This window comes from Schistocerca cancellata, chromosome 1 (assembly GCF_023864275.1).
Source record: "Schistocerca cancellata isolate TAMUIC-IGC-003103 chromosome 1, iqSchCanc2.1, whole genome shotgun sequence".
NCBI lineage: Eukaryota > Metazoa > Arthropoda > Insecta > Orthoptera > Acrididae > Schistocerca > Schistocerca cancellata.
Window position 1 is genome coordinate 125682145 of NC_064626.1, and position 72089 is coordinate 125754233.

Here is a 72089-nt window from a genome sequence, read left to right on the forward strand (position 1 = left end):
CACGTGACTCACAGAGGAAATGATGTGAAGAATGATAAGTTTCGCAGAATGGTTGTTAATCTCTGCAATCCAGAACTAGTCAACAACTCTGTGGCAGCTCTGGGTAAAGGACTTAATTTTTCACCAGTCACACAATATCTGTCAGTTTTGGATATTGTTAGTGGAACTGAACAGTGCATCTGGCATCTATTGCATGACACAGCGGAGGATGTCTCACTAGCTGCCGGGCTGGATTTAAGCAAGCCCACCAAAAACCAGTGTTAACCTAGAAGATTCTTGTGACTTGTCCTTATTGCGTGAGAATGATGACTTGGTTGTCTTGGTAGCAAACAGAGGAAATGCCACTGTGTTTCGGAACACTGAACCTGAAGGTGCTATACTTATTAGAAGATGGTGCGTACTGGGAACTTAGTCACAATCTGACACAGGCCATAGTCATGAAGACAGGGAAGTTATTAAAGGACTAAGTGGTGCAGAAATTAATGCCTTGCGCTGTCAGACCTCCCTGGCCCTATGGACTGCCAGGGAAAGGTTCCTCTTAGCCCCATTGTTAATGCAATTAGCTTGCCTACCTGCAGACATTCAAAACATCTTACAGGAATATAAGTGCCAAAACTAGGACATTGTGAACACCATGTTGTAAACTACCAGACATTTGTTGAAACACTCAAGAAAATAAAAACAGAACAAAATGACATAATGGTTAGTCTGGACATTGTGTCACTTTTTACGAGGGTGCCAGTAGAAGACATGCTGGATGTTTTGGCCCAACTCTTTCCATTTGGAATCCTCAAGTTGTTATGTTATGTTCTTACAACAACACTTCTTATACCATGATGAATATTATGAAATAATGGATGGCACAGTGATGGACTCACCACTGTCCCTCGCAGTCACGAATTTCCTCATGGAGCATTTTGAGGAGCAGGCTCCAAACTCCGCGGTGTTGTGTCCACCTTGCTTCCCAAGATATGTTGATGATGCCTTACTGATATAGCCCCATGGTGAAAATACATGGCTGCAGTTAATGGATCATACAAACGGTGTTCATTCCAACATTAAATTTGCCATCGAGATGGAGCAGGATGGCAAGCTACCGTTCTTGGATGTTTTCATTGGGGGGATGGCAGGAGGCTGGCTTGGTCATTCAGTGTACAGGGAACCAATGTACACTGATCAATATTTAAACATTGATAATTTTCACTCTTGTACACTAGAAAATGCTCCTGAAAACGTTAATACTCACAGCAAAATTTATTTACAATGACAACCACCTACAGTCGGAATTGCAGCACTCGAGGAAAATGTTCAGAGAGGATGATTATAGCAAGAGAGACACTACAAATGCTTTCAGATGTCACCAAAGATGGATGTCTTGTGAATTGGCACAAGAAGCCAAGCCAACAGCTTTCCTGACATACTGTGGGTCAACAAGCAGCAAGTTAGGATGTGTACTGCAGAGACATGGATTGAGACCAGTGCTTTGTCCCACCCCCAAAATACTACATATGCTGTGCCTTGTTAAAGAGAACATAGCTCTTCATGTATCAGGTGTGCGTGTCGTCCCTTGCGAGTGCAGCAGGATTTATGTAGGTCAATCAATTTGCACAGTTGCAGGGTGTTGCACTGAGCACAAGAGACATATTAAACAGAGGGAGCTGAACAAGTCAGCCGTATCTGAGCACTGCCTGGAAAACAGACACAAAATACGGCTTGAGAACATGAAAGTTTTGGCTCATGTGTCAACATACTTGGATTCCATTATAAAAGAGGTGACTGAGATTAGATTGAACAACAGCAATTTCAATAGAGACCAGGGGCACACTGACTAGGGCATGGGGACAGGCTTCGATGTCAGAAGGAAGCTACAGTGGATGACTAACACTTAAAGGGAGGTTGGGAACAGCAGTTTAAAATGTGGCACTGGCCCCTCATGCCACCTTACATCACTCAGTCCCATGTCTGGCCGGAGCTGCTATGAGCTACCCAACTCACCTTCAATGTGTGTATCATTTCTGTCCTCTCTGATAGGTGCCAGTGACTGTAATCATGGCTATGTAAGTGGAAAAATGTGCCATGCCCAGCTGTCAGTAGTTTTACTCCTGGCAATGATGACAATGATAATCATTGAACACTTGTGAATTTTTTTTTTTAATTGACTCAGCTTCAAAACTAAGAATATTTTATTCAGACATTTGTTTAACATATTTTTCTTCGAGCAACAAGAAACAGACTCTAGCTGTCACAGTGTCCTCAAGGGAAAGTCTCTCTGTACTAAAGCACAAATGACACATTTGTATAGCATCATGTTGTGGAGTGGCTCTGAGCCTGAGTGGGCTAAGCAGCTGCCACCAGCCATCATATACTACGATTGCAGAGTGCGCTCATGATACCAAGCCACTGGATGTGTGACAAAGCTGGCATACATCACTGGGACTACCAGATCCTGTACGACCACAATCAGCATTCACCAGAAACTTGCAATTTCATGCCACCTATGATATGCTGTAGAGTGGTATCGATACTTGATACAACAAATGCTACAACAGAACCAAGACTGTCTTTAGACAATCTGATCCTCAACACACAGAGCTCATAGTTGACATTACCGTATTTACTCGAATCTAAGCCGCACTCAAATCTAAGCCGCACCTGAAAAATGGGACTCGAAATAAAGGAAAAAAAATTCCCGAATTTAAGCCGCACTGGAAATTTGAGACTCGAAATTCAAGGGGAGAGTAAAGTTTTAGGCCGCACCTCCAAATCGAAACAAAGTTGGTCCATTGTAATATGAGACACAATTTAGGTCGAATGAATGACGATACAGCTACAGTAGTTTGGTTCGAGTTGTAAGCTTAGCAGTTAAGCTTTACCAAGTAGCCATTGCTATGCGTCAGGTGCTCTGTCCGTATTTATACGGGTACCCTTCCTTTTTCACGTGCTTCGTCTGGTTTGAATCGATTGTTTATTTTGCTTTGATCTGATAAGTGCTGTTTTCTTTGTTATAGGTGTTTGCGTCACTCGAAGCTGAAAATGCATTACTGTACTGTGTAACGCATTGTTTGTCGCCTTCTGATAGTGCGTGTTTACGGCATGTCGCCGCTCGCGGCATGGCTTGCATTTGTGCGTGCTACCGCCGCTTTCAATTAAAAAAAAAGAGAGTAATCATCTCATTAGCGAAACAATGGCAAGAGACTGCTATTTGTTGTTACTTACACTGCTGCTTTCTTTGATGATGATCAACAAGAATCAAATAATAGACTGCGTATGATAGAACATGTTCTGAACGAGAGTTAGGCGAAAATGTTTCTCCGTTTGAAAATCTTTGCGGCCGCTTCTTTAGCACATAAAATTCTGCACAGAAATTAGTCATCTTAGAATTAAAAATCTAGTCAGTTGCCTTGCTTCATTTCTGACTGTATCACTATTAGGCATAAGAATAATACGAATATAAACATGACACGATACGTATATTCTAGTTTCGTAGTTTATTGGGCAGGCAGGATTTAAATGAGATAGCAGCAAACACGAAAGAATACATGATAAAATGTTGATATTCGTATTATTCTTATGGTGAAGAGAATTCTGCATGTGATTCACATTTCATCAGGTTCCTATTAGCAACCATCTCTTCTCACAGGTAGGAAAAAATTCAGAAAGTAGAGTTGGCCATATTGACAAACATCCCAAACAGTCTTGCATGTCGGATTTTCGTCGTACATTGATATTCTGCTACATTCGAAGATGAACAATACGGAATTTGTATTTACTTCGTTGGATAATGTATGAAAATGCAGTGGTCTAAACTCGGGGCGGAGAAAAAAAAGCTCGTCTTCCAACTTTTTTTTAAAATTTATTTACTGACGCGGATGTTTTGGCATCAGTATTTATCTTTGTGCCTACAAAGCATGCCTGTGTAGCATTACATATATTCGACGACAGAAGTTAGTTGTGGCGGCACCTACCAACATTTTTCAGAACTTCCACTTGCTTTGCACTCGATTCTAAGCCGCAGGCGGCTTTTTGGATTACAAAAACCGGAAAAAAAGTGTGGCTTAGATTCGAGTAAATACGGTATGTCTCCTGGAAGCACACAGTTCACACTGATCTCATTAAACATCAGTTATGACAAAAAGTCCAAATTTTACAGCAGTGGCACAAATTAGTAGTCTTAGGTAACTCTCCCATAAATGTCATAGTGCTTCACTTTACACACTGGTGTGTTTGTTGTTACTATCTCCCGTCCCTGTTTCTCAGTTATAAACATCATCATGCTGCCACCATGAAAATATCTTTTTCCTGTGGTGACTAATAGTATATTTATGATTGTATTTGTTATGGTATTGACATTTTTTGGTGTGAACATTATAGTGTTGTTGTCTAGTATGATTGTGTTTTTATGTTCCATGCTCCTACCTCCTCCCTACCCTTTGCCCACACTTGCTATGGTTATTCAAGGAGATAACAGGAAAAAGGAATGACGGGCAAGCACGGCCAAAAAATGTATGGCAGAATAGAATAGAAGAAACATCACCTTAGGCGAGAGAGGTTGGAACCACGTCTACAGACAGAGAGATGGAAGTCCTTTGTGTCCTCTACATGGTGAATATATCTGGACTAGATTCAGGAAATCCTTTGTGTCCTCTACATGGTGAATATATCTGGACTAGATTCAGAAAGTGCTTTTCAGTGATAACCTTCTGTTATTGTTATGATGATGTGCTGTTTTATGCATCATATGTGAGTGATATTGTTGTGTCAAGGGATGTCTTGGGGTGTTTATATGCTGAGTTTATTCTTAGGTTTTTATGTGTAGCAATGTCAAGTAAATAATTCATCTCTGTTGTTATGATAAGGATCGTGTGCAGTAATCTCTCATTTTCAATCATTATTCAGCGAGCCATTTTTGTGTTGCAGATGTATTGTGAAGTAAATCTAAATTTGATGTTCACAGTAAACTTTTATTTTGGTGAATTACTGGTACAGTGATATGTGTGGCAAATTGGTGAGTTGGTGCTTGCACTTTCAATCTGTTATGATGTGTCGGTACGCCCTGGGTTTCTAATTCACCAGTGTATCTTCCAGTGATTTGTTCTATTACTTCCCATGTTTATCATAGATCCATTTTCTTTCTGTGATTAATAGTTTATTGGAGTTTGAAGCAATAATTAGCACTTCAGTCTATCCTTCACATTTGCAAATGTGGAATAAACTCATTTTCTGGTTAGACTCTCTACTGTTAATGTCTTAGCTATCAGGTAATATCAATGGTTTTGTAGGTTGCAGTAAGTGTCACATATCTTCCATTAAAGTTTCCTCATGACTGTTCACCTGTGTGTATTTCTTTGTAGGACGATTTTTGTTTGCAAGTAAAGAAACGAGTCCAGATATCAACTCTGTGTACAGATGAGGTTGTTGAGTGTGCTATATCGTACAACTACATATACCTGCACTACAGACATGATCAGTGGGTTGCTGTATCATTGGTCCCCATGCCAGCTCCACAATACAGGCCGGATTGTGTCAACACGGCAGTTGAGCAAAACCCGCCAGTCAGTTTACGAGTTAAGATTCCACTGGACTCTTATGTGAAGTAGCAGCAAGCACCAGCCTCTTCTCCAAACCACTTGCCTTGCCACAAGTGATGCTACATGCAGGGCACTACTTGCTTTGCCAGTCAAGTGTCTTCCAGTTTGCCGAAACTGTGCCCAAGTGACCTCCTGGCCACAGAGCTGCCAGATCCAAGTGCAGCACCAACCATGGAAGATCACCAAGCACCACAGTGGGCAGCCAGCAGTCATAACCAGAGCCATCACCTCCACCAACCTCGGCCTCAGCTAACACTGTGCTCCTTGGAGGTTATACAGTGTTTGAATTAATTTACTGTCACTGCTAGACATCCGACCTGACTTAGAATCAGCCAAGTGTTGTCTATCTCCACCAGTGAACTACGGTCGAGCTACTGTAAAAAGATCCGTGACAGTTGCTGTGAGCTGGGTGCAGCAGTTCTGCATGCCTATCACAATCAGTCACATTTTGCAGTTGTGTAAACATCTCTGTGGCAAAGCCTCAGTGTTGCTGGAACTGTATAGAAAGCCATTGTTTTGCAGCTGAGCACTGGTAACAGTATTGTCAGCTGTCATCCATCAGATTATGCTGATGTAACTATAAAGTAAACTAAACTATTTTATGACTCCCATCCAGAAAGATTATATATATCAAATGCAAAAAAACTATGCACCATGAAGGAATTACCTGAATGGGATGGAAACTGGTAGACGTGATGCACATTTGAAGAGGAACAAGTGATTACAGTTTCAGAAAAATCGAATGATTCATTCAAGAGAAAGAGCCTCACAAATTGAGCAAATCATTAACACTTTGGTCTACCTCTGGTCCATATACAAGCTGTAATTTGGTGTGGCATTGATTGACAAAATTGTTGGATGCCCTCCTGAGGGATATCATGCCATATTATTTGTAATTAGCACATTAGATTGTCAATATGCTGAACTGGTGAGAGGGACCTGCCCACGATGCTCCAAAAGTCCTCAGTTGGGTAGAGATCCAGCGACCTTGCTGGCTAAGGTGGGTATGACAAGCATGAAGACAAGCAATAAAAACTCTCAAAATGTATAGAAGGGCATTATCTTGCCAAAATAAAAGCCCAGAATGGCTTGGCATGATGGGCAGTCCAATGGGGCATAGAATGTTGTCAACGTACTGTACCTCAGATCACAACCAAATTGACCATGCTATGAAATGAAATGGCACTGCAGACCATCACTTCTGGTTGTCACACCATATAGTGGTTGACAGTCAGGCTGCTATCCCACCACTGTCCCATGCATCTCCAGACACTTCTTCGCTGGTCATTGGGACCTGGGACATTTTGACTGGAATGGAATTGTCTTCAGTGATGAGACCTGCTTTGAATTGAGCCCTGATGACTAGCAAAGAGGTACCTGGACACGCACTGAATAGCAGTGGAATACCAACTGGACTGTTGCCTGACGTATGGCCTAACACACGAGAGTGGTGGTTCATAGAAAGAACCAGTTGGTTGTCATTTGTGGCACCCTTACAGAACAGTGTTACATAGATGGTACTCTACACCCCCATTGTCTTGCCCTTCATGCCAAGCCATTGTCGACTTACTTATCACCAGGATAATACCCATCTGCACACGGTGTGTGTTTCTACTGCTTGTTGTCGTGTTTACCAAACCCTACCTTGGGCAAGCAGGTATCCAGATCTCTCCTCAGCTGAGAGTGTTTGGAGCATTGTGGTCAGGGCCCTGCAATGAGTTTGGAATTTTGATGATCTAAGGTGACAGGTCGATGAAATTCGATACAATATCCCTCAGGAAGACACACAGAAACTCACTCAATCAATGCCAATCCAAATTACAGCTTGCATAAGACCAGTAGTGGACCAACATGTTACTGATCTGCTCAGTTTGTAGAGCACTTTCTCTTGAATATATTGTCACGTAGAAGAAGGTGGAATTAGTTGAATGACAAAAACTAACTTCACTTAACAAATGTTTATTCAGCACTTGCACATACAAGAGTGTGGAGCGAAATGCCTCCAGCCAGAACACATACAGTATATATACAGCTACAGAACATTGCAGTACAATGATTCTTGACATTTGTGGATACTTCTAGAATGTACTCAAACCAAGTATAGAAATTAAAAGTGTACAGTCCAGGTGACTTTTGAACTCATGACCCTCCATGCAACACTTTAGTATCATAACCACTACACCACGGTGCTACTCAGCTTCTTCTGCGGCACTGATCTTTCCTTAAGAGAACAGCATCTCAGTTTTACGTCCTCCTAGTCCAGGAACGAGTCATTGGTCCTGCTTACTCCAACTTCTGATGTCTGATGTTCACCCTGGCAGTAATCTTCTTAGAACTTTTTTTGCCACTGTGCTCTTCGTCACTTTTCTGCTTGTTGCCTGTTGCTGGAGCTTCAAATTTACCCTGGGTTGCAGGATCCTTGTAGGGCTTCATTCGAAGGACATGGACCGTATCTCTGATCTTTTGTCTTCTTGTGTCAGGGTCGAAATCATCAACTTCATAAGTAACATCAGACAACTGTCTTACTACCTTATAAGGTCCAAAGTAGCGTCTGAGGAGCTTCTCAGAGAGACCAATCTTCTGAACAGGAGTGAAGATCCAGACGAGGTCACCAGGCTGGTAGACAACAGGGCGGTGGCTCGTGTCATACCTTTGGCGATCATTTTCTTGAGCCTGCTGAATGCGGAGGTGAGTTAACACCTGAGCTTCCTCAGCTCTGGTTAACACCTGGCGGATGTCATCATCGTCCACACCATCAGGATGTAACGGGAAAACAGTGTCCATCGTTGTAGTTGCCTCACACCCATGCACCAGGAAAAATGGTGTAAATCCTGTGGTATCTTGTTTGGTAGTGTTGTAAGCAAACGTCACGAAAGGTAGCACCTCATCCCAGTTGCTCAGCTCAACATTGATGAACATTGATAGCATGTCGACCAAGGTCTTATTAAGGAATTCAGTAAGCCCGTTAGTTTTTGATGGTAAGCAGTCGTCATATGACGAGTAATGTTGCACCGACAGTTTATCTCTGTCACAAGATTCGATTGAGAAACTTTCCCTCGAACTGTAATTAATGATCTTGGGGCAATGTCTTCCACAATGAATTTGGCTACCTCAAATGCTTCAGCTGTTTTCACAGCTTTTGTAATGCTGTAGCATGTCAGATAATCAGTGCAAACAATAATCCATCTATTGCCACTAGCAGATGTCGGAAATCATGTGAGGAGGTCAATTCCAACAATCTGGAAAGGTGTTTCAGCTGGTGGAATTGGTATGAGATGGCTAGGTGGTTTCTGAGGAACTGCCTTTCTCCTCCAGTACTCTCAACATCTCTTATAGATTCTGTCATATGTCTTAATAAATCCTAAATGTCCAGCTTCAGGTGTGTCATGGAATTTCTGTAGAACATCTAAGCACATGTGTTTAGAAATCACTGGTAGCCACATCTTTCCAAAGGGATCAAAGTTTTTCTTGCAAAGTAATCCATTAACTACCTTAAATTGTCCATTCACATCCTGTGACCAATTTAAGTCAAGCGTAATTTGAGATATCTTGGCGTCCTTCTGCTATCTTCATCAAAGTCTTGATGGTCTTGCACAGGGGTTTCTTGAGAGACAGTTGGCATCCTGGTGTTTTCTCCCACCTGTGTACACTGTGGTAGTGTCATACTCTTGAAGACGTAGTGCCCACCTGGCGAGTCATCGTGTTGGCTCCATAAGACCTGTCAGCCAACAAAGTGAATGATGGTCTGTAACAACTGTGAATAGACTTCCATAGAGATACTGTCGAAATATGCACATGGCCCAGATCACAGCAAGACATTCTCTTTCTGTAGTTGAGTAGTTTCTCTTGACTTTTGTAAGTGTCCTAAAAGCATAGGCTATAACCTTCTCTTTTCCATCCGAAATTTGGACAGACCAGCACCTATCCCATACCCACTGGCATCTATGTGTAGTTCTGTAGGTGCTCTCTCATCATACAGACCAAGTACAAGGTCAGTTGTCAGAGCTTTTCGCAGCACATCAAAAGAATCTTTGTTTAACAACTCCCCAGATAAATTTAGCATCAGCTTTTAACAACTCTTGGAGTGGCCTGGCTTTGATACAAAAATCTTTGATAAAACAACGGTAATAAGAACATAATCTGAGGAAGCTTCTCACATCTCTAATACTTTTAGGATTAGGAAATTCCATTATAGATCTCACCTTTTCTGGGTCTGGCCACACACCTTCGTTTGGCACAAGGTGTCCAAGTATTTTGATTTCTTTTGCTCGAAAGAGACACTTTCTTGGATTAAGTTTCAGTCCATCTTGTTTAAGATACTTAAGAACGGCCCTCAGTCTTTTTAAATGTTCATCAAATGTCTCTGAGAACACTATAATATCATCTAAATAACAAAGACACATTGTCCACTTCAAGTGATGTAGAAGATTATCCATCATCTGTTCAAAAGTTGATGGTGCATTAGACAAACAAAATGGCATTATCTTAAGCTCATACAGGCCCTCATGGGTGATGAATGCAGCTTTCTCATGATCAGCCTCATCTACTTTAATTTGGCGGTATTCCAAGTACATGTACATGGTTGAGAAAAACTTAGCCCCCTTCAGACAATCTAGTGTATCGTCAATTTGTGCAGGAGGGTAAATGTCCTTTTTAGTTATCTTATTAAGCTTCCTGTAATCAACGCGAAAGCGCCAACTGCCATCCTTCTTCCTGACAAGGACAACTCGTGATGACCATGGGCTCTGCGGAGGCTGAATGATGTCATTCTTCATCATTTTCTCTATCTCGTCACGAATTATTCGACATTCCCATTGCTGACACATGGTATGCTCTCTGGCTTATTGGTTGATGGTCTCCAGTGCTAATCCGGTGCTTCACCATTGATTTGTCTAATTTGCTCTTCACCTGTGGATTGAAGCATTCAGAGAACTCTTGAAGAATGGCAGGTAGCTTCTTCTGTTTTTCTTTAGTGAGATCTGGTGAAAGTTCAGCTACAAGATCTTGTCTTGTAGTGGTAGCGCTAAATTCGCACACAGGCTCAGCATGGAAGGTTTCTATGACACTCAGCTGTTCTTCAATTAACGGCTCGGTGTTTGCTATGCACATGCATTTTGGAAGGATCTGCAGTTCTCAGTGACAGTTAACTATCCAAAATTCACCGAATCCATTCTTAAACAAGACAACAGAGGCTGGGATGACCAAGTTAGTCTTCAGTGGTATGCTTCTCTTACATTCCACTATAAGATCTATGGATTGATGCATGGCATGACACATGACAGCTACCTTTCTAGCACTGACTGCAGGAATGATCCCTTCATCCAGCACACAAAGTCTCCACCCACTCGGATGCGCATCTTCCTTTCCATAGTATCTCATCTCGTCTAGCATAATCTTCGAGCGACCACAATCCATAATTGCCTGTGAAGCTTTGAAAAAGTCCCATCGGAGAATGGCATCATGACTACACTCTTGTAAGATGATGAATTCTAAGGGCTGTGTATGGCCACTCTTACCCATATGAATAGTACATATTCCTGTAGGTTTTACATATTTCCCATTAGCCACCTTCAGCAGAGATGTTATGTTGTTGAAAAATACGGTTTTCTGCAACTGGCGACAGTACTTCTCCGAAATGACTGAATATGATGCCTCAGAGTCCACAAGAGCTAGGGCTGGCCCTCCATCCATGATGATATTGATGTAGTTTCCTATCATCTTTGTAGTGGTCGACAGCAGAGGATTTTTCTCTTCAGCGGCCTCACCTCCAAGAAAGGTCACACCCTTTAGTTTTCCACGTTGTAGCGGCTAGGTGATTGGCCGTAGCTTCTAAACGGTGATGGAGACCTTGGTTGGTGTGGGGGAGCTTCCTCTCCAGTGGCTAGGTTGCAGCTTTGGTGACCTTCGTTGCCCTGCACCCACATATTCTTGTTTATCTTTGTTGTCTCGGAGTTGGTGTTGGCTAAGATTGGTATTCTGGCGTGGGCGTCACCAAATACCTGTCGCCTTTCTCAACAATAGCTCACCACATGTCCCGGTCATCTGCAGTGGAAACATACTGGTTGGTTATCCTGTGTCCTCCAGACATCAGTCTTCCTTGGTGCCCAAACAGGTTCCTCATTTGGCATTGTGGGAACTTTTTCACCATTTTAAAGGGAAATGAAGGATGAGAGATTGGGTTCAATGTCTGTTCCACTTCCTCCCTTATGACCTCTTGAAGTGTCTTGGTTTTTTGCTTGATGTGCAATCCAAGTGCCTCCTGAACTACCTCTTTTACTATCTGACAAAGAACGCTTGTGAAATCAGTTGCTTCCTCTATCACAGACATTGATATGATGACAGTTGGAAGCTGTTCCAACTTCTTGTGTGTAATTCTTTTTTGATGCATTTTCTTGGTATATTGGCACCATTTCATGAAGTCATCTGCTGTTGAAACTTCCTTCAGGAGTAGGATTTGATACATATCCTCAGCAACACCCTTCATGAGATGTGCAACCTTGTCTTCCTCCTTCATTCTAGAATCCAGAATTTTACACAGCTCCAAGATGTCTTGAATGTAGGATGCTGTAGTTTCTCCTAGATGCTGTGCCCTGCACTTTAATTTGTCTTCAGCCTTGCACTTCTGTTGTTGTATGTCACCGAAATACTTCCACAGTTCCACCTGGAATACTTCCCAGCTTGTGAACTTCTCCTCGTTATTCTCATACCACTGCTTGGCAGTGCCCTCCAAGTAGAAAAATATGTTAGCCAAACACATGGTGTCATCACATTTGTTAAATTTGGCTATATGGTCATATACCTTCAGCCACTTATTTGGATCTTGGCCATAGTCATCAGAGAACCTGGAAGGATGTCTCATATGGTGGCACACAGTTGCTGTCATCATAACGTCCTATTCTTCTTCTGTCTCTGGTAAATTGTGATCTGTTGAATGTGGTCCGAACTGGGGTTTCTCGCCATGTAAACGGCAGCTCTGTCATGGCCTGATGGGAGATACTGTGTTGTCGATAATTTGCGCTATCACAAGTTCTGATACCCAGTGTCTCCGCCAGAGTAACGTCACATAGAAAAAGGTGCAATTAGTTGAATAACGAACACTAATTTCACTTAATGAACATTTATTGAGCACTTAGACATACAAGAGCATAGAGCGAAATGCCTCTGGCCAGAACATATATAGTATCTATACAGCTACAGAACATTCCGGTATAATGATTCTTGACATTTGTGGATACTTCTAGAATGTACTTGAACTAAATATAGAAATTAAAATCATCCAGTGCTGGTGAGTTTTGAATTCATGACCCTTAATGCAATAGTTTAGTATCATAACCACTACACCATGATGCTACTCAGCTTCTTCTGTGACAATATCATCCAGTTTTTCTAAAATTGTAATCATTTGTTTGTCTGTACATGAACATCACATCTATTGATTTCTATCCCATTTAGGTAATTCCTTCAGGGTGTGCAGTATTTTTCCTTTTTTTCATTTTTTGTTAATGTATTTATGCTTCCTTCAGACTTCATTGGTATTGCGTCCCTGCGGACATTTATTTGTGATTTGTATTACCTGAGAATCATTATTTGCTTGTGTGGACTCATTCTGGTCATCAGAGACTGAGTAACAGGAACATGAACTGAAACAAATGCTATTAAACTATTATATTAGTTAGCTGTGATGAAGCAAAATTTTCCAAAAGTTTTGCAACTGTTTCTCTTTTTGTTTATATGCATATTGCATGCTCAATATCTTACATATATTGTAAGTTCTTACCTTTACTCCTTCCATTGTTTGTATTCCAATCAGGACACTGCAGTATCACAGTCATTGTTTGTGAAGGGACATCTTCCTTTTTTGAGTAGAGGCATCCTTTTTCCTCATTTTATTTAATGGGATGACCCAAGGCTGTTTAAAGTGGATGATAAGTAAAAAGATTTTCTTTGAGATTGTATGAGATCTTTGTACTGTTTCAATTTTTTAACTGGTATAAGATTCTACTCTGGTGATATGCAAAATATGGTAAATACTAATTTCAGCCTTAGTGCTTGTTCCTTAGGTTGTGTTCATGCTACAGTCTCACTGCTCTCAGTTCACCAGCATCGCATTGATGAAACAAACCCACTGAGTTATAGTGACGCTTGTAATACGCAGCATCACTGGTGCTACACTGCTCACAATTATTGTCATCAGGCAAGGACATCGAGATGGTTCCCATTTGGGGATGTGGCCATTGCCAACCATTCTGAAACTTGAGCTGTGATTGGCTGCTTCAAGTTCACTCTAAAAGTGCTGTTGCTAGGAGAACTGCTCATTGTTTGTGCTGTTTGTCTTACACTATGCATTTATGTCTGCATTTCCATCTAAATCCAAACTCTGTAAACCACTGACAATTGTCTGCAAATCACTATCAAGTGCATGGCACCACATATACTGTAATCATTGTTGGAGGCTCCAACAGTTAATTGGGAAAATTACAGTTTTGTTAGTGGTGATCATGATAAGACATCCTGTGAAACTTTATCCAATGCCTTCTCCAAAAATTGCCTAGAACGGATACTTAGGAACCCCACACATGATGGAAATATATTGGATCTAATGGCAGTAAATAAACCTGACCTCATTGAGGGTGTCTACATCAAAATTGGTATCAATGACCATGACACAGTTGTGGCAAGAGTGATTACCAAAGTACAAAGGATAACTAAAACAAGCAGAAAGATACATATGTTCAGTAAACTAGACAAAATAATTAGTATCATTTCTCCATGAGAAACTTCAAACTTTCAGAACAGGTCAGGAGCATATACAGGAACTCTGCCTAAAGTTTAAAAGATTTGTTGGCCACATACTGGATAGACATGTACCCCATAGAACAGTTCATAAAGTGATGGAATCTCCTTAGAATACAGTCACTGTAAAGAAACTTCTGAAGAAACAGAGACTACTGCATAACAGGTGAAAGGCAAAGCATAAGGCAGTATAAATGATGATTAATTGAATCCCTCAGCTGCTGACAGGGTACCAGAGCAAAAATATAGGATCCCAACAATAGGAACAACATGTTTGGTGTCTAGGTTATATCAAAAGTATTTTCATTGCCCTGTGTGCCCAACTTGAGTGAATCCAGCAGTATTAAGGAGCAGAGGTTTCAGATGTGTCCCTGCTGCTGCAACTTCATTGAACGGACCTGCATATAATACATACTCACACAGACACAAGGCAGAACGTGCTCATGCTTTATGTGTGCAGTGATGGTTTAGTGATTTCAGTGCTCATTAGTATGGTGGGATATGTTGTGATTTCAGTGGCTATCCAAGTGAAGGATTGTGTAGTGCAAAAAATGGTTACTTGTGCGAAGCAATATGTTGTGACCTCAGTTGTCACATGAGTGACAGATTTTGTAGTGCACTAATGCTTGCTTGTATGACAGGATGTGTCAATGAATGCAGTGATCACCTGAGAGATGGATAGTTTGCATTGCTTTTCAGTGGTTGCTCTTGCATCAGGTATTCTGTGGTGACTAAGCGGTTGCCTCTGGAATGGGTATTTTGTGTCATTGTGATCATTTCTGTGAATAGTTTCTTGAACCAACATTGCTGTCAGTAACTTGTACCTTGGTGAGCAATTATGTTTTTCATGAGTCAGAACATGTCCTACATTAATTATCCCAATACCATGTACTTTCATCCATCCGAAATTTAAGAGATCTGTATCTGCTGCTCCCTGTTAGCAAGCTAAGATCTCAACTACTTATTTATGACCCACCCCCCTTTATTTCCAGTACTTCAGATGTACCTAGAAGTATTTCATGATCATCTGTGTCAGATGCTTTGCTGAGATATAGGAAAATACCTGTTACATTTCATTCTTTATCTGGGAATTCTAAAACTACTTTGACAAACTTTCTTATAGTAGCTTCTTTTCCCTATCAGATCTGAAACCAAACTGTTCTTTCTACAGAAGTTGATATTTCTGTAAATAATCAATATGTCTGTTTTTCATAATAGTTTCTATCATTTTTGAAAATGAAGATAAAAGTGTTGAATCTAGGTTGTCGTTATCTGTATTTTCTTTATCACCTTTTTTGTGGATAGGAAGAACCTTTGCTTGATTTAAGTAATAGAGAAGCAACTGGATGTGTGTGACCCATTAATAATATCTGTTAGAGGTGCTTCTTTGCTGCTAATACAGTCTCTTGATAGACACACTGGAATCTCATTTAGACCTGTAGACATTTTACTCTTAAATTTATGCACAGTCCCAACAATTTCCTCTCCCATTTCAGTAGCAGCAGTATTACATGAGAGACATAGTTATTTGGAGCTGTGTATTGAATTTTAGTTGTTTTTCTTACAGTTTGGTTGCTACATTGTTATTTGGAGCTGTGTATTGTATTTTAGTTGTTTTTCTTACAGTTTGGTTGCTACATTGCTAAAGTAACTGTCATAAAGGCTTATTTATTAAGTCTCCATTATTTATGATTTTTTATTTGTCTGTTTTGTCTTTATGCTACCAGTTCCTGTTTTACTATATTCATTATTGCTTTGCTTTTATTGTTGAACGTCTGTATGGCCTTATCATTTTTAATTGTTTTTGCATCCTGCAGAAGTTTCCTATATATCATTTTGTATTTGACAAAAAACTGTACGAATGCCGGGTCACTCTCGTTATCTTTGCTAGAGCTGAGATATTTAGGATTCTGGTACCTTTTTTACGTAGTTTTTCTGGTAGATTCTCCAAGAGAATGTTCTATTTTAGGAAATATCTAGTCAAATTTTCTTTTGGATGTAGTCATAAACTTGCTGAAATTTTCATTTAAATATGTTCCTGAAAATACTTCTGACGTAGTGTATATTTTTATTTTTTGTCACATATGCACACTTTCCTCCAGATATAACAATCCATGTTTGCTGCCTTGGAGCAGACAATGCCACCACCATTTGATGCCATGGCTCTGAGGTGAAAAAAATATTTGCTCTCAACTGTTAATCACCTTGCAAGGTAGACAAAAAGTCTACCTCCTTTCTAATATTATACAAAGTGAGTTGTAATCATTCTAAACTGTCTGTACACTGGTAATATTACTCACAATAGCACTAGTGAGTGTATAAGATACATTTTGTATTTTCTAAAAAATAAAACTCCAAGTGAGATAATTATTTTAGCAACTTTTAATTATCATTGTCTTCACCCATGTTCATAAGTATATGCAGTTTGCAGGTCAGAGGGATAATTGGAAAGTGGATCAGCAACAAGAGTGTTTGGTGAAATTTTGATTTAACTTGTTAAAACACAGTATGATGGTTGTAGCCATTAGTCAATCATACTGCCACAAGTTGCACAATGTGTAGCCTGCCCACCCAATCCATAATTCTGTAGAACTCTGGTTTATGTAAGTTTGAAGTTTTTACATTTTGTTTAAGTAATGTGCAGCTGGAGTGCAGCCAACATTTTACCTAGCATATAATGTAAGATCATAAATATTCCAATATTAGTAAAGAAACAGATGAATTTTATAATCAAAATCATCATCATTGTAAAAAATAATCATGTTAAAATCTACATCTTTTAAAATGCATAAACTAAATTCTAATGGAACCCTTTTAAAAATATGTATAAGATAGGTCCCTGCGGACTCAGGACCTTGAATTACATTACTGCACTGTATTGTTAATTTTTTATTTTATATTTTGTTGCATGTTACGAAAATTTTCTGGTTGGAGATCAGGTGCAGTTGATGCCAAGTCCAGGTCCAGTACAGAGGTACCTCACAATTCAGCAGCAAATAAGGTCAGAGCATATGACTCTTGCTTTCTTGATTAGACTGAACCTGTACCAAGCTTTAGAGTTTTAGGCAATCTTCTAGAGTAAATAGCTGGTAAAAATTTTGATCAATCTTTCTACTAGTACTAGGATTTTTATTTGCTTTCAAAATAGTATTCTTCACAATTTATATCAAAGGAAACAATATTTCTGATCTATTTTTAACAACGATTATTGTTCTAGTGTCCTTTTTGTCTATGAGATGTTATTTTGTGTGTATATGGGTTAGGCAGGTATTACATTACCATATTTCCTTGTCAAAGTTGATATGTCAAAGTTGATATGTCAAAGAAATTTGATGGTGTAATAGGGAACTTTGTCAAATCTTGAATGTCATCAAATAAATATGATCAAATCTAGTGCCTAGCCATAGAGCATGTAAATGATATTTGTGAAAAGCTATCTACTACCATATATGCCCTAAGAAAACTGACAACTTTTTGTAACATTACCACTCTGAGGCAAATACATTTTGCACTATTTGAATCCCATCTAAGCTATGGCATAGAGGTATGGGGATCCAGCAGTAACGGTAATATAAAAAGTGTACTTATCCTACATAAGAAGGCACTTAGAATTATGGGAAAGAAATGTGCCAGGGAGTCCTGCAGAAATTTGTTTAAAGAATTTAAAATACTAACTGTCCACAGCCTGTATATACTTAAGATAATCATTATGGCAGTAAACAGTAACAAAACACTTAATAAAGAAATACACGATCACAGCACCTGAGGTAGAGAGAGACCCCACAACATCTCTCATAGAACAACACTTTATGAGAAAAGCCCTGACTATGTAGGCATAAGACTATTGAATTGTTTCCATCCCATTATCTCCAAATTGCCCATTACAGAACTAAAAAAGAAATTAATATTATGGCTCCTAAACAATCATGTATATTCAATATATGAGTTTTTAGATTTAGTGCACTCTTGTGATGGAAGACCATCTATAAAAAGTATATGAATCTCAGATCTTAGACTGTGTCACAAACCGTAAATATTTGATCTCAGATCTGAATATTGTGTCACAACCTGTAAATTCCTTAATCTATGTATTACAATAGCAAATTGTTTTTATGTATAGCCCATATGTGAAACATTGTTCTCTCAACTAAATTTAGAAGAAGTTGTGTAGATAATAATGCCAGGCAACAATATGTAATGCTAGTAAGTAAGGCTCTGACTTATTCAGAAGACTGGGAAAAAAAAAAGTTTTTTGTAATCAGTTGATGTTTGATCAAAATAAATAAATAAATAAAAATAAGGCAATAAATAAATAGATTTGATGATAAAAGTCATTAATTTTCTGTTCACGACAATGTGAAATGTAATGGCTTGTAGTGCTGGAATTGTTACAGCCATTTGCTGTTGGGGGTGGGGGGTGGAGTGAGGTCCACAGTGAATGCTATATGCTATTAACTGTACGTTGATGGGCAGGTGGAATATGCTATATGCTGCAGGTGACAAATGACCACAATCCATCTACCTTTACATATGGAAACATCCAGGCAAATTTTCAGCAAGTCGGAATAGTGGATGTGATCACATTCTAAAATAAAAAAATTCTTTCTTAGCTTTCTACTATTTTTGAACTCTGGATGTCGCAAGTAAAAAAGCGCTTCATCTGTATTCTACTTTTTATTGATTTTGTAGTTGTTGGAACACTAATTCAATTAATAAAATAATTCAAAAATAGAAATAGTTCTTATTGTCCATATAATGTATTAAACATTTATTTACCTTTACATTTTCCTCCTTCATAGTTTTATAAGCCTCTTCACACATTTCTGGAATTATTTTGGTTAATGCGCAATGTGATATTCAGGTGCTGTATTGTAAACTAGAGTAGCTCTCTTCTGTTTCAAGAAAACCAGTGTCACATTTTACCTGTCTTCGGCAGTTATAGCATTCACAGGACTGTATTCTGTTTTGTAATACTGAGCAAATACTGAAATAAGTTCTCATCCATTCATAAGTAATTTATATATAAGACTTGAAGTTCTCCACTTACAGCTCTCATAACAAATTTTGGTGAGTGCTTTCACTATCTTGATGTAATAGCTATGGCTTCATCCAAGTATGTTTCCTTTACTGAATTAACAGAGAAACAGGAAGCCACATTGAAGGAATTAGAAAAAGAGATAATTGAATTGCAAAAACCTCGAGAGCTGATTTCCTGGATCTATGGAGTAGCTACCAACAGCAATGAATGAGATCCATGATAGACTGTAATCCCTAGGTGACATGGTAGACAAACTTTTAGACTGAGTGATGGATTTGCCTTTAGATCAAAGAAAATGATATAAAAATAGTTAACCATGCACAAGTGGCAGGAGCAGGCATAGATGCTTGGGCAAAGTAGAAGGAAGATAAAATCTCACAATCTGTGAATGAGCAAATCCAGACTGCTGTCAGTAACCTGATGACAAAGTTCCCTCCAACAGTTGGCTAAGGAAGGAATTACTCATGATCTAGGAACAAACACAATGAAATTTTTTTCAGTGGAGAAATAAAATAGGAGAATCAGTCAAAAACATGAAAAAACAGTTAATAGATATCGGAGGGACAGTGCAGGATCAGACTATAACAGTCTGAATGTGTGTCAGCCCGTTCAAAATATTTCACCTTCTGCACATGGCGCACTGTCGGCGACAACACTACACACAACAGTAATAATAGAAGGAAAGATGCTTAAGCATAGAAATTTTCAAATTTATTCATCAGGTAAGAGACGGTATATCCTGTGCCATTCTCTTTATGGGTGTGTTGCCCCTGTCATCAACCAGGCCACAAAATAAAATTTGTGTAAACAAATGTATACATGTGACAGGCCTATATGAGTAGCTGAAATCAATAATTCATGTGAAACATACCCTGAGGTGACAAAAGTCATGGGATAGTGATATGCACATATGCAGATGGTGGTGGCATCATGTACATGTGGTATAAAAGTGCAGTGCATTGGCAGAGCCATTATTTGTACTCAGCTCCCTGATGTGAAAAGGTGTCCAACATGATTATGGCCCCATGATGAAAATTAATAGACATTGAACATGGAGTGATAATTCAAACCTGATGGCATAGGACATTCCATTTTTGAAATCATTAGGGCATTTAATATTCTGAGATCCTCAGTGCCAAGAGTGTGCTGAAAATACCAGATTTCAGGCATTACCTCTCACTGTGGACAATACAGTGGCTGACGGCCTTCATTTAATGGTGAAGAGCAGCAGCATTCGTGAAGAGGTTTATTTGCTAACAGACAATCAACACTGCATGAAATACAAAATCACAGAAATTAGTCTGGGACATATGATAAGTGTATCCGTTAGGACAGTGCTGTGAAATTTGGCATTAATCGGCTATGGTGGCAGTCGACCAATACAAGTGCCTTTGCAAAAAGCATGACATCACCTGTTCGGCTTGTGACCTTATCAGTCTAGTGGGAAATGGTTTGCTGGTCATATGAGCTCCAATTTTAGTTGGGGAGAGCTGATGGTAGATTTCATGTGTGGCACATACGTCACAAGGTCATGGACCCAAGTTGTCAACAAGGCACTGTGCAAGCTGGTGGTGGTTCCATATTGGTGGTGTCTGTGTTTATTTGGAATGGGCTAGGTTTTAGTCCAGCTGAACTGATCATTGACTTGAAATCATTATGTTCAGCTACTTGGAGACCATTTGCAGATAGTCATTGACTCTAGGTCCCCAAACAACAATACAAATTTTATTTTGAAAAGGGTTTTCTTGTTAAATTGTGGTCCAATGGTGTGCAGGTAATACTACAGAGGAAGGTTTTTACTCAGAGCTTTTCTCTTTTCAAAATGGGAGGTTGTGCTGATATTGCAAATAATAACTTAATAAGGCATGCTATTGGGATGAACCATTTTGGGTAGAAATATTTGAATGATCTTGAAGCAAACACTGCCTGTTGAAATTAGAGAGAAACTTATCCAGATGTTGGAATCCAATCTGGAAGAATTTGAGTGTGTATTGCGTTCCATGGGCATAATTGAAGGAGGCATTTAAGTTGCAACCGGGACCCAGAGGTTATTATTCACAGAGTCCTAGTACAATCAATGGTTTTATTGGAGCACTACTACATGAACTGAATGTGGGCATCCCCAACCAAATAACAAACTGAACAGTTATCAAAACCACAACCAATGAAATGGTAGTGGGAATTATTACATATTAACTGAAACAAACAAAGGTGCTATGAAATGAGATATGTCCTGGTCATGCACCTAGTAATAATATTGGAGTAACAGACATCTGCAAACACCAGTGAATTATGACTGGAGATCTCAGTCACCAGTGATTACCAAAGTCATTGATGATGTCAGTCACCCTACTGAACAATATCCTGTAAACTGTCTCTGACCATATCAAGCCCTGGAGAGCTGATCATGATATAAGATAGGGCCTATGATAGAGCTGCAAAATTCTTTCATTATACTAATGGAACCGACATGAGGGAGGAGCTCTGCTTTGTTTGATTCAATGTAACTAGGAATAGCTGTTGTTACTACAATCTGCAATTTGGACCAGTATTGAGGATGTTCCAGCAACGATTGTTCTAAACTCAGGAGCCTTTGTCAGTGTGACTTCAAGCAGTTCTTTCAATAAAGTATCCACAAAAACAAAGTTGTGTAGCATTCCTGTACAGAACAGCAAGATTATTGCGCATGATCCAGAAATGTTAGAATGATGGAGAAGTTACTAAAACTATAAAATGTAGCAGTACCAAGTACCATTCTTGTAGCTGAAGACTTGATTGTTGATTGTATTCTGAGACTTGTGTTTATCCATGAGGATATGAAATTGACTTCTCTATAGGCAAGGTCTCCTTTCTGACGTATAGTGAAAGAGCTAAAGTTGAGCTGCTGTGGAGGGATGGTAGCCACAGATGGTAGTGCCAAGTTTTCCAGATTAAATTCATTGTAAAGGAACATTGCAGCACAAGAGTATTTCTGAGCCTATAGAACAAATAACTTGGAAGTCACATCGCAAGTATAAAAAAAATTAGAAGAGCCAGTAAACCCAACTAGCAAGCAAATACAGCAGAAGTTAGACCTTTTGAATCAATATGGGGAGATAAGTGAACAAAAACCTGGTGTAATCCAAGGAAATACATCATCTTAATGAACTTCCACACACAGCCTTGTACAGTAGTTTCTGTCTTATCGCTCAGTCTCAGTGGTAAGCAATAGATGAAGAAAAAAGATGTTTCAAGAACTTAACAGGTTCATAAGGAAGTATTGTAACCATCAACAAACACTAAGGATTGGCTATATAAAATCATTTGAAGAAATAGTGAATCTGCTGTCTTGTCAACACACTACATTACAGCAGAGCTAATGTTTTGCAGGAGGGTAAAGAATGCATGGGTGGACCAGATTCCACAGGTTCCCAATGACAGAGACTAGTGGGAAGAAAAGGTTCAGAAAGCTTTGATCAGTTCGACAGAAAAAAGTGTTCACAAGAAAGCACAATTGTGACAAGAAAGTGGTAAAAATGGTAAGGTATCGAATGGCCCAGAAAGTATTATTAAGAAGCCATCCTACTATTGAACAAAAATAATGAAAAGTGGTAGTTGTTTTTTATGGTACCTTTTGTCATTATAAGGGTTCCAAATCTTGGTGCATACCTATTAGGGCACCCAAGTAATCATCAAATTAAAGGACTTCATCCTCATCAAGATTCACTGAAATATTGTTCTTTGTGGAATTAGTGTGCATCATTTTAGGAACACAGAGTCAATTGGAATGTTTGAACTGAATATTTATGTTGGTGTAATGCCAAAATTACAATCTTTTTGCTTTGCAACATGTTTTGAATTTAGACATAAGATGTGTATTTAGTTTTGATACTGTGTGACATGTATTTGTTGGTTGTTGTGTGTAGTAGATAACTATTATCCTGCGAAAGATGCAGGAGCTCATGAATTATTCTTGAATTTTAATTAGTCATATTATGAGAATACTCAAGATCATTTTTGTTAGTAATAAGATCTGCTTACAAATGAAGCATATTATTACAAAATAATGTAAGACAAAGATTGATGGGCCGGCCGCGGTGGCCGTGCGGTTCTAGGCGCTGCAGTCCGGAACCGCGGGGCTGCTACGGTCGCAGGTTCGAATCCTGCCTCAGGCATGGATGTGCGTGATGTCCTTAGGTTAGTTAGGTTTAAGTAGTTCTAAGTTCTAGGGGACTGATGACCTAAGATGTTAGGTCCCATAGTGCTCAGAGCCATTTGGACCATTTGAAAGATTTATGTTTATGTAGATTGAATGATTCTCACCTTCCAGTCTTAAGATCAGTATTTCCTACATTTGCATCTACATGATCACTCTTTAATTCGCAATTAAGTGCCTAGCAGAGGGTTCATCAAACCACGTTCAAGCTATTTCTCTACTGTTCCACTTTCAGACAGCGCACAGGAACAATGGACATTTAACTCTTTGTTTACATGCTCTGATTTTTCTTATATTATTATGATGATAATTTCTCCCTTCCTAGGTGGGTGCCAACAAAATACGTTTACACGCTGAGGAAAAAGCTGGTGATTGAAATGTCTCGAGAAGGTCCTACCACAACAAAAAAATACCTTTGTTGTAATGATTGCCACTCTAATTCATGTACCATATGACATGGTACTCTTTCCCTTATTTTGTGATAGTGCAAAATAAGCTGCCTTCCTTTGAACTTTATTGATGTCCTCTGTCAGTTCTATCTGTCAAAGATCCCACACTGCACACCAGTACTCCGGAAGAGGGTGGACAAGCATAGTGTAAGCAGTCTGATTACTAGACTTGTTGGAGCTTGTGATGTTTGTATACTTTATTTCTTCATTGATAGTTCTCTGTATTGATGTACTGCATTGTCATAGTCGCTGAAAAATGGGGGGGGGGGGGGGGGGGGGTGGAAGTTCAATACTGGCACTGTAAATGATGTAGTTGACAATTGCAGAATTGTGTTTCACAGTTCTTTACTTTCACTGTTCACATCCCCTCTCCCAGTAGTACATAATTATATGTTCGATTCACTATTGGTAAATGTTGAAAAGCCTCATTAACAGGTTGCAGGCAACATCAGCATACTGCTACAATAGTTCACTGTTGAACTTGTATGAGAAGTAAAAACCTAAACATGCAGTTCACAGTTCTTGCAGAATAATACGGTACCTGTGACACTATTTTTCAAATAAATTAAACAGACATTGTCATTAATTGTTCTAACACAGGGCCTATTAGCGTTCCCCTTATTCCACTGTTAAGTTGATGCTTGTTAATCTAACCAATACGTGTTGCACATCTGAAAATTGGCCAGGGGCTGACTGACTGGGGACCAAAAATTGGTCCTTTACATATTCTCACAATAATAGGCACTGAAACTATAGACTGTTTGATGTTTAAATTACAGAAATTACAATTAAAACATAACTCACTCAATTAACTGAATACATCAAAAAGTTCCTTCTGTGTACCAGTTCCTTCTACCATAAAGGTTAGGCCAAATTATTTGTTTAAGTAATGAAATTAACAGATATAGTTATACAAACAATACTTTTGACAAACCTGGTAATTATTTTGGAATTAATTAAGGGGTGGCTTTGCTACTATGTTTTCGAATAGAGCCAAACAAATACTTTAAGAAGCCTAGAAATTCTTCTTCCAAATGTTTGTGATTAGTACAGAATTTATAAGTCAACAACACAGTCTGAGTTGCAAAAGAATTACTGATTTCAACCTATAATGATCTGTAGCAAAAGATAATAACTAGGAATGATCAAAATAAAATACGAACTTTATTACGTACACAAAACTAAGCACAAAAATAGGCCTGGTGCTATATTCCTTAAGACTGAGGGCCGACCTTTCTCCTTTATGAAAATTCATATTATGCTCATGTATATTAATGGTAATTAAGCCAGAATGAAAATAAAATGAATTTAAGGAGGCAGATGGTGGAACAAGGAAGGAAGTAAAGAAACCCCAGCTTGCTTTGTCACAAGCTGTACCAATAAATCACAGTCTTTGCTTCGCTTTCCCCACAACATTTTTTGTGTGATCATTCCAATTTAAACTACATGTAATTGTGATTCCCAAGTATTTAATTGAATTGACAGCCTTTAGATTTGTGCGATTTATCCTGTAACCAAAGTTTAGCAGACTCCTTTTACTACTCATGTGGATGACTTCACGCTTTTCACTATTTAGAGTCAGTAAATTGCTCCTTTTTTTCATCCTACACATATCTTGTTGAAATTATTTTGCAGTTGGTTTTGATCATTTGATAACTTTACAGGGTATTTAATGACAGCATCATCTGCAAAAAATCTAAGGGGTTTGCTCAGATCACTTCCTAAGTAGTTTATGTTTATCAGAAACAGCAGAGGGCATATAACACTTCCTTGGGGAATGCCAGATATTACTTCTATTTTACATGGTGACTTTCCATCAGTTACAATGATCTGTAACCTTTCTAACAGGATATCATGTATCTTGTCACACAACTGAGACAATACTGCACAGGCACGCAATTTGATTAGAAGTTGCGTGTGATAAATGGTGTCAAAAGCTTTATGGAAATCTGAAAATATAAACCTGTGGCTCTAATTTGAAGTATATTTTAATCATGATAATTATTGGTTTACAAGTTTAGGTTGTGTTTAAAGCTGCAGTGAGCTTGGTACAGGTGGGATTCATCATAGTGGTTGATGTGATGTGTTCAACTCTCTTCTTCAGAGGTGCATACTTGGCGTCTGAACATTGATCTTGGGAGTGTTGCATAATATATTTTCCATTAACTAAGACTGAAATACTTGTTCCACATATCAGCTTGTTAAACTGAATTTGTGAGAATTTGATGGGGTACTGTTCAAATATTGTAGTTGTCATTATTCATGGAACTTTTATATGAGAGGTTTATCTAAATATGTGGGACAATGAACATGAAGAGAAAATATTGTTCATTTTTTGATGATAAAGTGAGCATAGAATCATGAACACATGTGAGTAAATGGTCATGAAAAAGGGTAAACAGTCAATGTGCACAAACTGTATCAAATTACAGCTGATCACTCATGAATGCAACTGGAAAATTGGCCTGCAAGGACTATTATTGCCACTGAAGAGAAGCTAGTGCTTATAAGGACCTTGTTTTGTTTGAAGGATTTGTGGAATGTACCACAGACATTCTTTGACTGTGCTATATGGGCATTAACCATTTCACCAATTAAACTACAGTTTTAAGTGATGGTCTAATGGCAACAAAAGAAAATTTGCTATTGCATAATGATCAACCTTGTAATTACACCTCTCCCAAATCCAATGAATTCAGTGCAGCTGATAACTTAAAATTAAACAGAGATTATGCTGCACTAAATATCATTTCTGAATTAATGAATTCCCTTATAGTTATTCATATCAGTAAAGTTTTCCTCATTTATATTCAACTGTCGTACATTCACATGTCCTTGGTGCTGGTATGGTGTAGTGAGCGTCCGAACACCATCATTCTACCATCCTGTTGATCAACCCTGTTTCCTGTCCATCCCACACCCTGGATGACATCAAGAAGGGCTTCAATGCCCATCACCCCAAATTTGTCACAACTTTCCCTTCAGTTTTCTTAGTGTCATAGTGATGTCATTGCATCTGATTAATATTGTTTACTTTTTTGGTAAAATTTTGATGTGGTACCTAAAAATCGACCTAAACTTTCGCAAAAATTTCAGATTAAAAAGTTTTATGTAGCCTAGATTTTAAATATTTGCAAATCAAAGCATAGTATGCAATCTGCTTTTCTAAAAAAGATGTACAGAAGGTGATACATACAGGTAACACATGAAAATTACGAGGTATGTTGCAAAGTAAGTTCTTTTGGTTATATAAAACAAACGTATACAGATACAGAAAAAATATTTATTGTGCAAAAATCTACAACTGTTAAACTACTTTTCTACATAGCTTCCAAAATTTTGTAGGCACTTGTCATAGCGTGGCACAAATTTTTGTATGCCTTCATCATAGAAGGTTGCCACCTGTGTATTCAACCATGTGGTAACATGTTCTTTAGCTCAGCATCATCATTGAAGTGTCAACCACCAAGGACAGATTTTAGGTGTAAGAAGAGATGAAAGTCACTGGAAACAAGGTCGAGGCTGTATGGTGGATGATCAAATGCGTCCTAGTGAAATTCCCATAAGAGTTGTTTGGTCACATTCACCGTGTGTGGTCGGGCATTGTTGTGGAAAAAGACACCACCTTTTAACAGTAAGCTTAGGCACTTGTTCTGTATTGTGCGGCACAATTTCTTAATGGTCTCGCAGTAAGCATGTGCATTGATTGTTTGGCCTCATGGTAAGAAATCAATCAGTAGAATGCCCTTTCTGTCCCAAAAAAAGGTGCACATGACTTTTTGAGGTGTCAAGATTTGCTTAGGCTAAACCTTCATTGGTGATGAAGTGTGCCTCCATTCCATTGCTTGCCGTTTCATTTCAGGGGTGTCCTACATATGCAAGTTTCATTCCCCATGACTATCCAAGAATGAAATCCATCACCTTCTTCATTGTAGCATGTCAAAAACTGAAGCGCACTGCCCATCCATTGTTTTTGTGTTGTTCAGTAAGAATTTTGGGTACCCAATGTGAGCAAAGTTTTCGAAATTTCAGTTTTTCAGTAACAATTTCAAGAATTAGCGATTGTGAGATTTGCGAAACTTCCATAGCAAGGGCACTAAGTGTAAACTTGGGGTTGTGCTTAGTCTTCTCTTCAGTTGTCTGAACCAGTTCATCAGTAACCACAGACAGGCGTTCACTTCATTCTTCATTGTGTGCTTGATCATGTCCTTCATTGAACGGTCTGACCATTGAATCACTCATAGCATTTAGTCCATAAACCTCGCAAATTTGCTGATGGTTTTGGTGTAACTTTCTTTGCATTTAGATCTGATTTCACACATGGTGTCATTTTCAGTTATGGAGTTATGGTGTCACTTTCAGTTATGGCTGACATTATAAAGAAGCACTACAAAGCACATGCCAGCAGCAGTGATATGAAAATGGTGTACATATCTTCTCCTTGAGTCGGAGTAACTGCCATGCATGCTTGGAACTGTGATCGTAGCACTGCCATGGATAGAAATAGAAGTGGAACTTAGTTTGTGGATGATCCTCATATTGTGATGACAGACATACCAGGGACAATTACTACAGTATTACAAAATATTAATTTTCTGATGATTATGAAGAACTAATGATTACGTAAAATCAAAAGAATGGAAACTCCAGAATCGAATAATGAGAGTATTTCAAAAAGGATACATTGCTACACGCCATATACACTCCTGGAAATTGAAATAAGAACACCATGAATTCATTGTCCCAGGAAGGGGAAACTTTATTGACACATTCCTGGGGTCAGATACATCACATGATCACACTGACAGAACCACAGGCACATAGACACAGGCAACAGAGCATGCACAATGTCGGCACTAGTACAGTGTATATCCACCTTTCGCAGCAATGCAGGCTGCTATTCTCCCATGGAGACGATCGTAGAGATGCTGGATGTAGTCCTGTGGAACGGCTTGCCATGCCATTTCCACCTGGTGCCTCAGTTGGACCAGCGTTCGTGCTGGACGTGCAGACCGCGTGAGACGACGCTTCATCCAGTCCCAAACATGCTCAATGGGGGACATATCCGGAGATCTTGCTGGCCAGGGTAGTTGACTTACACCTTCTAGAGCACGTTGGGTGGCACAGGATACATGCGGACGTGCATTGTCCTGTTGGAACAGCAAGTTCCCTTGCCGGTCTAGGAATGGTAGAACGATGGGTTCGATGACGGTTTGGATGTACCGTGCACTATTCAGTGTCCCCTCGACGATCACCAGTGGTGTACGGCCAGTGTAGGAGATCGCTCCCCACACCATGATGCCGGGTGTTGGCCCTGTGTGCCTCGGTCGTATGCAGTCCTGATTGTGGCGCTCACCTGCACGGCGCCAAACACGCATATGACCATCATTGGCACCAAGGCAGAAGCGACTCTCATCGCTGAAGACGACACGTCTCCATTCGTCCCTCCATTCACGCCTGTCGCGACACGACTGGAGGCGGGCTGCACGATGTTGGGGTGTGAGCGGAAGACGGCCTAACGGTGTGCGGGACCGTAGCCCAGCTACAAGGAGATGGTTGCGAATGGTCCTCGCCGATACCCCAGGAGCAACAGTGTCCCTAATTTGCTGGGAAGTGGCGGTGCGGTCCCCTACGGCACTGCGTAGGATCCTACGGTCTTGGCGTGCATCCGTGCGTCGCTGCAGTCCGGTCCCAGGTCGACGGGCACGTGCACCTTCCGCCGACCACTGGCGACAACATCGATGTACTGTGGAGACCTCACGCCCCACGTGTTGAGCAATTCGGCGGTACGTCCACCCGGCCTCCCGCATGCCCACTATACGCCCTCGCTCAAAGTCCGTCAGCTGCACATACGGTTCACGTCCACGCTGTTGTGGCATGCTACCAGTGTTAAAGACTGCGATGGAGCTCCGTATGCCACGGCAAACTGGCTGACACTGACGGCGGCGGTGCACAAATGCTGCGCAGCTAGCGCCATTCGACGGCCAACACTGCGGTTCCTGGTGTGTCTGCTGTGCCGTGCGTGTGATCATTGCTTGTACAGCCCTCTCGCAGTGTCCGGAGCAAGTATGGCGGGTCTGACACACCGGTGTCAATGTGTTCTTTTTTTCCATTTCCAGGATTGTAGTTTAGATGTTGAGTTGCAGAGAGGGACAATGAAAAAACAAGTACGTTTTTGGCCAAAAGACCTTTCCTGTGATGTCAACAATACATAAAAACAGACACCCACCCACCCATCCATCCACCCAACCACCCACCCACCCACCCACCCACACACACACACACACACAAACATGATCATACTCATGAGACCACTAGCTCTGGCCGCCAAGGAGAGACTGTGAGCAACTGTATATGAGGGAGAGAGACTGCAGGGTAGGATTGGGGATGGTAAAGGACTGTTTCTGATAGCATCCAGGGATGTTGTGGGGTGAGGGCAGGGCAGCTAGGTGCAGTCAGGAGGTAGACAGATGGTGGTTTGAGACTGGGAGGGGTTTTGGCAGTGGAAAAGGGAGAGAAGTAACAGAAAAAGAAGGAAATCACCTGTAGGTGATTGATGGAGTAGAAGGCTTTGTAGTGCTTGAGTGGGATTGGGGAAGGGGGCAGGTGGGTGAATGACAGTGCCTAATACAGGCTGATTCAAGAGGAATATGGGAGTGTAGGATATATTGCACATGGAGTAAGCCCCTGTACAGTTCAGAAAAACTGGTGTTGGTAACAAGGATCCATGTAGCATGGTCTGTGAAGCAGTCATTTAAATGAATAGTTCAAATGGCTCTGAGCACTATGGGACTTAACTTCTGAGGTCATCAGTCCCCTAGAACTTAGAACTACTTAAACCTAACTAACCTAAGGACATCACACACAGCCATGCCCGAGGCAGGATTCGAACCTGCGACCGCAGCGGTCCCGCGGTTCCAGACTGTAGCGCCTAGAACCGCTCGGCCATGAAATTAATAGTGTTGTGGTGAGTAGTGTGCCTAACAACTGGGTGGTCCAGCTATTTCTTGGGCATAGTTCGTCAGTGGCCATTCTTGAGGACAGAAACTTGTTGGTTGTCATGCTATTAGATTGCACCACAGTGGTTGCAGCTTACCTTCTAGATAGCATGACAGCCTTCACAGGTAGCAATGCTTTTGATGGGATACGTGACATTTGTGACTGTACTGGAGTAGATGGTGGTGGGAGGATATATGTGACAGGTCTTGGGTGCCAGTGATATGGACCATGAGGAAAGGGGTTGTGACCAGGGATGGAGTAGGTATGGACAGTGATGTCTGACAGGTTTGGTATATGGTTGAACATCACTGTGGGAGGGGTGGAACGTGTAGTGGGTAGGACACTGCTCACTCCAGGCCATGGTTAGAGATAGTCGGATAATGTAATTCAGTTGCTCCTCTCCTTGGTATTACTGAGTTACAAGGGGAATGTTCCTTTGTGGCTGGATGGTGGGACATTGGGAGATGGTCTGTCACTGGAGAGATAAAGCACAGAACATTTGTTTCAGTACAAATTGTGGAGGATAATTTTGGTCTATAATGCTCAGTGAGACCCTTGGTTTTTCTGAGAGGGACTGCTTGTCACTACAGATGCAACAAGTCACAGGTGGCTAGGCTGTATGCAAAGGACTTCTTGGTATGGAATAGAAAGGAGCTGCTGAAGTGGAGGTACTGCTTTTGGTTGTTAGGTTTGATATGGATGGAGTTACTGATGTAGCCATCTTTGAGGTGGAGGTCAACATAGAGAAAGGCATCTAGTTGTGTTGAGGGGAACCATGAGAAGCAACTGGAAGGATGTAGTTGAAATTGTGGAGGAAGGAGGATAGGATTTTCTCACACTTAATCCTGATTATGAAGGTCTCACCAACAAATCTGAACTAGGTGAGGAGTTGGGGATTCTGGGTGGTTAGGAAGGATTCCTCTAGACTGCTCATGGCAGGCTTGCATAGGATGCTGCCGTGTGGGTGACCATTGCCATACCTTAGAATTGTTTGTGGTGAGCCCTTCATAGGTGAAGTAATTGTGGATTAGGATATAGTTGGTTGTGGTGAACAGGAAGGAGGTTGTAGGTCTGGAATCCTTTGGGCCTTGGGAAAGGTAGCATTCAATAGTGGCAAGGCCCTGGGCTTTCGGGATATTAGTGTGAATGGAGGTGGCATCAATAGTGATAAGTAGGGCATTGTGTGGTAAAGGAACAGGAACTATGGAGAGTCGGTGGAGGAAATGGTTGATGTCTTTTTATGGGAGGGAAGGTTGTGGGTGACAGGTGGAACATGTGGCTCTGTGAGAGCAGAGATTCTCTCAGTGAGCAACACAGCATCTGGCCACATAGGATGGTTGGGTGTATAGACTTTATGAAGCATGTAGAAGGTAGGAGTGTGGGGAGTGGTGGGAATGAGGAGAGAGAGAGAGAGAGAGAGAGAGAGAGAGAGAGAGAGAGAGAGACTCAGGGGACAGATTCTGGGATGGGTGTAAGGATTTAAAGAGAGACCAGAGATCCTGTTGGATTTCTTGAATGGGCTTACAGTGCCAGGGTTTGTAGGTGGATAAATCTGACAGCTGGCAGAGTCCTTTCACCACATAATCCTTGCAGTTCTAAAGGCCTTGTGGCTCAGAAGCTTACTTCTTTAGCCGTCTTTTTGTTGTACCTATCTCGATTCAACATCTGCTCTATACAGTCAGTAGCAATATATCCTTTACAAAATACTGTCATTATGATTACGCAAATACTTTATTAAGAACCAAGATTGATCCAACTTTGCTGACAGTTCTCCATAGTTTCCCATTTGGGAAGCTTACAGGAAAGCTAATCCAAAGTAGCACAGGTTGCTAGGTTGCTAATGAGTAGAAAAAAATGTGCTAGTTGCCTAACCTCTGTCAATCTTGGGACCTTTTAGGTAGCATTTCTGTACCGTGTAATTAATTACCTGCCCAAGTGATCTTAACCAATCAGCAATTTACATTGGACAAAATAACATGAAGCCATAACCTTCATATAATTTTAATTTATTGCCAATCTACATGAACAAACAATTTCATACTGAAATTAATGCACACAATTATCTTGTCTCAAGTTCAATTTTATCAAGTGGCTGACTTTAGATGAATGAACAGAGTGATGATTCTTCTGTAAAAACCTGGAATCCTCATGGAATTACACTATGTGATCAAAAGTATCTGGACATCTGGCTGAAAATTACTTACAAGTTCATGGCACCCTCCATCGGTAATGCTGAAATTCATTATGGTGTTGGCACATCCTTATCCTTGATGACAGGTTCCACTCTCGCAGGCATACATTCATTAGGTGCTGGAAGGTTTCTTGGGGAATGGCAACCCATTCTTCACAGAGTGCTGCACTGAGGAGAGGTATCGATGTTGGTTGGTGATGCCTAGCATGGAGTTGGCATTCCAAACCATCTCAAAGGTGTTCTATAGGTTTCAGGTCAGGACTTTGTGCAGGTCAGTCCATTATAGGGATGTTATTGTCATGTAACCACTCTGCCACAGGCCGTGCATTATGAACAAGTACTCGATCATGTTGAAAGATGCAATGGCCAACCCCAAATTGTTCTTCAACAGTGGGAAGCGAGAAGGTGCTTATAACATCAATGTAGGTATGTGCTGTGATAGTGCCACACTAAACAACAAAGGGAGTAAACACCCTCCACAAAAAACATGACCACACTATAACACCACCGCTTCCTTATTTTACTGTTGGCACTACACACACTGTCAGGCGACGTTCATCAGGCATCCCCATACCCACACCCTGCATCGGATCGCCACATTGTTTACTGTGATTCTTCACTCCACACAATTTTTTTCCATTGTTTAATTGTCCAATGTTTACACCAACAAGTGAGGTGTCATTTGGTTTTTACCAGCGTGATGTGTGGATTATGAGCAGCCACTCAACCACGATATCCAAGTTTTCTCACCTCCCACCTAACTATCATAGTATTTGCAGTGGATCTAGATGCAGTTTGGAATTCCTGTGTGATGGTCTGGATAGATGTCTGCCTATTACAGATTACAAGCCTCTTCAGCTGTCGGCGGTCTCTGTCAGTCAACAGATGAGGTTGGCCTGTACACTTTTGTGCTGTATGTGTCCCTTCACGTTTTCACTTCACTATCACATCAGAAACAGTGGGCGTAGGGATGTTTAGGAGTGTGGAAATCTCGCGTACAGACACCCAATCACCTGATCACGTTCGAAGTCTGTGAGTTCCGTGGAGCACCCCATTCTGCTCTCTCACGAGGTCTAATGACTACTGAGGTCGCTGATATGGAGTACCTGGCAGTAAGTGGCAGCACAAAGCACCTAATGTGAAAAACGTATGTTTTCAGTGGTGTCCGGATACTTTAGATCACATAGTGTAAATTTTACATTGGAAAAATCTGGAAAATCTCAGGGATCTCATAAAATCTCAGGGAATTGTGAATTTTTAACACATCATTAAAACTAAATTTTATTGAGTTTTGTAAATCACAAATTTTCGAATAACTTTTCAAAATGTATTCATTAAATGAATATTATCCCATCCAAATTATTGACACCTCAAAATTCCTATTAAACTATTGCTTGTGGCTGGCATATAGCTCAGCTCAGAGGAAAGAAAAGTAATTATTGTCATTTGTTGGCCCAACCACCACCACTACCACTTGCCCCTGTTCACCAATAATTTCTATTAAATTTATCAGGAGTTTCTGGACACAATCTTGCTCATTGCACCTGGAATTCTCTGGGATTTTTTTTCCATGTTTGAATAGCCACCGTGATGAACAATTACATGAATTTTATGTTTATGGACATAAAAAAACTTTAGAGCAGATATTCTGCCCATTTCTCTAATGTTCTGTAACTTCAGTTGGATTTTGATGGGATGTATGCAGAACAGTAAACAATTTTACCCTAGCAGTTATTAACAAGGAACAGTAGCAGAAATATTAATGCCTTAACCCTCCAGCCGTGAGAGACATGATGTGTGCAGTCATCTCTTTCCAGACCATTTTCCAGGGCCTGTTATTATTGAGTCAAATGTAATTTCTACTCTGTCTGCACACCAGAACTTTTTTTTTTTTTTTTTAAACATCTGGGACATTGGAGATCACCATCTTCGTACCTGTAATAGTCAGAGTCATATTTTTTATGATATCTAGTCTCATCCATATACTTATCCACATACCACAAGTGGCATCAATGTTGTATCTGTATTACTGGGCTTATCTTAAATTTCAATTAAAAGTGAACTCTATAGAAAGTTTTTTGTTTTCTTATTACATTCCTATAATACTAAACTTGGAACTAGTCTAATTATTGAAAACAGAGAAATTTTCCTTGGAAAAATCAGAAAATCACTCACTGTTGGAGGGTTAAGGTTCTGCTCTTCTAGGGGAATGGACATTGTGGTATAACATTTTATGTTTTGTCAATTATGCACATACTATGTGCCAGAAATCGTAGTTCACATCCCCTGCCTGCAAGCATACAGTGTGCTTAGAGTTCTGAGATCTGGCTCTGGGGATGAAGAAAAGAATTTGCTCTCAATTGTCTTGTGAGACAGACAAAAAAGTGATTTCTTTTTTCGTAATATTACATGAAAGGAGTTGTAACCATACTAAACTGCCCAGATTGTGAATGCTACTAATATTATTAACAATAGCAGTAGGCAAGGGAATAGGATTATTGCATTTCCTCAAAAATAAAACTCAAGGTGAGATAGTTATTTTCATGACTTCTTATTATCATTATCTTGACTAATTTTCATAAGTACGTGCAGCTTGTCGGTTGAAGGGATCACTGGACAGGGGATCAGCAACAAGAACCTGAACTTTGGATTGAGCTGTGTTTGGGGAAATTTTCATTTTGATTCTTAAAATACAGCAGGATGGTTGCTGGTCATTAGCCAATGCTCATGCTAAGTCTTGGACAAGTCTTCTTTGGTTTTCTTACTTTTCTTTCTGCTCTGGCCACCTTTGTCATGCTTTCAGTAGCTTTGACACACTGCCAGTCCAAATGTAGAAGCCCATTTTTTATATTGTCTCCAGTTATGATGCTTAGTCTGCTCATGCTTTTTAATCTGCTTATTATTCCCTCATTAAAATATATTATGGTACCCATCACAATAATCTGAAAGGCTGACATGCCAAAAAATGTTGTTTTTGGCAAGCACTCCGATACGCAATAAATTGAAAAATGTTTGTGGATTCTGCATTTTTCCATGTAAACATTTTTACAGAAGTTTAGAAACACACAGATCTCTTTATAATGGATTTAGTTCTACCATAACAGTTTTTGGCATTGGTTGTGCATGTGTATTGTTTTTGTCATTTTGTTTCACATCTATCATACTGGCACCATGAAGTATTAGAAATAACCTCACTTCACTGTGACATAACAATTACTTTAGTTTTAATACAGTTTTCAGCTTCACATATGTGTAGTTTATCACACAATTTATGATTGCAATTAAACTAGTTTTTGACATTTTATGATGCAAAATTCTTGAACTGCACCCAAAACAGTAACAACAACTACTTTACAACTAAATACATGCAAAAAGTTTCAGTAAAATGAAGTAAACTACTTATATTGACAGAAGAATTAGTTGCAATAAATCCCTGACCACAATCAAATGTTGTTGGCAAAATTAAATAATGAAACAAATACTAACAAAGAGATAGAGGGGCTGGCCAGTACTTACCTCAGCTCAGTACAGCCGATAGATACACAAAACAGAACAGAAAATTTACGTTCCTAGCTTTCAGATCTTTGTTTCTTCGTCAGGGAGGAGAGAGGGGAAAGAAAGGGAAGAAGGGAAAGTGGATTCAGTTACTCACAACCCAGGTTATGAAGCAACAGGGAAAGGTAAACAGGGAGGGTAGCATGATGGAGGCATGGTTGTCAGAGGGAAGCCAAAGACATTCTCAATATCTTTATGTGAGATTTTCCATTAATCATTTAAATTAAATAATGAGACATTTTAGGCAAGGTTCTGTATTTTTCATTTCAGAATAGCACTTGCAACCTATATCCTCAATTATTTATTGGATGTATTCCAGTCTCTATCTTCTTCTACAGCTTTTACCCTCGATAGCTCCCTCTGCTACCATGGAAGTTACTCCCTGACAATTTAATGTATGTCCTATCTTCCTGTCCCTACTTCTTTTCAGTGAGTCTTTTCCATATATCCAATTCCTCACTAATTCTGCAGATAACCTCACCAGTTGTTTCCTCATCAGTCTACCTAATTCTTCTGTAGCAGCACATCTCTAATGTTTCAGTCCACTTCTGTTCTGACTTTCCTACATTCCATGTTTTACTACAGTACAGTGTTGTGCTCCAACATCCTCAGATATTTCTTCCTCGAATTAAGGCCTATGTTTGATACTAGCAGACTTCTTCTGGTGTCCTAGGCACATAGAAAACGTTCGCCCCATCTGCTTTAAAGAGGCATTTAAACACAAAATTGATGAGGTTATGCACATACCAAGTGCATATTTCAAGAATCTGCAAGAATCACAGAATTTTATTAAATAAAACACTGAATTTCCATTTTTTAAACCTAATTTTGTCTTGTACAGCATTGGCATTCAAGGCATACAAATTTGTTCAGATGCAGGCTCTTTACAGCAGTACACCATTTTTCTAATCCCAGTCTTCTCCAGACATAACTACAGCACCACCTCAGATTGAAAGCAGATTTCCACGGCCATCGTATCCAATCCTGCTACTGCCGACTCCTCCAAAAAACAACTTAGGAATACACTTGTCGTTACTCAGTATTACCATGGTCCTGAAAGTGTTTATCAGCTACTTTGACAAGGCTATGGCTTCTTAAAATAATGCTCTGAAATGAGGTCCTCTCTGTCCAACATTTTGTCCACCACACCTAGAATAGCTTCTCATCTCCCTCCCAGTTTCCGCATTATCCTTGGCAGATCTCATGCTTGCATTTCCCTACCCTATGGCTCCTACCCTTGTGACTGTCCCCACTGTAGGACTACCATCACCTATACCAGCTCTGTAGATGACAAAAGGGAGAGCCACCTATCAAATGACCCATCTCCTGTACCAGCTATTACATAAATACTGTTCAGCACTTTACTACCACGAAGTTATCAGTTTGGGTGAATTTTTGTAGGCAGAGAGTATATACTGCCAACACAGTATCCTGTTGCAGAACTTGCTCTATAACATGACAGTCTTGACCTCGGTTACTGTTTCACCATGTGTGTCATCTTGATTGTTCCCCCAGACACAAGTTTATCAGGGCCCTGGAGGCAGGAACTGGCAGTACATCATGTCCTTGGTTCTCACTGCCATCCTAGCATTCAATTTTGTTAATTTTTTGGTTTCAGCATTCATTGGTTCACTCCCTTTTTGTTTTCTATATCTTTGTTTTCTGACTTTGTCTATTCCCCCCAAAGCCCCCAACCCATCTCCCCTCCCCCCCTCCTCCTCCTCCCATCTACCACATACTTATCTTTCTACACTTATTAACGTGTGCACCATGTTGTGTCAGTAATGTCTGTATTGCATATTGCCCTATCTTCCACCTTTAAGTGCTCAGAGTTTCAAATCTTGACCATTGCAATCCTCAGAAATCTCTCTTTCCTTCTTATTCTATCCAGAAAGTCTCCCTTGACCCAGGGTTCCTCTTCCCAACTCTCCCCATTTTCTAAACGTCACCTGTCCTTTCCCTTTGTATCTCTTCCTTTCCCTTTAACCCTTCCCACCAAAAGTAGGATGCACTGGCTCTGACAGCTTCAAAATTTCTGTACTTTATGACTGGTCTCCTGCCACCACTTGGTTAGTAGATTTTTAAGCATCCGATAAAATTATATTTTCATAAATTGATTATTTCCACTGTCTTTTTATTTAAGTAACTTGCAGCTGGAGTGCAGCCAACATTTTACCCAGCACATAACATAAGCTCATGAAGATTCCAATATTATTAAAGAAGCAGACAAATTTCAGAGCAAAAATATCAACACCATAAATAACAAATATAGTTAAATCCAGTTCTTTTAAAATGCATAAGCTAAAATTCTAATGTAGTTGAGATTTGAATTTACATGTTCCCTGAATATACTTATGACCATTTCCGGGTGATCATGTGCATTATAACTTCTAACCTTTTTTAATATAGAATAAACCCTTCTGTATCCAAGCACTATTTGTTTCTTTTTATCTGTCTGCAGTTCTTTGTGTCCATGCCATTGTAGCTCAGTAAATTTATGATCTTCGTATTATTCTTTCCCTTCTCTCTTTTAAGGTATTTTATTTTTTTTGTAACAGTGATTGACATTCCAGGCAGCTACCAATTGTTCTGACATTACAGCTCCTGGTTTCAAGTTTTCACCCCCCCCCCCCCCCCCACACACACACACACACACACACCGAGTTCCAAGTGGGAGACTATCTACCTTTGGATATTTATTTAACATAAGGGTAATCCATATTTTGAACATAAAATGGACACTGCATTATGCAGGGAAAATAAATTAATGTTGGTATTCCATTATCTTGCACAATTGTGGAGACCATCCTTAAAATGAAATGTATTCCAGGTCAGACACTGATTTGCCTGTTGGTCCGCGGGAACGCCAGAAGCTTCAACGTGGTAAGGAAGCAAGAAGATACAAAACTACTAAGGCTCAATCCAGATACAGTGGGAATCAGTTAAGTGAAATGGAAAGATAACCAAAATTTCTGGTCAGTATAGTGTACTATTGAGAGCAGCAGAATACAGTACAACAGAAGTAGGATTTATTATGAATAGGAAGATAGGACAGAATGTGAGTTATTGCGAATGGTTCAGTGATACGGCAGTTGTAGTGTTTCTTCATGGGAAAAAAATATTCTTTCTTGATTCTTCATGTAATATTGTGGTAGCCAGGTTAACATGTGCACTCTCATAGTTGAAAAAGTATTGTATTGTAGTTATCAGTAGAGAGTTTGAATGGAGTATATGTGGTATAGGCAACTCAGCAAAAATTCAACAGTACATAGACTTTTTTATGATTATGGAGATATACAGTTGTATTTTCTCTGGCATAGCACTTTTTCAGTAGTTAATGGCATGTACATCTCTTTCAGATTGCATATTTTCAACATATTACATCCATAAACAGTAATTTTAGAGCACTCTTTAGTGCCACAATTAGAATTCACATTTCAAGCAACATCAGTCATTTTATTTCCTATGGCATTAAAAAAGTAATATATGCAAGAAATATGTATCACTTGCATTTATTCTGTTTTGTTATCTCAGTGCATGATTCATTAACATAGCATTCAGTGAGTTATATAAGTCATGAACTGATTATAGCAAGTTAACATACATTTCTCTTATTTACTATGTTCATTACAGTATGCTACTCCCAGTATCCTTTACTCTGGAGCCATACTCATGTTTTTTCATTTGGAAAGCACTCATTAGTGGTAAGTGTCATCATCAAATATGTATCAATTTTAACATGTAGGTATTGGCTTTGTAGGTCTCAGTGACAGTTCCATATCCTCAATCACATGTGTTATGTCAGTCTACTCGAGTGTAGTTGAGGGCGTGTTTGTGTAGTACTAGAGTCTTTGTTTGTGAAAGTTCTTCTTCTGTCTTCATTTTCAGAAATCTCCTTTCTTGATTCTTCATGTAATTTCAGGTACTGGTATTTTTAATTTTGTATTGTGGAAAAATTGTGTAAGAAAATTCTGTCATACGAATCCCTTGTGTTCCTCTGTAAGTGTGCAGTTGAGATATTTTAAATGTGTTTGGTGAATAGTACTGATGTTATATTTCAGTGACATATTTCTTCATGTATGGTTCTCTTCTTTTTTGTTCTTCATGTCATTTGACTGAGTAGTGTGTAAAATAACTGTCATCGTGTTCAGTTGTAGAGTGATTCTAAAGCTGTGTCCTGATTTGCGTATGTGAGTGTGTTTGTTGCATAGGATATGAATTGTTTTGTAGGGACATCTTTCTTCATGAGCAAAAATCTTCTTCCTTCATTCTCCATGTAATGTTAACGTAAGTTTTTTGACATGTGCACTGTCACTGGTGAAATGTATTGTAGTTATCGGTGTGGTGTAGATTATTCAGCCATGTTTACACAGTACGTAGTGTTCTTAATGTACCTGGAGAAGTACAGCTACATTCTCTCTGTCAGTGGATTTTCTCAGTAGTTAACAGCATGCACATCTATTTCAGACAACATAGATTCGATATATTATTTCCTTAAAGAGATTTTCAGGTGCACTTGTATAGTTACATAATTAGAATTCACGTTTCTTCCTCAGGTTACCTTCCATTCCCAAGTGGATGCGCTCCACACACTTGCTGCAGTCTGTAATTTATAATTCTAATTTTAGCTTTATTAGCTCTATTTCCCATTTTCATTCATACAGAATTATGTATCATTTACATTAATTCCATTTTGATATCACGGTGTCCGATACATTAATCCGTCGATGAACTTATCATGTAGTGACCTATATTAGTGATATATTGTTACTAATAAATCTACATACATTTCAGTTCCTTACTTTATTCGTCTCACTGTGGTATTACATGTGTCAATTATTATGGAGTTGTACTCATGTTCATTCATTTGGAGAACACTCAGTGGTAGGTGTCATCACCATATATGTATTAATTTCAACATGTAGCTAATGGCTTTGTAGGTCTAAGCGACTGTCGCATATCCTCTATTGCATGTGTTATGTCGGTGTACTCAAGTGCAGTTGGAAGCATGTTTGTGTTGTATAGAGTCTTTGTTTGTGAAAGTTCATTATCCATGTTCATATTTGTAAATCTAGTTTCTTCATTGTTTATGTAATAACATTTACTTGTGTTTTTAGTTTTGTATTGTGTAAATGATGTGTAAGAGAGTTCTGTCATATAAATCCATTGTGTTGTTGGGTCTGTGGTCGGATAGTATTGATGTTGTATTTCAGTGACATATTTCTTCGTGAACGTTTCTCTTCTCTCTTGATTCTTCATGTCATTTGACTGAGTAGTGTTTAAAATGATTGTCATTGAGTTTACAGCTTCAGTTGTAGAGTGATTCTAAAGCTGTGCCATGATTTGTGTGTGTGTGTGGGATGGTTGTGTACTGAATATATTGTTTTGTAGAGACATATTTCTTCATGAGACAAAATCTTCTTTCTGTATTCTTCATATAGTGTTAATGTAATTGGTTTAAGATGTACTCTGCCACTGTTGAAAAGTTGTTGTATTGCAGTTATCTATAGAGAGATATACGAGTATGTATGGAGTATATTTGGAGTAGATTATTCAGCTATTTGTACACATTACATAGAGTTCTTTATGTATCTGCAGATATATATTGTATTTTCTCAGTTATTGGACTTTCTCAGTAGTTAGCAGGATGCACATTTGATTCTGACAAGATGGATTCAATATATATTTTCCACAAGGAGCATTTTCTGGTGCACTTGTATAGTGACATAATTATAATTCACAGTTTTAGGTTTATTAGCCCTTTTCCCCCATTTTCATTCTTAAACTAATATATGTCAGAATTGTATACGATATACGTTGATTCCATTTCAGTGCCTCAGTGTACAGTACTTTAATGCATCCATGAACTTAGCATGTAGTGAGCGATATTAGTCATGTTTTATTAATAATGACTTTTCATCTATTCCAGTTATTTACTTTATTCATCACAGTAGACAGTTGCATGTATCGATTACTGTCAAGCTGCACTCATGTTCGTTCATTTAGAAAACACGCAGTGGTTGGTGTCATCACCTAATATGTATCAATTTTAAGATGTAGCTGATGGCATTGTAGGTCTTAGTGACCGTCCCATATCCTCCGTTGCATGTGTTATGCCAGTGTACTTGGAAGTTTGCTTGTTTTGTATAGAGTTTTTATTTGTGAAAGTTCACCGACTCTCTTCTTGTTTGGAATCTTCTTTCTTGATTCTTCATGTAATTTCATTTACTGGCGTTTTTAGTTTCGTATTGTGTAAATACTGTGTAAAAGAGTTCTGTCGTATAAATCCATTGTGTTGTTGTGTCTGTGACCAGTTGAGATATTTGAAATGTGTTTGTTGAATAGTATTTACGTTGTTTTTTGGAGACATCTTTCTTCGTGCATGGTTCTCTTCTATCTTGATTCTTCATGTCATTTGACTGAGTAGTGTGTCAAATGACTGTCACTGAGTTTATAGTTTCAGTTGTAGATTGATTCTGAAGCCGTATCCTCATTTGCTTGTGTGAGTGTGTTAGCTGTATACAATATATGGTGTTTTGTAGATACATATTTCTTCATAAGACAAAATAGTCTTTTGGCATTCTTCATGTAATGTTAATGTAAGTGGTTTAATATGTGCACTGTGACTGTTGAAAATGTGTGGCATTGCACTTATCTGTAGAGAAATATACGAGTGTGTATGGAGGATATGTGGTATAGATTATTCAGCCATTTTTACACAGTACATAGAGCTCTTTATGTATCTGTACATATAGAGGTGGATTTAGTCTGTCATTGGACTTTGTCAGTAGTTAGCAGGATTCACATTTGTTTCTGGCAACATGGTATCAGTGTATTATTTCCACATCATATAAGTACACACAGATGAAATTATAAGACAGGATGTAATATGGAATCTCAGTCTCTGTAAATGTGGGAAATAATTTTAAAAGCAAATTAAATAACTAATTAAAATTTAATACTACAATGGCTCACTCGAATGCTTGAAAGCATCCAAACCACCAAATACCTTCAAGTCTTCTACTAACATTAGGGTCAAGCCATGGTACAAAGCATTTGCATGTGAATCAGCAATGGACTGACAATCTAAGTATTCAGATATTTTGTGCAATACATGAAACATTTTAAGGAGTAAGAAATCAGTAAATACTGGTTATTCACATATTTACTCATGACACAACCATGCTAGCATCTTGACATAGAACAGAGTTAAAAAAATAACAATTGTTTCTTAAAAGGTCAAATTCCATAGACAGGCAATGATTCACACAAAGTAGCTTTACTACGAATTGTCCATAGTGCAATAATTTAGCTGGAGACGCTTCATAAAACAGAATTCATCAGACAATAAAATAGTATAAGTCAAAACAGACTGAAGGTCTTGATAATTTGTCAACTTTTTAATTTCAAAGAATGATTGAATGTATATAACCTCAATGTAGACTCGACGTCTTCCTGGTGTTTGTGGTTTTGCTGAAATGTGCAAAAGTGATTGAATTTACATAAAACAATGTAAGACATGAGGTCTTCTTGCAATGATAGTCGAAGAAACGTCAAAAGTGTAAGGAATTTATATAAACCAAAGTAGACTTGAAGTCTTCTTGTGCTGGTAGTTGCGGAAAATGTCCAACATATAAGGAATTTATATAAACCAAAGTAGACTTGAAGTCTTCTTGTGCTGGATGGCTTCAGTATTTTCAGAGAAAATGAGTGGATACAAACTCAAAGTAGACTCATGGTCATCTGGTAGAGTTGCATTATGGAAATACAGTGAAACCTCTTTATAACATTCCTCTATATAACGTTTTCCTCTATGTTACGTCCGTTTTTTCCGGTCCCGACTAAAAGCCCATATAAACAATGTTAAATCTTCCTCTTTACTGTGTTTCCTCTATATTACAATTTCCTCCATGTAACACTAATATTTTTGGAACCCTGGTCAATTATTTACCTCTTTATAACGTTTAAGTGACTGGATCTAGACGCATCGTTTTCTGTTCTGTGGATTCACAGTTGGCACCGGCTCGGAAAGCCCACACTCAGAGTGTTTCATTTGTCAGCGGCAGAACCCGGTCATGTGATATGTGATGCACATTCTGCTTACAATCTTTTTGGTGCCATTTCAGTTTCTCGGAGAATTTGATGCCAAAATGGGGAGCGCTGCAAGAAAAGTGCTGCTGTTTGTGGACAGATGTGCGGCACATCCACCACATGTATCGTTTCTGAGAAACGTGAAAGTATTTTACAGGCAATGAATTTAATTATGTACTCGTGGAGGGGAGTCAGTGCTGAAACTATTAAAAACTGTTTAAAAAAGTGGGATTCTGTCAGAATCAGATGGCAGCTCCTGTGGAAGATGTTGAAAGTGATTTGCAAGAGTTTTAGGAATTAATAGGCAGTGATTCTGTCACTTTTGAGGACTTTGTGGCTGTGGATGACAACGTGGCAACCACAGGAGTACAAAGTATTGAGGAGCTGACTGCAGAGAGAAGCTTGGAGAATAGTAGTATAGTGAAAGTGACAGTGAAAAGGAAGATGACCCTGTGCCCTCATATACTAAGGCAGCTGAAGGCTTTGAAACATTTAGGAGATATATGATGACCCATAGACTTGAGGACAGAACAGTAGTTCAACTTGCTCATTTGGAGCAAGAAAAGATTGCCATAGTGTCTAGGAGAAATAGAAAACAAACATGCGTGCTTGAATATTGGTTGCATAGGTTCCTAGAGTTTGTTCAAATTTAAGTTCCATTTCATTATTTAATTATTAAAGTAATTTTTTTGTAACTAATTCTTTTTTAATCTGTACCATTTACTGTGTTTTCATGTAGTATGTTCAGTATATCATAAACAAAATTTGGCTCATATTCTACAATTGGGTCAACTGAAGAACGGGATGCCACCTGTCGGCGTTGGACAATGATGTCATATCTTAAGAATCTATTATAACTTTTTACAGTACAAACTGATCCATTTCCTTTCACCCATCCACCTACTGTTTTAATCACAAAAAAACTAATCATATGCTACATTGATCATTTGCAATGAATATCATATTACAGTGTTGCGAAAATTTAAAATGTAATCTATGCCACCATTTGTCAAAGCTTATTAGTGGTATCCCAATCTTCAATAATGCCCGATAATTATTATTTGGAAGCCTTCCTCGTCATAGAGTTTTCCTCTATACAATGTTCAGAATTTGTGGTCCCTTGAAAATCGTTATATAGAGGTTTCACTGTATTAAATTATACAATCTCAATGTAGACTTGGTGTTTGTTTGGCTCCGCGCAGCTACAGTCGAGTGCACTTGCATAATATCTGCGCTGGAGGGATGTGATCAGCTGACGGCTCTGGTCAATGACAGCAGGAAGCATGGAAGCAGCAGGCATGACATTGGATGGCTGGATCTTCAGCGTTAGTGCGCAGGCGCAGTTCCAATTTGCTGCCAACTGTTGCCCAGTACTCCACGGGATCATGGAACAAAATTTTTACATGGCATCAATGCTTAATAGACACACGGCTATGCAATGCTGCCAACTATATGTTCTGAACTAAGATTATGGTGTGGTTTCAAGTTTTATTAACTTTTCGGTCATGAACTGTTGTTCTATGAACTCAGTTTATTTACTCTGCTCGTAGGTTGGTATGATGCTCTGTCTACCGTCTCTGTATACGATACTGTTCAAAACATTTAACTCTATACTCATACATCACGTTGCTCTACAGAGCAATAGTGTTAGAGCGTCCTTCTATGGCTTAACAGTACCTTGTTTCAAAACTGCTGCAGCAGAGTTCTGAGGTTCAATAATGCACACACCATGACAAGAATCAGTTTATAGTGGAGATCGTGTCCATTGGCTACCGCATGTGGGCAGGTGACTTTTGAATTCTCACACTAATTAATTCGTCATTTGTGTTTCTGATTCGGTGATAAGTGGTTTGTGAACTGTGGACTACCTGCAGCATCACAGGATTACAGTGTCCAGAGGATTCACAACGCAGCAGTATACCATCCGAACAAAGCCAGATAGAGGTGAGTAAACACCACCAAGTTATTCGCTTTATAATGTTCTGTGTTTATATGTCTCACATGACAGTGAGAAAGTTTGCTTTGTCGAAGGGTTTGCTAATTGTGCTCACTCCACAGAGTGTCTTTGCATTACTTATGTGTCACACAACTGTCCTCGGAATTTTTGTGCATTGGAACTGTGCACAACATTTGCACTTCAGTCTCTAGTTTGTGACAACAGTATTTTCTTAGATTTCAGCTACATAAAAGTATACTTTAGTCAGATACAAATGGTAATTTTTCTAGCTTGGTATATTCTGAGCCACAAAAAGGGACATAAAATCGGCTGTATTTTCCAAATCTGGAATCAGTCGTTCAGTCGGGCACTAACAAATGGTCCATGGTCTAATAAATATGCGAACAGAAATAAAGGTCAGGACATTATGCCTCCTGAACCCATACATGACAGAAAGTCAAAACAAAATGACCAAAGCCAGCAAAAACAGCAAGGCTTGTGACCGCAAGTGATACATAAAGCATAGATACAAATACACTTAAAAACCACACATAATCATAATCCACTTGAGCAAACACAGAAATCATTGCATTTAAAATTTGCGTACTATTTAGGTATCTAAGAATTACTTTCTCATAGTTCTTGAAAATTGCTATATACAGGTGAAACTTAAGACCAAAATCTCATGAATCATCAGAGAACAGCAATAAACGCTAAGTCCATGTTTTCTATGGTTTGTAGCTTATTTATAAACTTTGCAAGATTTTCAATATGCATTGTACACAAAGCACAGACATAATTCTCCTTCAGGTAATCATTGTATCCTTTTCATTAACTGGTAACACAGTTCGTGCAAGGATAAGATTCCCTATGACTAAATGCTACATTACTAACAAATGAACATGCTATAAAAAAAATGACAAAATAGAAAATATTTAGTAAGCTTTTGCTTACAAAACAAAAGTTTGCAGTGCAGAAGGCACTAGCTTGTGTGTAGCAAACACAGTCCTCAGTACATGAATAAACATGACAACATAGTATAAATTATTATGAAATCTCAAACCATTTGCTGGTGCACAGCTTATGGCTCTCTTTGAGACTCGTTATCTCTTAGTATTTAGAACAGCAAGCTTTTTCTTCCAATAATTATACTATGCCAAATGTTTACATACAGGTTTACATAGAAATACTTATTCCAGGAACAAAATAAGAAAATCTATCATACACAAATTAAGTACACCTTTATCAATCTCTCTTTATAAGAAGAAACCAAGATCCTATCTTATAAATTTTCTGAGGTCCCAATTTTGGTAAAGCCCTTTCACTTTACATGGTTTCGGTAATGTAACAAGTAACACCCATCATGTGGAATTTTAATTATCCTGAACGGGCCAGTATATCTCTCCTTTTAGGAGAGATGGTTTAGAGTGGGACCAAAGTAACCTTTAGTCATATACTCATTTTCATCTCTCAGCGCTAGTATTTAATGTTACGAGCACCTGTCTAGTCTTCTCTTCCCGCGAGATGTTGCATCTCGGGGCAAGTGGAAGGGCAGCTACCCACTCATTCTTCTCAGTTTTATTTAACATTATTTCATTGGGTGTGGGCCCTGTGGACAGATGTGGAAGGTCGTTCATGATTTCTTTAAAGAGGGTGACTAAATCAAGTGTAAGTTCGGATAAAACAGTTGAATTCTTTGAATATTCTTTCTTTGCAATTTCTTTCTGGGTGGAATAGAGAAATTAAAATCTGTTTGATGTTCTGCTCTCGCAGAAACAAACACCAAACTCGCCCAGTGAAATTAGATGCATTATCAGACAAAATTGCACTCGGCTTACCGAAACAGGGGAAATAATCTTTCTTTAGTCTCTTAACAACGTGTGCGGCATGGGCTGATTTTGTTACATACAAACGGATGTGTTTGGAAAACATATCATGTATAGCCACAAGGTACTCGACACTTCCCCTTCCATGAGGATATGGTCCAACCAAGTCAATTGAAGCAATCTCTCCAGGTTTTGATGTCAGGATGCGATGCAGCTGAATGTTATTTGGTATGCACGTAGGTTTGGTTCTCTTACATATAACGCATGTTCGTAACAAATGATGCACGCGACTGTGCATGTTTGGCAGGTAACAGTAAGTGGCAATCTTCTGCTTACATTTGTCTATTCCACTGTGCCCCCAGGACATGTGTGTATACCAGATTAGGTGATCCTGGTACACATGGGGTATGCACACACACCACAATTCTGTATCAGAATAATTCCTATGGAATAACATGTTCTTAGTTCATGTAGTCGAATTAAGTCGGGTGATGTTGAGGGTATTAGATTAGGAAATGAGACACTTAAAGTAGTAAAGGAGTTTTGCTATTTGGGGAGCGAAATAACTGATGATGGTCGAAGTAGAGAGGATATAAAATGTAGACTGGCAATGGCAAGGAAAGCGTTTCTGAAGAAGAGAAATTTGTTAACATCGAGTATAGATTTAAGTGTCAGGAAGTCATTTCTGAAAGTATTTGTATGGAGTGTAGCCATGTATGGAAGTGAAACATGGACGGTAAATAGTTTGGACAAGAAGATAATAGAAGCTTTTGAAATGTGGTGCTACAGAAGAATGCTGAAGATTAAATGGGTAGATCACATAACTAATGAGGAAGTATTGAATAGGATTGGGGAGAAGAGAAGTTTGTGGCACAACTTGACCAGAAGAAGGGATCGGTTGGTAGGACATGTTCTGAGGCATCAAGGGATCACCAATTTAGTATTGGAGGGCAGCGTGGAGGGTAAAAATCGTAGGGGGAGACCAAGAGATGAATACACTAAGCAGATTCAGAAGGATGTAGGTTGCAGTAGGTACTGGGAGATGAAGAAGCTTGCACAGGATAGAGTAGCATGGAGAGCTGCATCAAACCAGTCTCTGGACTGAAGACCATAACAACAACAACATACATTTCTAAATAGTACCTGTGATGGACAGGATCTTTCATCAGTAGCACTTCGTACTCGGTGGCGTGCTTGACAAGTTCACTGAACTCAGGAAGACCACACAGCAACATGGATAAGGTGTCAACGATAATATTTTTGCTGCCGTTTATACTGATAATTTCAAAATCGTATTCTTGCAAAAATAGGACCCACTGCATCAGCCTCTGGTGTAGAAGCCGACAGGTCAAAAGAAAGCTAAGTGAGTTATGGTTGCAGTACAATTTAATGTACCGACAGCAAATAAAATAATTAAACTTCTTCAAAGATCATACAACGCAGAGAGCTTCCAACTCTGTAGCTGAGTTGGATCTTTCACACTCGGTTAATACTCAGTTGGTGAAGCTAATAACTCAAACTTGCATTTGGCCATCAGCCACAACCATTTGAAGTACACAAGAACCCAAACCCAAATAGGATGCATCTGAGGCAATTCAAAAACCTTCTTGCACGTCGGGACGTTCCAGAATTCCAGCATGAATCAATGCATCTTTAATTCTTTTAAACACTTCCTGGCACTGTGGAGTCCAGGACCAGGGAGCATTTTTCTTAAACAAAGCTAGTAATTCTGGACTGTTCAACAGCCGGTTTGTCACAAGTTGTCTAAAGAAAGATGCCATGCCAAGGAAAGCTTTTAATTGTTTTCTCGTCATGGGTGGCGGACACTTAGCTATTGCCTGTATCTTGTCCGGGTCAGTAACAATACCTGACAGAGATATTATGTGACCTAAAAACTTGATTTGCTGCTTGCCAAATTTCAATTTCTCCAGGTTTGCAGTAACACTTGAGTCAAAAAATCATTGTAATACTTATTTTAACAATTCTAGGTGTTCATTCCAAGAAGCTGTGATGATTAATAAATCAACATACTTATCCAACAACCCTGAACTGAGAACAGTGTCAAGGGCCATAATAAATACGCCAGAGCTGAGGTTTAACCTGAAAGGTAGCCCCTTGAACTGGTATGACCATCCAGCGGGTACAAAGACAGTATATTTGTTTGAAATTTCCGACAGGTGGATCTGCCAATACGATGATCCAAGATCCAGTGTGGTTAGAAAATTCACACCTGAATATTTTTGCAATTTCCCTTCCAGAGCTTCCGGATGTGTACATACCGGTACAATAATTTTGTTTATGTTGTGCGCATCAAGAACCACGCGCAGTCCACCACCTGGTTTAACAACGGCTAATAATGGACTGCAGTAAGGAGAGAATGAAGTTAAAACTATATTCCACTCGAGCATCTTTCGTAATTCTTGTTTAATGGCATCCATGCAGGCCCATGGGATTGCATAGGTCTTGTTGCAATAAGTATCATGGGGAACACCATTCATGTGGTATATGTATCCTTTGATAATACCGGGCTTTTTAGAAAAGACATGTACATACTTGGTTAAGAGACGGATAAGATCATTCTTCTTCTAATAATTTCCGGGTATGCAGCCGGATCCCGTCGACATTTCAGAAGTCACAAGATCATTCTTTGTTGTTCGCTAAAACACTCAGATTCTCATGCCTTAGCATGCATTTTGCTTACGTCGAGTAGATCATCATCTGAATATGCCAACACCGGATCTGATTGGTTGTGGGGTAAGTGACTGTGTGCACCAGTAGATTTACACTCACTACTCGGATAGACAGGTCTGTATGAAAACTGACTTGATGTGCCTTTGTATGAATTAAGTTTAACTTTATCTCCCTCTCACTAATAGTCAGGGTGCATGTTCTGTGTTGGATATTGATACACGCATTCCTCCATCTTAGGAACTTCATCCATAACAAGCACGGTACCATCAATATCATCACTAGTAAGAACGTGCACTCCATGGCTCTGCTCTCAAATTCAATTAAGACCAGTACCTGATTTTCTACCCTTTGTGTACATGTGCTAATAGCTCCTGACACAACACAATTCTGTACGGGCCATGTCAGTACTTTTGTGTTTTCCTGTATTCTTTTCAGAAAATGAGTAGCTATCACACTCATACTCGCACCAGTGTCGATTATAATGGTAACCAGAATACCGTCAACTACCCCATTTACAGCTGCTTGCACCTGATCTACCCATGTATCTCTGCAAGGTATCAGATCACCTGATAGTTCTGCTAATATATCTACATTGTCATTGTAACGAAGCATGTTCGCTACGTGAACAGTACTGTTGCCCCCATTAAATCCTACGGTCATGATGAGGGAGTGCGATGAGACCACAGTCAGTTTGATGCATACGAAGTTTGTGTAGGGTGCTCGTGTACACACTCCACTATTTGCACTGTATCATTTCTGGGATTTTGTGACCATCTGGCTGGTGGTCTTGGCTCGGAAGCAGTTTGATTCCAGTCCATGTTGGTGTTGGGCAGATTATTATTTTGCGGGGAGTTTTCAGCCACCAGTTACCTGTGCTCTGTCTGGACAACCACTGTTCTGCATTTGATCTGTTGCGACCATTATGATAAACAGGGTGAAATGTATTATTTTTATTTCGACTTTGAAATCCGCTACTGTTATGCGGCTGTTGATTCTCGTTTGTAGTTTGCTGCGCATCTTGCTTGAGCGGGGCCGCATCATTATTAGCAGTGCCGTTCCGACCATTGTTCTTATGGTTGCAAGACTGCACTGCTAGTGCACCACTATTGCCATTTGCGTGGCATGCGTCATCATGGATTAAAACAAGTGCATGTACGACCAATAAAAATCCTTCTATGTCATCTTCCGGGGCATGAAGTAATTTTTCACAGATATCCACCGGTAATTTACCTTTTAATGTCCTGATCACATCTTACAATGCGATGGGGTTGTTCCAGTACCTAGTTTTGTTAATATACTGCTCGAAGTACTTTCAAAGCGTTCCTTGTTTAGGGTGGTACTTTTTGAGATTAAATACCTATTGTCTCATTTTGGCTTGCACATGTGGTGACCAATACTTGGCCAAAAACACCTGCTCGAACTGTTCATACATTTTACAATGTTCAGCAAAGGCCGTAGCCCACAGTGTGGATTCTCTTTGCATGCACGCTGCAGTGAATTGTATTTCCTGCCTGTCATTCCGTGACATAGGCAGCAGCCCCCCAGAAACCTCTAATAAAAACTATGGCGTGTGGGAATTTCTTCTCCGGTATAAAAATCTGAAACTGATGGTGTTTCAACAGCCCTTCTTCTAGCAACACCGTAGATAAAACATTCGCTGGCCCCACAGATTCAAGTGGAGAATTACCATACAGACTGTAATGTCCAGTATGTTGCAGTGACATATTATTCTGTGTTATCCCCACCGGATTATTTTGCAGAAATGGTGGAAGTGAATCTGGCACGCGTGGCAACTCTTGCATCTGACAAATCTCGTTTTTTAAATCATTCACTTGTTGCTACCTCCCAGGCAACCCATTTAAAATATTTTAAATCTGGTCAAGTTGATGCTGCAACGATTTGCCAGATGTTCTTGGTTGAGGCAGTACCTCTGCACCAACAGCTTGTACTGCAGAGCGTATTTCTGTCTCAGTTTTTTGAATTATGCCTTTATTGCGTTCTGTTACCCATTCACCAGATTCCCTATTTAATGTTTCACCTTGAGCGTCGAGGTTTTTTCACTTGCACAGTTGTCTGCGTATCTTTTAAGTCCTTCACATCGCCAGACAACCACTTAACTTGATCCAGGATCTCATGTTATGCTTCAGTTAAGCTCAAGATTTCAATTCGGATTTGCGCTAGGTTTGCATCCAGTTGATTGTTCAGATCGGTGACTACTGTATCATCAAATTTCCCATGAATGTTTTTAGATAAGCCTTGAAATTTTGCCTCTAATGCAGTGCTTTGCTCACTAAAACTTTCTTGAATATTTTTAGTCAGATCTCCAAATTTTGCATTTGACTCAGTCCTTTGTTCATTAAAGCTTTCTCGGATATTTTTAGTCAAATTTTCAAATTTTGCATCAGACACAGTGCATCGCATTTACCTTGTAAATCAGTACATTGTCCATTAAAGCTTTCTTGTAACTCAATGCGTTGTTCATTGAATTTCTCATCCAGCTTTTCTAACATGTTGGAAGAGATGTTATTGAACATATCTGTTAAACTTAGAAAGAATCTCCAAACAATGCAATCGACTGTGTCACTTGTGCTGTTACTTCACTTGTTCCAATTGCATGTCTTCAGATTCCAATAAATTTGGGGCATTTGTGCTTCCGGTTCCCAAAACATCAATTTCGGAACCCATTCCCGCCATTATCGCATCGGCAGCAGTACTGTCATCCAGATGCGATTGTCTGTGTATCTCGTCACTGGTATTCATAGTGGAAAATTTTTCGTATTTCCGCATTGACTAATAGTAACAGTAAAATATGGTAACACTGACTTTGAATGATAATAAAATGAAGCTGGACAACGTACTGAGGTTTTAACACTATGTGCAGGTGCAATATAATTATTAAGCAAGGACAAGATGGCAGCATGAAGGGCTAAGCAAAACATTAGAAAGATGAGTGTACCATCTTGTGACAGCACAGAACAATGACAGACATGTTTGACAAACTTTTAACAATGGAAGCCAACATTAAAATATAAGTTAACACCAATGATGTAGTTAACAGAAAAAATGCCAAAATATGAGTTACTGAACATGCATTTAAAGTTGCCAAACATGTACAACAGAGTGAGAATAATGATACCGCTTACCTTTTTACAGATGTGAAGCACAGCGTCGTAGTTTCGTAAGTCCAGGATTGTACAATAGTTCCTCTTTCACTGGCCATTCGATCAATTTACCATCAATGTCCCATTACTTTCAGATACAGCAGTTCTCCGTAACAGGTTGGCCGATGTAAGATAGACCATGAAATATAGAACAAAATATATATAAATACAACAGTAATGATGTCTGGCCCACTGTTGGGCGCCAGAATGACACAGTTACTAGCCTCAAAGGGGAATCAAAAATGTAAATTAGCATTTAAAATTAATGAAGAAGGAGGGAAGTGACATTAGATAGTGGTTGTGCGCGTTTCCTCGGCTGCAATACAGATGGCACAGAGTGATGAAACTGCAACACTCCGCACCGAGTTTGGTGTGAAGCAGCTATTATAAATTAAAATGAAAAACATGCACCATCAATAATTTGAATGAAGCTAGGCTTGTGTCTGACTGGTGTAGGTCGCACAACGACGTCACTATTAGTGGACAGTGGGGCGAATCATTTTTTGCGTCACTCGCGTGGAAACTGCAGCAAGATGCAAATGAAATGATCGGCGCACCGATCTCAGGGACATGGTGTGATATACATGGTTTGGAATTAATAACTGAACACGAGAAGTGTTCGGCCATAATATGTCCACTAACAATGGGTCGTCAGTACCTCTTTTCCAAGCATGATCCTCTGAAAAATGTAAATCATCAAATATTAATAACAAAGTGAGATGGAGGGTAGAAATTTAGAACTGAAATACATTGTAAGGTTAATCTTGACTATAAGCACTTAAGGAACATTTTAACACAGATTCATACAGAGAGTCATGACAATGCGTCAATACCTAATCAGAGAAGGAACAGAACCGAACAAAAACCAGCAGACGGTAGACAAAAGAATTTGATATAAAAATGACTAATTAAATTAAACAGAAGTTGTACAGCAGCAGATACATCGATAAGTACACAAAGATGAAACTATAAGACTGGATGTAATGTTGAATCTTAGACCCTGTCATAGTCGGAAACAATTTTAAAAGCAAAGTTAATACTAATAATTAAAAAGTATTTGTCCCATATCCTCCAATGCATGTGTCTTGTCAGTGTACTCAAGTGTGGTTGGAAGCATGTTTCTGTTGTGTAGAGACTTTGTTTGTGAGCGTTCGCTTCCCTCTTCATGTTTGGAAATCTTATTTATTGATTCTTCATGTAATTTCATATTTTGTGGTTTTAATTTCGTATTGTGTAAATACTGTGTAAGAGAGTTGTGTAGTATGAATGCATTGTATTGTGGTGTCTGTGTTGAGTTGAGATATTTGAAGTGTGTTTGTTGAATAATATTAATGTTGTATTTTGTAGACATATTTCTTCATGTGCGGTGGCCTTCTCTCTTGATTCTTCATGTCATTTATCTGAGTAGTGTGAAAAATGAGTGTAATTGGGTTTATAGTTTCAAGTGTAAACTGATGAAAAGTTATGTTCTGATCTGTTTGTGTGAGTGGGTTTGTTGTATAGAATATATAGTGTTTTGTAGAGATATAGTTCTTCATGAGACAAAACCTTCTTTCTGCATTCTTCATGTAGTGTTAATGTAAGTGGTTTGATATGTGGTGTGTGAGTGTTGAACAGGTGTTGTACTACAGTTATCTGTAGAGAAATTTACGAGTATGTATGGAGGATATGTGGTATAGATGATTCTGCCATTTTTACATCGTACATAGAGTGTTCTCTGTATCTGGTGACATAGAGTTGTATTTATTCTGTGATTGAACTTTTTCGATAATTAACAGCTTGCATATTTGATTCTGGAAACATGGTAACAATGTATTTTCTCCACATAGAGAGTTTTCTGTCACACTTGTATATTGACATAATAGGAATTCATATGTTTAGGTTAATTAGGTGTTTTTCTCATTTTTCATTTGTATACTAATATATGCCAGAATTGTAAACATCATAAATGCTAATCAGTTTCAATACCGAGGTGTCCGATACTTTAATCCATCCGTGAACTTAGCAAATAATGAGCTGTATTAGTCATGTTTTATTAGTAATATCTTTATCTGGTTCAGTTATTACTTTATTAATCACAGTATGCTACTGCATTTGTCAGTTACACTATAGACAAGGTCATGTTCGCTGAATGAGAGAACAGTCAGTGGTAGGTGTCATCACCTAATATGTATCAATTTTACGATGCATCTAATGGCTTTGTAGGTCTCAGTGACCGTCACATATCCTCCATTGCATGTTTTGTGTCAGTGTACTGAAGTGTGTTTGGATGTTTGTTTGTGTTGTATACAGTCTTTGCTTGTGAAAGCTCATCTTCTCTCTTCATGTTTGGAAATCTTCTTTCCTGATTCTTAATGTAATTTCATTTTTGGTGTTTTTAATTTTGTAATGTGTAAATACTGTGTTGTTGTGTCTGTGTCCAGTTGCGAAATTTGAAGTGTGTTTGATGATTAGAATTAATGTTGTATTTTGGAGGCATCTTTCTTCATGTGCGGTTCTCTTCTCTCATGATTCCTCAAGTCATTTGTCTGAGTATTGTGTAAAATGAGTGTAATTGGGTTTATAGTTAAATATGTAGAGTGATGTAATATTGTGTTCTGATCTATTTGTGTGAGTGGAATTGTTGTATGGGGTATATTGTGTATTGTAGAGACATATTTCATCATGAGACAAAATCTTCTTTCTGCATTCTTCATGTAGTGTTAATGTAATTGGTTTGATATCTAGTATGTGAGTGTTGAACAGGTGTTGTACTTCAGTTATCTCTAGAGAAATATACGAGTATGTATGGAGTATATGTGGTATAGATGATTCTGCCATTTTTACATCGTACATAGATTTCTCTATGTAATTGGAGACATAGAGTTGGAATAATTCTGTGATTGAACTTTCTCGATTATTAACAGGTTGCACATTTGTTTCTGGCAACATAGTAACAATGTATTTTCTCCACATAGAGAGTTTTCTGTCACACTTGTATACTGACATAATAGGAATTCATATGTTTACGTTTATTAGATATTTTTCTCATTTTCAGTTGTATACTAATATATGCCATAATTGTATACATCATAAATGGTAATACGTTTCAATACCGAGGTGTCCGATACTTTAATCCTACCATGGGCATAGCATATAATGAGCTATATTACTCATGTTTTATTAGTAATATCTTTTCATCTGGTTCAGTTATTACTTATTAATCGCAGTATGCAACTGCATTTGTCACATACGCTCTAGATAAGTTCATGTTCGCTCATTTAGAGAACTGTCAGTGGTAGGTGTCATCACCTAATATGTATGAATTTTATGATGCAGCTAATGGCTTTGTAGGTCTCAGTGACCGTCACATATCCTCCATGCCATGTTTGGTGTCAGTGTGCTGAAGTGTGTTTGGGTGCTTGTTTGTGTTGTATATAGTCATTGCTTGTGAAAGTTCACCTTCTCTCTTCATCTTTGGAAATCTTCTTTATTGATTCTTCATGTAATTTCATTTTTGGTGCTTTTAATTTTGTAATGTGTAAATACTGTGTTGTGTCTGTGTCCAGTTGCGAAATTTGAAGTGTGTTTGATGATTAGTATTAATGTTGTATTTTGGAGGCATATTTCTTCATGTGCGGTTCTATTCTCTCTTGATTCTTCTAGTCAATTGTGTGAGTAGTGTGTAAAATGAGTGTAATTGGATTTATAGTTTCATATGTAGAGTGATGTAAAGTTGTGTTCTGATCTGTTTGTGTGAGTGGAATTGTTGTGTAGAGTATATAGTGTTTTATAGAGACATATTTCTTCATGAGACAAAATCTTCTTTCTGCATTCTTCATGTAGTGTTAAGGTAATTGGTTAGATATGTGGGGTGTGAGTGTTGAACAGGTGTTGTATTACAGTTATCTGTAGAGAAATATACGAGTATGTATGGAGGTTATGTGGTATAGCTGGTTCTGCCATTTTTACATCGTACATAGAGTTCTCTATGTATCTGGTGACATAGACTTCGATTTATTCTGTGAGTGAACTTTCTCGATAATTAACAGTTTGCACATTTGTTTCTGGCAACATGGTAACAATGTATTTCCTCCACATAGAGAGTTTTTTGTCACACTTGTAAACTGACATAAAGGGTATTCATATGTTTCCGTTTATTGGGTATTTTTTCCCATTTTCATTTGTATCCTAATATACGCCATAATTGTATACATCATAAATGGTAATCCATTTCAATACCGAGGTGTCCGATACTTCAATCCATCCATGAACATAGCATATAATGAGCTATATTAGTCATGTTTTATTAGTAATATCTTTTCATCTGGGTCAGTTATTACTTTATTAATCACAGTATGCTACTGCATTTGTCGGATACTCTCTGGATAAGTTCATGTTCGCTCATTTAGGGAACAGTCAGTGGTAGGTGTCATCACCTAATATGTATAAATTTTACGATGCAGCTAATGGCTTTGTAGGTCTCAGTGACCGTCACATATCCTCCATTGCATGTTTTGTGTCAGTGTACTGATGTGTGTTTGGATGCTTGTTTGTGTTGTATACCGTCTTTGCTTGTGAAAGCTCATTTTCTCTCTTCATGTTTGGAAATCTTCTTTCTTGATTCTTCATGTAATTTCATTTTTGGTGTTTTTAATTTTGTAATGTGTAAATACTGTGTTGATGTGTCTGTGTCCAGTTGCGAAATTTGAAGTGTGTTTGATGATTAGTATTAATGTTGTATTTTGGAGGCATATTTCTTCATGTGCGGTTCTCTTCTCTCTTGATTCTTGTTGTCAATTGTGTGAGTAGTGTGTAAAATGAGTGTAATTGGATTTATAGTTTCGTATGTAGAGTGATGTAAAGTTGTGTTCTGATCTGTTTGTGTGAGTAGAATTGTTGTATAGAGTATATAGTGTTTTGTAGAGACATATTTCTTCATGAGACAAAATCTACTTTCTGCATTCTTCATGTGGTGTTAATGTAATTGGTTAGATATGTGGGGTGTGAGTGTTGAAAAGGTGTTGTATTACAGTTATCTGTAGAGAAATATACGAGTATGTATGGAGGTTATGTGGTATAGATGGTTCTGCCATTTTTACATCATACATTGAGTTCTCTATGTATCTGGTGATGTCGAGTTGCACTTATTCTGTGATTGAATTTTCTCGAGAATTAACAGCTTGCACATTTGTTTCTGGACACATGGTAACAATGTATTTTCTCCACATAGAGAGTTTTTGTCACACTTGTATACTGACATAAAAGGAATTCAGATGTTGTGTTTATTAGGAATTTTTCCCATTTTCATTTGTATACTAATATATGCCCGAATTGGAAACATCATAAATGCTAATCCATTTCAATACCGAGGTGTCCGATACTTTAATCCATCCATGAACTTAGCATATAATGAGCTATATTACTCATGTTTTATTAGTAATATCTTTTTCATCTGGTTCAGATATTTACTTTATTAATTGCAGTATGCAATTGCATATGTGAGTTGCTCTCTAGATAAATCCATGTTCGCTCATTTAGAGAATAGTCAGTGGTAGGTATCATCACCGAATATGTATCAATTTTACGATGCAGCTAATGGCTTTGTAGGTCTCAGTGACCGTCTCACATTCTCCATTGCGTGTTTTGTGTCAGTGCACTGAAGTGCGTTTGGATGCTTGTTTGTGTTGTATACCGTCATTGCTTGTGAAAGTTCATCTTCTCTCTTCATGTTTGGAAATCTTCTTTCTTGATTCTTCATGTAATTTCATTTTTTGTGTTTTTAATTTTGTAATGTGTAAATTCTGTGTTGTTGTGTCTGTGTCCAGTTGAGTAATTTGAAGTGTGTTTGATGATTAGTATTAATGTAGTATTTCGGAGCCATATTTCTTCACCTGTGGTTCTCTTCTCTCTTGATTGGTCATGTGATTTGTCTGAGTATTGTGTAAAATGAGTGTAATTGGGTTTATAGTTTCATATGTAGAGTGATGTAAACTTGTGTTCTGATCTGTTAGTGTGAGTGGAATTGTTGTGTAGAGTATATAGTGTTTTGTAGAGACATATTTCTTCATGAGGCAAAATCTTCTTTCTGCATTCTTCATGTAGTGTTAATGTAAGTGGTTTGATATGTGGTGTGTGAGTGTTGAACAGGTGTTGTATTACAGTTATCTGTAGAGAAATATACGAGTATGTATGGAGGATATGTGGTATAGATGATTCTGCCATTTTTACATCGTACATAGAGTTCTCTATGTATCTGGTGACATAGAGTTGGATTTATTCTGTGATTGAACTTTCTCGAGAATTAACAGCTTGCACATTTGTTTCTGGACACATGGTAACAATGTATTTTCTCCACATAGAGAGTTTTTTGTCACACTTGTAAACTGACATAAAGGGAATTCATACGTTTACGTTTATTAGGTATTTTTCACATTTTCATTTGTATCCTAATATATGCCATAATTGTATACATCATAAATGGTAATCCGTTTCAATACCGAGGTGTCTGATACTTCAATCCATCCATGAACATAGCATATAATGAGCTATATTGGTCATGTTTTATTAGTAATATCTTTACATCTGGATCAGTTATTACTTTATTAATCGCAGTATGCTACTGCATTTGTCAGATACTCTCTCGATAAGTTCATGTTCGCTCATTTAGAGAACAGTCAGTGGTAGGTGTCATCACCTAATATGTATGAATTTTATGATGCAGCTAATGGCTTTTTAGGTCTCAGTGACCGTCACATACCCTCAATTGCATGTTTTGATTCAGTGTACTGAAGTGTGTTTGGATGCTTGTTTGTGTAGTATACAGTCTTTGCTTGTGAAAGCTCATCTTCTCTCTTCATGTTTGGAAATCTTCTTTCGTGATTCTTCATGTATTTTCATTTTCGGTGTTTTAATTTTGTAATGTGTAAATACTGTGTTGTGTCTGTGTCCAGTTGCGAAATTTGAAGTGTGTTTGATGATTAGTATTAATGTTATATTTTGGAGGCATATTTCTTCATGTGCGGTTCTATTCTCTCTTGAATCTTCTAGTCATTTGTGTGAGTAGTGTGTAAAATGTGTGTAATTGGATTTATAGTTTCATATGTAGAGTGATGTAAAGTTGTGTTCACAGCTGTTTCTGTGAGTAGAATTGTTGTATGGAGTATATAGTGTTTTGTAGAGACATATTTCTTCATGAGACAAAATCTTCTTTCTGCATTCTTCATGTAGTGTTAATGTAATTGGTTAGATATGTGGGGTGTGAGTGTTGAACAGGTGTTGTATTACAGTTATCTGTAGAGAAATATACGAGTATGTATGGAGGATATGTGATATAGATGATTCTGCCATTTTTACATCGTACATAGAGGTCTCTCTGTATCTGGAGACATAGAGTTGTATTTATTCTGTGATTGAACTTTCCCGAGAATTAACAGCTTGCACATTTCTTTCTGGACACATGGTAACAATGTATTTTCTCCACATAGAGGGTTTTCTGTCACACTTGTATACTGACATAAAAGCAATTCATATATTTAGGTTTATTTGGTATTTTTTCCATTTTCATTTGTATACTAATATATGCCCGAATTGGAAACATCATAAATGCTAATCCGTTTCAATACCGAGGTGTCCGATACTTTAATCCATCCATGAACTTAGCATATAATGAGCTATATTACTCATGTTTTTATTAGTAATATCTTTTTCATCTAATTCAGATATTTACTTTATTAATTGCAGTATGCAATTGCATATGTCAGTTACTCTCTAGATAAATTCATGATCGCTCATTTAGAGAACAGTCAGTGGTAGGTATCATCACCGAATATGTATCAATTTTACGATGCAGCTAATGGCTTTGTAGGTCTCAGTGACCGTCACATATCCTCCATTGCATGTTTTGTGTCAGTGCACTGAAGTGCGTTTGGATGCTTGTTTGTGTTGTATAGAGTTTTTGCTTGAGAAAGTTCATCTTCTCTCTTCATGTTTGGAAATCTTCTTTCTTGATTCTTCATGTAATTTCATTTTTGGTGTTTTTAATTCTGTAATGTGTAAATTCTGTGTAGTTGTGTCTGTGTTCAGTTGAGAAATTTGAAGTGTGTTTGATGATTAATATTAATGTAGTATTTCGGAGCCATATTTCTTCACCTGTGGTTCTCTTCTCTCTTGATTGGTCATGTGATTTGTCTGAGTATTGTGTAAAATGAGTGTAATTGGGTTTATAGTTACATATGTAGAGTGATGTAAACTTGTGTTCTGATCTGTTTGTGTGAGTGGAATTGTTGTGTAGAGGATATAGTGTTTTGTAGAGACATATATCTTCATGAGACAAAATCTTCTTTCTGCATTCTTCATGTAATGTTAATGTAAGTGGTTTGATATGTGGTGTGTGAGTGTTGAACAGCTGTTGTATTACAGTTATCTGTAGAGAAATATATGTGTATGTATGGAGGATATGTGGTATAGCTGGTTCTGCCATTTTTACATCGTACATAAAGTTCTCTATGTATCTGGTGACATAGAGTTGGATTTATTCTGTGTTTGAACTTTGTCGATAGTTAACAGCTTGCACATTTGTTTCTGGCAACATGGTAACAATGTATTTTCTCCACATAGAGAGTTTTTTGTCACACTTGTAAACTGACATTAAAGGAATTCAGATGTTTAGGTTTATTAGGTATTTTTCCCATTTTCATTTGTATCCTAATATATGCCATAATTGTATACAACATAAATGGTAATCCGTTTCAATACCGAGGTGTCCGATACTTCAATCCTTCCATGAACATAGCATATAATGAGCTATATTAGTCATGTTTTATTAGTAATATCTTTTCATCTGGGTCAGTTATTACTTTATTAATCGCAGTATGCTACTGCATTTGTCGGATACTCTATGGATAAGTTCATGTTCGCTCATTTAGGGAACAGTCAGTGGTAGGTGTCATCACCTAATATGTATAAATTTTACGATGCAGCTAATGGCTTTGTAGGTCTCAGTGACCGTCACATATCCTCCATTGCATGTTTTGTGTCAGTGTACTGATGTGTGTTTGGATGCTTGTTTGTGTTGTATACCGTCTTTGCTTGTGAAAGCTCATTTTCTCTCTTCATGTTTGGAAATCTTCTTTCTTGATTCTTCATGTAATTTCATTTTTGGTGTTTTTAATTTTGTAATGTGTAAATACTGTGTTGATGTGTCTGTGTCCAGTTGCGAAATTTGAAGTGTGTTTGATGATTAGTATTAATGTTGTATTTTGGAGGCATATTTCTTCATGTGCGGTTCTCTTCTCTCTTGATTCTTGTTGTCAATTGTGTGAGTAGTGTGTAAAATGAGTGTAATTGGATTTATAGTTTCGTATGTAGAGTGATGTAAAGTTGTGTTCTGATCTGTTTGTGTGAGTAGAATTGTTGTATAGAGTATATAGTGTTTTGTAGAGACATATTTCTTCATGAGACAAAATCTACTTTCTGCATTCTTCATGTGGTGTTAATGTAATTGGTTAGATATGTGGGGTGTGAGTGTTGAAAAGGTGTTGTATTACAGTTATCTGTAGAGAAATATACGAGTATGTATGGAGGTTATGTGGTATAGATGGTTCTGCCATTTTTACATCATACATTGAGTTCTCTATGTATCTGGTGATGTCGAGTTGCACTTATTCTGTGATTGAATTTTCTCGAGAATTAACAGCTTGCACATTTGTTTCTGGACACATGGTAACAATGTATTTTCTCCACATAGAGAGTTTTTGTCACACTTGTATACTGACATAAAAGGAATTCAGATGTTGTGTTTATTAGGAATTTTTCCCATTTTCATTTGTATACTAATATATGCCCGAATTGGAAACATCATAAATGCTAATCCATTTCAATACCGAGGTGTCCGATACTTTAATCCATCCATGAACTTAGCATATAATGAGCTATATTACTCATGTTTTATTAGTAATATCTTTTTCATCTGGTTCAGATATTTACTTTATTAATTGCAGTATGCAATTGCATATGTGAGTTGCTCTCTAGATAAATCCATGTTCGCTCATTTAGAGAATAGTCAGTGGTAGGTATCATCACCGAATATGTATCAATTTTACGATGCAGCTAATGGCTTTGTAGGTCTCAGTGACCGTCACACATTCTCCATTGCGTGTTTTGTGTCAGTGCACTGAAGTGCGTTTGGATGCTTGTTTGTGTTGTATACCGTCATTGCTTGTGAAAGTTCATCTTCTCTCTTCATGTTTGGAAATCTTCTTTCTTGATTCTTCATGTAATTTCATTTTTTGTGTTTTTAATTTTGTAATGTGTAAATTCTGTGTTGTTGTGTCTGTGTCCAGTTGAGTAATTTGAAGTGTGTTTGATGATTAGTTATAATGTAGTATTTCGGAGCCATATTTCTTCACCTGTGGTTCTCTTCTCTCTTGATTGGTCATGTGATTTGTCTGAGTATTGTGTAAAATGAGTGTAATTGGGTTTATAGTTTCATATGTAGAGTGATGTAAACTTGTGTTCTGATCTGTTAGTGTGAGTGGAATTGTTGTGTAGAGTATATAGTGTTTTGTAGAGACATATTTCTTCATGAGGCAAAATCTTCTTTCTGCATTCTTCATGTAGTGTTAATGTAAGTGGTTTGATATGTGGTGTGTGAGTGTTGAACAGGTGTTGTATTACAGTTATCTGTAGAGAAATATACGAGTATGTATGGAGGATATGTGGTATAGATGATTCTGCCATTTTTACATCGTACATAGAGTTCTCTATGTATCTGGTGACATAGAGTTGGATTTATTCTGTGATTGAACTTTCTCGAGAATTAACAGCTTGCACATTTGTTTCTGGACACATGGTAACAATGTATTTTCTCCACATAGAGAGTTTTTTGTCACACTTGTAAACTGACATAAAGGGAATTCATACGTTTACGTTTATTAGGTATTTTTCACATTTTCATTTGTATCCTAATATATGCCATAATTGTATACATCATAAATGGTAATCCGTTTCAATACCGAGGTGTCTGATACTTCAATCCATCCATGAACATAGCATATAATGAGCTATATTGGTCATGTTTTATTAGTAATATCTTTTCATCTGGATCAGTTATTACTTTATTAATCGCAGTATGCTACTGCATTTGTCAGATACTCTCTCGATAAGTTCATGTTCGCTCATTTAGAGAACAGTCAGTGGTAGGTGTCATCACCTAATATGTATGTATTTTATGATGCAGCTAATGGCTTTGTAGGTCTCAGTGACCGTCACATACCCTCAATTGCATGTTTTGTTTCAGTGTACTGAAGTGTGTTTGGATGCTTGTTTATGTTGTATACAGTCTTTGCTTGTGAAAGCTCATCTTCTCTCTTCATGTTTGGAAATCTTCTTTCGTGATTCTTCATGTATTTTCATTTTCGGTGTTTTAATTTTGTAATGTGTAAATACTGTGTTGTGTCTGTGTCCAGTTGCGAAATTTGAAGTGTGTTTGATGATTAGTATTAATGTTATATTTTGGAGGCATATTTCTTCATGTGCGGTTCTATTCTCTCTTGAATCTTCTAGTCATTTGTGTGAGTAGTGTGTAAAATGTGTGTAATTGGATTTATAGTTTCATATGTAGAGTGATGTAAAGTTGTGTTCACAGCTGTTTCTGTGAGTAGAATTGTTGTATGGAGTATATAGTGTTTTGTAGAGACATATTTCTTCATGAGACAAAATCTTCTTTCTGCATTCTTCATGTAGTGTTAATGTAATTGGTTAGATATGTGGGGTGTGAGTGTTGAACAGGTGTTGTATTACAGTTATCTGTAGAGAAATATACGAGTATGTATGGAGGATATGTGATATAGATGATTCTGCCATTTTTACATCGTACATAGAGGTCTCTCTGTATCTGGAGACATAGAGTTGTATTTATTCTGTGATTGAACTTTCCCGAGAATTAACAGCTTGCACATTTCTTTCTGGACACATGGTAACAATGTATTTTCTCCACATAGAGGGTTTTCTGTCACACTTGTATACTGACATAAAAGCAATTCGTATATTTAGGTTTATTTGGTATTTTTTCCATTTTCATTTGTATACTAATATATGCCCGAATTGGAAACATCATAAATGCTAATCCGTTTCAATACCGAGGTGTCCGATACTTTAATCCATCCATGAACTTAGCATATAATGAGCTATATTACTCATGTTTTTATTAGTAATATCTTTTTCATCTAATTCAGATATTTACTTTATTAATTGCAGTATGCAATTGCATATGTCAGTTACTCTCTAGATAAATTCATGATCGCTCATTTAGAGAACAGTCAGTGGTAGGTATCATCACCGAATATGTATCAATTTTACGATGCAGCTAATGGCTTTGTAGGTCTCAGTGACCGTCACATATCCTCCATTGCATGTTTTGTGTCAGTGCACTGAAGTGCGTTTGGATGCTTGTTTGTGTTGTATAGAGTTTTTGCTTGAGAAAGTTCATCTTCTCTCTTCATGTTTGGAAATCTTCTTTCTTGATTCTTCATGTAATTTTATTTTTGGTGTTTTTAATTCTGTAATGTGTAAATTCTGTGTAGTTGTGTCTGGGTTCAGTTGAGAAATTTGAAGTGTGTTTGATGATTAATATTAATGTAGTATTTCGGAGCCATATTTCTTCACCTGTGGTTCTCTTCTCTCTTGATTGGTCATGTGATTTGTCTGAGTATTGTGTAAAATGAGTGTAATTGGGTTTATAGTTACATATGTAGAGTGATGTAAACTTGTGTTCTGATCTGTTTGTGTGAGTGGAATTGTTGTGTAGAGGATATAGTGTTTTGTAGAGACATATATCTTCATGAGACAAAATCTTCTTTCTGCATTCTTCATGTAATGTTAATGTAAGTGGTTTGATATGTGGTGTGTGAGTGTTGAACAGCTGTTGTATTACAGTTATCTGTAGAGAAATATATGTGTATGTATGGAGGATATGTGGTATAGCTGGTTCTGCCATTTTTACATCGTACATAAAGTTCTCTATGTATCTGGTGACATAGAGTTGGATTTATTCTGTGTTTGAACTTTGTCGATAGTTAACAGCTTGCACATTTGTTTCTGGCAACATGGTAACCATGTATTTTCTCCACATAGAGAGTTTTTTGTCACACTTGTAAACTGACATAAAAGGAATTCAGATGTTTAGGTTTATTAGGTATTTTTCCCATTTTCATTTGTATCCTAATATATGCCATAATTGTATACAACATAAATGGTAATCCGTTTCAATACCGAGGTGTCCGATACTTCAATCCATCCATGAACATAGCATATAATGAGCTATATTAGTCATGTTTTATTAGTAATATCTTTTCATGTTGGTCAGTTATTACTTTATTAATCGCAGTATGCTACTGCATTTGTCCTATACTCTCTGGAGAAGTTCATGTTCGCTCATTTAGAGAACAGTCTGTGGTAGGTGTCATCACCTAATATGTATGAATTTTATGATGCAGCTAATGGCTTTGTGGGTCTCAGTGACCGTCACATATCCTCCATTGCATGTTTTGTGTCAGTGTACTGAAGTGTGTTTGGATGCTTGTTTGTTTTGTATACAGTCTTTGCTTGTGAAAGCTCATCTTCTCTCTTCATGTTTGGAAATCTTCTTTCTGGATTCGTCATGTAATTTCATTTTTGGTGTTTTCAATTTTGTAATGTGTAAATTCTGTGTTGTTGTGTCTGTGTCCAGATGAGAAATTTGAAGTGTGTTTGATGATTAGTATAAATGTAGTATTTCGGAGCCATATTTCTTCACCTGTGGTTCTCTTCTCTCTTGATTCTTCATGTCATTTGTCTGAGTATTGTGTAAAATGAGTGTAATTGGGTTTATAGTTTCATATGTAGAGTGATGTAAAATTGTGTTCTGATCTGTTTGTGTGAGTGGAATTGTTGTGTAGAGTATATAGTGTTTTGTAGAGACATATTTCTTCAGGAGACAAAACCTTCTTTCTGCATTCTTCATGTAGTGTTAATGTAAGTGGTTTGATATCTGGTATGTGAGTGTTGAACAGGTGTTGTATTACAGTTATCTGTAGAGAAATATACGAGTATGTATGGAGGATATGTGGTATAGATGGTTCTGCAATTTTTACATCATACATTGAGTTCTCTATGTATCTGGAGACGTCGAGTTGAACTTATTCTGTGATTGAACTTTCTCGAGAATTAACAGCTTGCACATTTGTTTCTGGACACATGGTAACAATGTATTTTCTCCACATAGAGGGTTTTCTGTCACACTTGTATACTGACATAAAAGGAATTCAGATGTTTAGGTTTATTACGTATTTTTCCCATTTTCATTTGTATACTAATATATGCCAGAATTGGAAACATCATAAATGCTAATCCGTTTCAATACCGAGGTGTCCGATACTTTAATCCATCCATGAACATAGCATATAATGAGCTATATTACTCATGTTTTATTAGTAATATCTTTTTCATCTGGTTCAGATATTTACTTTATTAATTGCAGTATGCAATTGCATATGTCAGTTACTCTCTAGATAAATTCATGTTCGCTCATTTCGAGAACAGTCAGTGGTAGGTATCATCACCTAATATGTATCAATTTTACGATGCAGCTAATGGCTTTGTAGGTCTCAGTGACCGTCACATATCCTCCATTGCGTGTTTTGTGTCAGTGCACTGAAGTGCACTTGGATGCTTGTTTGTGTTGTATAGAGTTTTTGCTTGTGAAAGTTCATCTTCTCTCTTTATGTTTGGAAATCTTCTTTCTTGATTCTTCATGTAATTTCATTTTTGGTGTTTTTAATTTTGTAATGTGTAAATACTGTGTTGTTGTGTCTGTGTCCAGTTGCGAAATTTGAAGTGTGTTTGATGATTAGAATTAATGTTGTATTTTGGAGGCATCTTTCGTCATGTGCGGTTCTCTTCTCTCTTGATTCTTCATGTCATTTGTCTGAGTATTGTGTAAAATGAGTGTAATTGGGTTTATAGTTTCATATGTAGAGTGATGTAAAATTGTGTTCTGATCTGTTTGTGTGAGTGGAATTGTTGTATAGGGTATATGGTGTATTGTAGAGACATATTTCTTCATGAGACAAAATCTTCTGTCTGCATTCTTCATGTAGTGTTAATGCAAGTGGTTTGATATCTGGTATGTGAGTGTTGAATAGGTGTTGTACTACAGTTATCTGTAGAGAAATATACGAGTATGTATGGAGGATATGTGGTATCGATGGTTCTGCCATTTTTACATCATACATTGAGTTCTCTATGTATCTGGTGACGTCGAGTTCGACTTATTCTGTGATTGAACTTTCTCGAGAATTAACAGCTTGCACATTTGTTTCTGGACACATGGTAACATTGTATTTTCTCCACATAGAGAGTTTTCTGTCACACTTGTATACTGACATAAAAGGAATTCATATGTTTACGTTTATTAGGTATTTTTCCCATTTTCATTTGTATCCTAATATACGCCATAATTGTATACATCATAAATGGTAATCCGTTTCAATACCGAGGTGTCTGATACTTCAATCCATCCATGAACATAGCATATAATGAGCTATATTAGTCATGTTTTATTAGTAATATCTTTTCCTCTTGGTCAGTTATTACTTTATTAATCACAGTATGCTACTGCATTTGTCAGATACTCTCTGGATAAGTTCATGTTCGCTCATTTAGAGAACAGTCAATGGTAGGTGTCATTACCTAATATGTATCAATTTTACGATGCAGCTAATGGCTTTGTAGGTCTCAGTGACCGTCACATATCCTCCATTGCATGTTTTGTGTCAGTGTACTGAAGTGTGTTTGGATGCTTGTTTGTGTTGTATACAGTCTTTGCTTGTGAAAGCTCATCTTCTCTCTTCATGTTTGGAAATCTTCTTTCTTGATTCTTCATGTAATTTAATTATTGGTGTTTTTTATTTTGTAATGTAGAAATACTGTGTTGTTGTGTCTGTGTCCAGATGAGGAATTTGAAGTGTGTTTGATGATTACAATTAATGTTGTATTTAGGAGGCATCTTTTTTCATGTGCGGTTCTCTTTTCTCTTGATCCTTCATGTCATTTGTCTGAGTAGTGTGTAAAATGAGTGTAATTGGGTTTATAGTTTCATATGTAGAGTGATGTAAAATTGTGTTCTGATCTGTTTGTGTGAGTGGAATTGTTGTATAGGGTATATGGTGTATTGTAGAGCCATATTTCTTCATGAGACAAAATCTTCTTTCTGCATTCTTCATGTAATGTTAATGTAAGTGGTTTGATATGTGGTGTGTGAGTGTTGAACAGCTGTTGTATTACAGTTCTCTGTAGAGAAATATATGTGTATGTATGGAGGATATGTGGTATAGCTGGTTCTGCCATTTTTACATCGTATATAAAGTTCTCTATGTATCTGGTGACATAGAGTTGGATTTATTCTGTGTTTGAACTTTCTCGATAATTAACAGCTTGCACATTTGTTTCTGGCAACATGGTAACAATGTATTTTCTCCACATAGAGAGTTTTTTGTCACACTTGTAAAGTGACATAAAAGGAATTCAGATGTTTAGGTTTATTAGGTATTTTTCCCATTTTCATTTGTATCCTAATATATGCCATAATTGTATACATCATAAATGGTAATCCGTTTCAATACCGAGGTGTCCGATACTTCAATCCATCCATGAACATAGCTTATAATGAGCTATATTAGTCATGTTTTATTAGTAATATCTTTTCATCTGGGTCAGTTATTACTTTATTAATCGCAGTATGCTACTGCATTTGTCCTATACTCTCTGGATAAGTTCATGTTCGCTCATTTAGAGAACAGTCTGTGGTAGGTGTCATCACCTAATATGTATGAATTTTATGATGCAGCTAATGGCTTTGTGGGTCTCAGTGACCGTCACATATCCTCCATTGCATGTTTTGTGTCAGTGTACTGAAGTGTGTTTGGATGCTTGTTTGTTTTGTATACAGTCTTTGCTTGTGAAAGCTCTTCTTCTCTCTTCATGTTTGGAAATCTTCTTTCTGGATTCGTCATGTAATTTCATTTTTGGTGTTTTCAATTTTGTAATGTGTAAATTCTGTGTTGTTGTGTCTGTGTCCAGATGAGAAATTTGAAGTCTGTTTGATGATTAGTATAAATGTAGTATTTCGGAGCCATATTTCTTCACCTGTGGTTCTCTTTCTCTTGATTCTTCATGTCATTTGTCTGAGTATTGTGTAAAATGAGTGTAATTGGGTTTATAGTTTCATATGTAGAGTGATGTAAAATTGTGTTCTGATCTGTTTGTGTGAGTGGAATTGTTGTGTAGAGTATATAGTGTTTTGTAGAGACATATTTCTTCAGGAGACAAAATTTTCTTTCTGCATTCTTCATGTAGTGTTAATGTAAGTGGTTTGATATCTGGTATGTGAGTGTTGAACAGGTGTTGTATTACAGTTATCTGTAGAGAAATATACGAGTATGTATGGAGGATATGTGGTATAGATGGTTCTGCCATTTTTACATCATACATTGAGTTCTCTATGTATCTGGAGACGTCGAGTTGGACTTATTCTGTGATTGAACTTTTTCGAGAATTAA